Genomic DNA, 69,623 nt, shown 5'->3' with positions numbered 1-69,623 from the left:
AGTTATAAATTGAAACATGAATAATAATTACAAGCATGTAAATATGCTATCACATCAACCCAAATATCTAACGAATGAATAATGAATAAACACAATGTGGCATATATAAACAACACAATATTATTCAGACATAGCTCAAAAGAACTGACATAAGAAGTTGAAAATAGGGCGGGGAGATAAAAAAAAAATAAAGAAGTTGAAAATAAAGGTTTAGAAAAATATAAGATAGGTAAATGTTAACACCATCACCACCATAAAAGTAGGAATATTACTTAAGGTAAAAAGCATTAAGAGGGCAAAGAGGAATATACCATATGGATAAAAGTTACAACCTGTAACTATGCATGTAACTACATAGGGAGGAGATAAAAAACTATAAACCAATGTTTTAAATTTTATCTCAACACATAAAAAACAGGCTGGGTGCGGTGGCTTACACCTGTAATCCTAGCACTCTGGGAGGCCGAGGCAGGAGGACCGCTTGAGGTCAGGAGTTTGAGACCAAACTGAGCAAAAGTGAGACCCCATCTCTACTAAAAATAGTAAAATCAGCCAGGAGTCCTGGCATGCGCCTATAGTCCCAGCTACTCAGGAGGCTGAAGCAGGAGGATCGCTTGAGCCCAGGAGTTTGACGTTGCTGTGAGCTAGGCTGACACCACAGCACTCTAGCCTGGGCGACAGAGCAAGACTCTGTCTCAAAGAAAAAAAAAAAGAATGGATTATTTTTAGGGTAACATAAATTAACAACATTGTTCTTAATTGATGATGCTGAGAAAATAAAAAAAAATTTAAAACATAAACAAAACTGTCTGAAAAAAGAGAACACCTAAATAGACCAATGATCATAGAATAATTTGAAAATACTAAAAATTTTACCAGCTCAACACTTTAGAATTTTAACTACATCTTAACTTTATTGTGAGAGTATTCACTTACAAAGAAAGAGAACAGAACAGAAAAAAATGGTGGAAATCTTCCCAATTACTCTCTGATGGCATGTGTCTTAGTCCATTTGTGCTGCTATAATAGGATACCACAGGCTGGGTAATTTATAAAGAATTGAAATTTATTTCTCACAGTTCTCGAGGCTGAGAAGTCTAAGATCAAGTTGCCAGCATCTGCTGTCTGGTGAGGACCTTCTTGCTGCATCCTCACATGGCAGAGGGTGAAATGGCAAAAGACATTAATGCTGTGTCCTCACGTGGCAGAACAGCAAAAGAGAACGAACCCACTCCCACGAGCCCTTTTTATAGTGGCATTAATCCATTCATGAAGGCAAAACCCTCATGACCTAAACACCTCCCAACACTTTGCATGGGGGATTGTTTCTAACACATGAATTTTGGGTGACACATTCAGACCAAAGCAGTATGTAATGTCTAATTCTGAAATCAGGCAAAAGTAGTACAATCAATGAAAACTGCGGACCAGTCTTATGAGCTTAAATGCAAATATCCCAAGTGAAATGTAGCTGTGTACTATAAGAATGACACATCACGGGCCGGGCAGGGTGGCTCACGCCTATAATCCTAGCACTTTGGGAGGCCGAGGCGGGCGGATTGTTTGAGCGCAGGAGTTTGAAACCAGCCTGAGCAAGAGCAAGACCCCGTCTCTACTAAAAATAGAAAGAAATTAATCGGACAACTAAATATATATAGAAAAAATAAGCCGGGCATGGTGGCGCATGCCTGTAGTCCCAGCTACTCGGGAGGCTGAGGCAGAAGGATCGCTTGAGCCCAGGAGTTTGAGGTTGCTGTGAGCTAGGCTGACGCCATGGCACTCTAGCCCAGGCAACACAGTGAGACTCTGTCTCAAAAAAAAAAAAAAAAAAGAAATAGTGACACAAATATTAAGAGGCATGTACAACGATTTTCATTATACCTTGTTTGAAATACGTGAAGATTAAAATGAGGTAAAAGTTCATTGATAAGAAAATGTGGAATTAGGAAGACTATATAAAACAAATATGGAAAGATCTCCAACACAAAATATTCAATGAGGAAAGCAAATTTAAGAATACTTACATGAGGTATAATAATTTATGTAAAAAGCAAAAACTGCATATTTATGTATCTACCTATTTTTTTCTAATTGCACTTAAAACAAACTTATGATCATGGTTCCCTCTTAGCGGACTGTATCATTGTGAGGCAAAAGAGCATTGCTGGGCATGGTCAGCAGGGGGGCTTGTATATTAAAATTAAATTTTTCTATTGCTGCCTTTTTTTTTTTTAAAGGGGTGGGGGGTTGTTAGGAGGTGTGTTCAGTTGCCTTGTTTGTTTTTGAAGAGACAGAGTCTCCCTCTGTCACCCAGGGTAGAGTGCAGTGGCATTGTTGTAGCTCACTACAACTTCCAACTCCTGGGCTATAAGCGGATCCTTCTGCCTCAGCCTCCCGAGTAGCGACAGGCACACTCTGCACTGCCTGACTGGGTTATTTTTTAGTTTCTTTCTTTTTGGTAGAGATGGGTCTCACTCTTGCTCAGGCTAGTCTCGACCTCCTGAACTCAAGTGATCCTACCACCTCGACCTCCCAAAGTGCTAGGATTACAGGCATGAGCCACTGTGGCTTATTTTCTATTTCATTGATTTCTGCTCATACTTTTATTTCCTTCTACTCATTTTGATTTTATTTTATTTTGTTTTTTTTTGAGACAGAGTCTCACTGTGTTGCACGGGCTAGAGTGCCATGGCGTCAGCTTAGCTCACAGCAACCTCAAACTCCTGGGCTCAAGCGATCCTCCTGCCTCAGCCTCCCGAGTAGCTGGGACTACAGGCATGTGCCACCATGCCCGGCTAATTTTTTCTATATATTTTTAGTTGTCCGATTAATTTCTTTCTATTTTTAGTAGAGACGGTGTCTTGCTCTTGCTCAGGCTGGTTTCAAACTCCTGAGCTCAAACAATCCGCCCACCTCGGCCTCCCAGAGAGCTAGGATTACAGGCACAAGCCACCACGCCCAGCCTGATTTTATCTTTAATTGTGGTAAAAAGTACATCTTACCACTTAACCATTTTTAAATGTACAGTTCAGTAGCATTAAGTATATTCACAGTGTTGTGCAACAGATCTCCAGAATTTTCTTCTTTTGCAAAACTGAAACTCGATAACCATTAAACAACAACTCCCCATTTCTCTCTGTCCCCAGCCCCTGGTAACCACCATTTAACTTTTTTTTCTCTATGAATTTGACTACTTTAGATACCTCATGTAAGTGGAATCATACAGTACATGATTTTTTGTGACTGGACTGTTTCACTCAGCATAAAGTCCTCAGGGCTCATCCATATTGTAGCATGTGGCAGGATTTTCTTCCTTTTTAATCCTGAATAATATTCCATTGCATATATATACCACATTTTGCTTATCCATTCATCTGTCAATGGACATTCGGGCTGCTTCCACCTCTTGGGCGTTGTGAATAATGCTGCTATGAACATAGGTGTGTAAATACCTCTTCAAGATTCTGCTTTCAATGATTTTGGATATACTGTTGTACCCAGAAGTGGAATTGCTAGATCACAGTTCTATTTTTTTTTCTTTCTTGAAGTGGCTATAGAGAGAGGGAGGGACTCAGAGTAGTTTTCCTTTTAATTTAAATTATTTTGCATAGCAGTTGCACCATTTTACAATCCTAATTGTGCACAAGTGTGCCAATTTCTCCATATTCTCACCAACTCTTGTTATTTCTGGGTTTTTTTTAAAACTTGTAACCATCCTAATGGGTGTGAGGTGATAGCTCATTGTGGTTTTGATTACATTTCTCTAATGATTAGTGATGTTCAGCACCTTTTCATATGCTTGTTGGCCATTTGTATATCTTCTTGGAGGAATGTCTATTCAAGTCCTTTGCCCATTTTTAAATCAGGTTACTTGGTTTTGCAATTTTTGTTGTTAAGTTGTTGAAGTTCCTTATACATTCTGGATAGTAACCCCTTATCAATCAGATATATGATTTGCAAATATTTTCTCCCATTCTGTCTGTTGATTGTGTCACATAAGTGACTTGATACACATAAGTTTTTAAGTTTGAGTAGTCTTTGTCTTCTTTTATTTATTTTGATTTTAATTTGCCTTTCTCTAGCTTTTTGAAATAGGAAGTTGGTTTTTAACCATTTTTATGGAATTATTTTTGACCATTGATTATTTTTTTCCTTTTTTGCTTTTATTATTTGTAATTGACATAATAATTGTATACACTTAAGGGGCAGTGTGCTATTCTGTTACATGTTTACAATGTGTAATGATCAAATCAGAGTAATGAGCATATCCATCACCTGAAATATTTATCATTTGTGTTGGAAACATTCATAATCATTCCTCTTTAACATAGGCATATAATATCATAAATTCCTACTAACCAATGCTTTAAAAGGTGCATCCCACAAATTTCAAAATGTTGTATTTTTATAGTCAGTTCAAAATTATTTCTAGTTTTTCTTGTGGGCTATTTAGATGTGTTGTTTAACTTCCAAATATTTGGGACTTTTTAAGATATTGTTTGTTGATTTCTTATTTAATGCCATAGAGAAAATGTAGTCTGTAAGGACTCAGTCTTTTGGATTTTTGTTTGAATAGCCCAGCATATGATTGATCTTGCTGAATGTTCCCTGCACACTTGAAAAGACGTGTTTTCTGTAGTCACCAGGCGAAGTGTTCTATAAATGTCAATTAAGCCAAATGGCTGATGATGGTATACAAATCTTAAGTATCTTTGCTGATTTTTTTGCCTACCTGTACTATCAGTTACTGAAAGAGGGGAGTTAAAATCTTCAACTCTGATTGTGGATATACCAGTTTCTCCTTTCATTACTGTCAGCTTTTTGCCTTATATATTTTGAAGCTCAATTATTAGGAGTAGAGACATTTATCATTGTTACATCTTCCTGATGAATTAACACTTTCTCCAGTATGAAGTGCCCCTCTTTAAGTCTGACAATACTGAAGTTTATTTTATCAGATATTAGCATGGCCACTCCAGCTTTATTTTATTTCCTTTTTGCATAGTATATCTTTTCCACCCATTTATTTTCAAGCTGTGTCTTTTAAAAAATATATCTTTATTGAGGTAACTGACATAAAATAAACCGTACATTTAAAGTGTACAATTTGATAAGTTTGGACATATGCATAAACACATAAAACTATCACCATAGTCGAGATATGAACATATCTACCAGCAAAGTTTCCTCAGGTCCCTTGCAATCCCTCCCTTCTCCCTTGCCCCAATCCTCATCAACCACTAATCTGCTTTCTGTCATTATAGATTATTAATAGTTTGCATATTCTACAATTCTGTGTAAATGGAACTGTTTTAAAAAAACAAAAACAGAAAAAAAATTATTTTTGAGACAGAGTCTCACTTTGTCACCCCAGACAGAATGCAGTGGTGTCATCATAGCTCACTACAACCTCAAACTCCTGGGCTCAAGTGATTGCCTCAGCCTCCCGAGTAGCTGGGACTATAGGTGTGTGCTACCATGTCCAGCTAATTTTTGTATTTGTTTAAGAGAGACAGGGTCTCAGGGTCTCGCTCTTGTTCAGGCTGGTCTCCTCTAGGTAACCACACCTAACAGTTTATTAGGTTTCAAGGAATCCTCCCGCTTCGGCCTCACAGAGTGCTAGGATTACAGGTGTGGGCCACCGCACCCAGCCAAAAAGAGAAATCTTAACTAGCATACCTACACTGTAAGAAACGCTAAAGGAAGCCTTATGGGCTAAAAGGCAAGGAGCCGATGGTACCTGGAGTCCACGGGAAGGCTGGACGTCACCTCAGGCTGTCCTCCATTCTCCCAGCTCAGTACTGTCAAGGTCCAGGCCCTGGATCTCAGCAGTCCACTGAGGATCTGGGTAGGGTTTATTTTTTATTTTTTTATTTTTTTTGGGTCTCACTCTGTTGCCTGGGCTACGGTGCCATGGTGTCAGCCTAGCTCACAGCAACCTCAAATTCCTGGCCTCAAGCAATCCTTCTGCTTCAGCCTCCGGAGTAACTGGGACTACAGACGTGAGCTACCATGCCTGGCTAATTTTTTCTATGTATTTTTAGTTGTCCAGCTAATTTCTTTCTATTCTTAGTAGAGATGGGGTCTGGCTCTTGCTCAGGCTGGTCTCGAACTCCTAAGCTCAAACAATCCTCCCACCTCGGCCTCCCAGAGTACTAGGATTACAGGCATGAGCCACCACGTCCAGCCCTGGGTAGGGTTTATATGAGTTAGGGGGCTCACTCCCTTGGCAGGGACCTCTCCCAGATTACCCTCTAACTTTCCAAATGCTGGCACTCTGAACATTTGTGTACTGACACCTGAGCTTTAAGCTTACCTGCAAATGTGGGAACCCAGCAGGTAAAAGGCCAGCAATGTGCAAACCTCGCCCTGCACAGTTGATTTTAAGAGTAGACTTGCCTCCAGCTTCTACCTGCCTTTGTTTGCCTCCAGTGACTTAAAATAGTTGTTTTCTTAAAATCCCAGCTACTCAGGAGGCTGAGGTGGGAAGATCACCCAAGGCTAGGGGTTGGCGACCATCCTGGGCTACATAGCAAGACCCCATCTCTAACATGACCCTCTATGTCTGACTTCTTTTACGTAGTATCTTAGTCTGTTTTGTCCTACTATAACAGAATACCTAAGACTAGGTAATTCATAAATAAGAGAAATTTGGCTGGAGTTGCTGGCTCACACCTGTAATCCCAGAACTTTGGGAGGCTGAGGTGGGAGTATCACTTCAGGCCAGGAGTTCAAGACCAGCCTGGGCAACATAGTGAGACCCCATCTCTACAAAAATAAAAATAAAAAAATTAGTTAGGCATGGCCATATGATCCATAGAGGATCATATTTTGTATGATTCTATTTATATGAAATGTCCTGAAAAGGCAAATCTAAAAAGAAAGAAAGCAAATGCTTAGGTCTGGGATTAGAGTACCGATTAACTGCAAATGGGCATAAGGGATCTTTCGGGGTGACTAAAGTGTTCTAAAATTGTACTCTAGTGAGGTCTGCATAACTATGTAAATTTACTAAAAATCATTGAATTGTATATTTAAAACAGGTCAATTTTATGTTATGTAGGTATTTTTTAAAATTCAATCATATATAACTCATCTTTTTAATAGTAATAATAAATAATCCATAGTAAAATGGTACTATAGTTTAGCAAAACATTCTCCTATTGATTGCTATTCAGGTAGTTTTCAGTTGTCTATTAATTATTTGTGACTTTACTTATTCCCCTACAGACGGTTCTGTGGAAAATTGTATGTGTGTGTACATGCACTCACACTTTGGAGATATATTTCCATAAAATGTATACCCTAAAGTAAAATTTCAAATATGTGTATTTTTAATTTTTAAATCTCTTGCCAAACTCCTCTTTCCAAAGATTGCAGCAATCCATACTTCCACTAGAAGCAAGTGAAGATGCTGATCTGAAGCATGCGAAGACCCTGATCTTTTGGTGAAAAGGAATATCCCATTGTTGTTTTATTTTTCCATGACTACCAATGAGGATGAGAATTGCTTCACGCTATTTTTAGCTATTAGATTTGCTCTTTTGTGAATTGTAATGCATATCCTTCACCTGCTTTTTCCACTGGGTCTTTTCCTTATCCATTTTTAGAAGTGCTGTGTATTTTTCGGAAGAAAGAGAAGAAATAGTGGAGAGCAATGGATCTTATAAGTTTTTAAAACTGAAAAATAATTTTTCTTCAAACAGGACAACCCTCAAGCAATAGAGATATTTCTACTTCCTCCTAGACCTCTGCTCTTGACAATTTGTTTCTGATAGTTCCCGTGCTTGAAGTCTTTGTATGTCTGTTTCCGATGTCTTTTGTTTTTCCTGGTTCTTACAATAGTGCTGGTTATTATACTTGAAAAAAACATTTGGAGGAATAATTTGAGGTCTTGGATGAAGACGCCTTCCTTCAGAGAGGATCTTCATTTTTTTCTGTGAAGCACCTGCAATATCAGCAATCTAGAATTATCGCAACCAAATTCAAGGCTTGAGGTTCCCCAGACAATTAAGCAACACAAAATTGGGCTGAAAATTAGAAGTTACTTCTCACTTCTCAGGTTCTCACTTACCATAAGGCCATAGGATCCACATGTATTTAGACTCTAGTACAAGTCTTGGATTTTGAACAAGTTCTGGATTTTGATTTTTGAGTCAATTACAAGGCTGTCAAATGAAACTTTTCTTTTTTTTTTTAAAGCAGCTATATCCTATGTTGTGCAAACGAAACTTTAAATTGGCTGTGATTAGCAAATGTTATCAGAGAAGATGTTTATGGACTAAATTACTTTGTCATTTTTTCTCTATTGTGGTAAAATACACATGATTTACCAATTTAAAGTGTACAGTTCAGTGGTATTAATTACACTCATATTATTGTTCAACCATCAGCACAATACATCTCTAGCACTCTCTCCATCTTGCAAAGCTGAAACTCTGTACCCACTAAACAGTAATTCCACATTCCTCCTCCTCCTCCCAGTTCCTGGCAACACCATTCTGCTTTCTGTCTGCACAGACTCAGAAAAGACCTGTGAGAACCTTCAATTTATATCTCAGGCTGATCCTTGGCACAGAGGCAGTCTACAAAAATCAAAAACAATAACAAAAACCAGTATGGTAAAGGATAAGAATCTGAGTTTCAGAGTTACCAAGTTATTAGATTCACATGCCTGTTTTTCAACAAAAAATAAGAAGGCATACAAAGAAAAAGGAAAATATGGTCCATTCAAAGGGAAAAAATTATCAACAAACTATCCCTGAAAAAGAGCTGATGGAAGATGTACTCCAGAAAGACTTTAAAGTAATTGTCTTCAAGATGCTCAAAGAACTAAAAGAAGATGTGGAGAAAGTCAAGAAAATGATGTATAAACAAATGGCAATATCAGTAAAGAGGTAGAAAACCTAAAAGAAACCAAAAAGTAATTCTGGAGCTGAAAGGTATAACTAAGTCAAAAAATTGCTAGAGGGATCCAAAGGCATATTTTTACAGAAAAAAGAATCAGTGAACTTGAAGATAGGATAATGGAAATTATTAAGTGTGAGGAACAGAAAGAAAAAAGGTCAAAGGAAAGTGAACAGAGCCCAGGGGATCTGTTGGACATCATCAGCATAGTCACTGTGGGAGTCCCAGAAGGAAAGAAGAAAGAGAATGGGTCAGAGAGATTGTCTGAAGAAATAAAAAAACCCATTCTACTAAGTAAAGTATCACAAGAATGGAAAAACAAGCACCATATGTACTCATCATCAACTTGGTATTAATTGATCAACACTTATGTGAACATATAGTAGTAACATTCATCAGGTGTAGGCCAGGTGGGAGAGTGGAGGAGGGGATGGGTATACTCACACCTAATGGGTGCAGTATGCACCGTCTGGGGGATGGACACACTTGTAGCTCTGACTCAGGCAGGGCAAAGGCAATATATGTAACTTAAACATGTGTACCCCCGTAATACACTGAAATAAAAAAATAAAAAATAAAAAGATAAATTTTTAAGTTTACAGTGGAGGAACCTTGCAGATACCACCTTAACAAAGTGATCAGACTTAATGAGGCTTATCAACATCATGTATTCTGACATGATGCACAGAGAAGGGCACATCACTGCTATAGTATTTTTTCCAAAAAATGCATAACCTTTATCTAATTAATCAGAAAACATCAGAAAACCCAAATGGAGAGACATTCTACAAAATAATTTTCTAGTACTCTTCTAAAGTGTCAAGGTCCTGAAAGACAGAGACTAACATTCTTTCAAGATCGTAGGAGGCTAAGGTGACAAGATAAATTCATTCAAGATTGTAGGAGGCTAAGGTGACAAGATAAATGCAATGTGGGATGCTAACCTAGATCCTGGACTAGAAAAAGGACATCAGTTATGAGACAGTATAGGAGGTGAACTTTGGCCACCTGCTTGAGCCTTGAGCCAAAGCTTAAGTCTGCTTACAATACTGAACGAAAACCTTGAAAATGATTAACACCCACCTTCAATAGAAGGTATTTCTGCTTTCTTTAACAGGACGTGGAAACCATTGGAGCAGGGGCCCACTGGCCCCAGTCACAGCCAGTATAAACTGGTTGCGGCAAAGATGAAGCCCAAAGTTTACCACTGGTAAACCTTTTCCCTCATTTTAATGCTAAAAATCAAACCCAAGGATGGAGATTTAACACACTAATGAGATATGTGATGTGTGAAGTAGCAAGATCACTGGATGTGCAGCTGCCAACAAAACCCCACTTCTACAGGCTATGATTTCAATGCTGGTGCTAAACTTTCTCTCTCACTACCCTTTGAAAGTCTCCCAGCCCTTTGTTTGGAGAGCCAGTCTGGCTGCTTTTTAACCAGTACTGCCTCCCTTTTGTTTGAGCAAAAGCCCCAAATAAAGCTTTGCCTGCCTAAATCTTTCCAGTCTCATGTCAATTTCTATTGATTTTGGGACCACAACCAGAAGTCCAGTATCAGTTGGACAATTAGCAAAATTTGAAGCCAAGCATGGGGACTCACTCATGTCTGTAATCCCACCACTTTGGGAGGCCAAGGCAGGAGGATTGCTTGAGGCCAGGAGTTCTGAGACTAGCCTGTGCAACATAGTGAAACCTCATCTCTACAAAATATTTTTTAAAATTAGCCAGGCATGGTGGCATTCGCCTATAGTACCAGCTACTTGGGAAGCTGAGGCAGAAGAATCACTTGAGCCTAGGGGTTCAGGGCTGTAGTCAGCTATGCATTAGGTCCGGAGCTGAGAGGGAGACACACGAAGCCTGAGGTGTAGCAAAATGTGTTTATTTTGAGCATCTGGGTGCAGATGGGTGGAGGCCAAAGAGCGTCCACGCCGAGGGAAGGGAAAGCCTTGGGTTTTATAGAGGGTTTTTCCGGGGAAGTAACACCTGCAGAGATAGGGCAGGGGGGTAGCTTGGTCCTCCTTATCACGGGGGATAGGAATGCCAGTGTTGCTGCAGCTGTCCGTGGTCCTGCAGCTATCTGTGGTCAAAGTTAGATTTATAACCTTGGACTCCCCAGACTCACATGGCTTTTGTTTCACAGGCTTTATGATCACTATCTAAATATTATGTCCTGCACATACTTTTCAGGTTCCCACTCAGAACAAACCTAACACTATGATCGTGCTGCTGCACTCCAGCTTGGGAGACAAAGTGACATCCTGCCTCAAAAAATAATAGTAATGAAAAGAAATTCGGTATTATAGAAATTTGGAAAGGTGGTATCTGCAAGGTTTCTCCACTGTAAACTTAAAAATTTATCTTTTTATTTTTTCATTTCAGTGTATTACGGGGGTACAAATGTTTAAGTTACACATATAAAGTCTGTAAATTAGTTAATAGTATTGCATAGATGTTAATTTTCTGGATTAGATCATTGTGTTATAGTTACAGAAGATGCTAACATTAGGGGAAGCTGAGTGAAGGGTATGTAAAAACTCTGTATATTATTATTATTACTATCATTAAAAATATATTTTAAACAGCTTTAGAGGTATATAATTTGTCCATCAGTAATCATTCCCCTTTCTCTCCCTCCCTCAGTCCTGGCCCCAGGTGACCATTAATTTACTTTCTGTTGCTACAGAGTTTCTTATTCTGGACAGTTCATATAAATGGAGTAATATGATACTCGGCCTTTGGTGACTTGTCTTCTTTCACTTAGTGTCATATAAGAAATACATTTTTGGTCTTTGTCCCTGGCCCCTCAGAATTTAGGATCCTTGAAATTTCCTGAGTGACAGACTTGATAGGAAATGTCTTTTGATAATCATAATAAGCCCTTTTCAACCATACCTGAGGTATGCTAATGAGGTGAGTCTTGGTGGGCTACTAGATACAGCTCAATAACCAATGGCCGGGGTGGGTGTGATGGCTGGCGCCGGTAATCCTAGCACTCTGGGAGGCTGAGGTGGAAGGATCACTTGAGCTCAGGAGTTTGAGACCAGCCTGAGCAAGAGCGACACCCCATCTCTACTAAAAATAGAAAAAATTAGCTGGGCATGGTGGCGCATGCCTGGAGTCCCAGCTACTAGGGAGGCTGAGCCAAGAGGATTGCTTGAGCCCAGGAGTTGGAGGTTGCAGTGAACTATGATGATGCCATGGCACTCTAGCTGGGGTGACAGAGTGAGACTCTGTCTAAATAAATAAATAAATAACCAATGGCCGATGATTTAACCAACCATGTCAATGGGGTTCAGAGAACTTCTGGGTTGAACACATCCACATGCCAGGAGGGTGGTATACCCCAATTGCAAGGGACAGAAGCTCCCACTCCAGGACCCTTCTGGACATAGCCCTGTGTACCTCTTCATTTGGCTGTTCATTTGTATCCTTTATAATAAACAAGTAAATCTAGTAGAGTGTTTCCCTGAGTTTTTTAAAGCTGTTTTAGCAAATTATTGACCATGAGGAGGGGGTTGAAGGAACCCTCAATTTATAGCCAGTTGGTCAGAAGTAGAGGTGGCAACCTGAGGCTTCCTACTGGCATCTGAAGTGGGGGCAGTCTTGTGAAACTGAATCTTTAACCTATGGGGTCTGCCTGTCCTAACTCCCCGTAGTTACAGTCAGAATTAAACAGAATTTTAAGACAGCAGTTGGTATCTGGAGAGTTAAAGAATTGGTTGGTATGAGGGAGAAAACCCCTACATATTTGGTGTCAGAAATGTTCTCAGTAAAAACAGTTCAGACTTAGCATAATGTTTTCAAGGTTCATCCATTGTTATGTGTTGAATTGTGCCCCCCCCCTCCGCAAAAGATGTTGAAGTACTAACCTTCAGTACCTATGAATTTGACCTTATTTGGAAATCAGGTTTTAAAAGGTGATCAAGTTAATGTGAGGTCATTAGGGTGGGCCCTCATTCAATGTGATTGTGTCCTTATAAAAAGGGGAAACTTGGCCTGTAATCCCAGCACTTTGGAAGGCCAAAGTGGGAGGAATGCTTGAAGCCAGGAGTTCAAGACCAGCCTGGCAACATAGCAAGACCACTTCTCTACAAAATAAAAAATTAGATAGATTGGTGGTCCATGCCTGTGGTCTCAACTACTTGGGAGGCTGAGGAGGAAAGATTGCCTGAGTCCAGACATTCAAAATTTGGCCGGGCGTGGTGGCTCATGCCTATAATCCTAGTACCCTGGGAAGCCGGGGCGGGCGGATCATTTGAGCTCAGGAGTTCGAGACCAGCCTGAGCAAGAGTGAGACCCCGTCTCTACTAAAAAATAGGAAGAAATTAGCTGGATAACTTAAAATATATAGAAAAAATTAGCCAGGCATGGTGGCACATGCCTGTAGTCCCAGCTAATCAGGAGGCTGAGGCAGGAGGATCGCCTGAGCCCAGGAGTTTGAGGTTGCTGTGAGCTAGGCTGACACCACGGCACTCTAGTCCAGGCAACAGAGTGAGACTCTGTCTCGAAAAAAAAAAAATTAAGTCAAAATTGCAGCGAGCTATGATGGCACCACTGCACTCCAGCCTGGGCAATAGAGCAAAATCCAGGCTCTTAAAAAAAGTGTGTGGGGGGGTGTGGTGTGGGTATTTGGACACAGAGACAGATGCTCATAGAAGGAAGACAATAGAGAACACCACCTGCAAGTCAAAGAATGCCTGAGGCTACAGGAGCTAGGAGAGAGGCATGGAAAACATTCTCCCTCATAGTCCTCAGAAGGAACCTACCCTGCCGATACCTTGATTTCAGACTTCTAACCTCCAGAACTGTGACAATAAATTCCTATTGTTTAAGCCACCTAATTTGTGGTACTTTGTTACAGCAACCCCCAAAATCTAATACATCCATATGTAGCAAGTATCAGTATTTCATTCCAAAAAAGTGGCCAATATGTGGATATATCACATTTTGTTTATTCATTGAATGTGTGGGCTGCTTTGACCTTTTGGCTAGTATGAACAATGCTGCTGTAAACACTTGTGTCCAAGTTTCAGTATGGACATTATTTTCATTTCTCTTGGGTATATATCTAAGAATGCAATTGCTAGGTCATGTGGTAACTCTAGTTTGACTTTCTGAGGAACTGCCAAACTGTTTTCTAAAAGTGACTGCACCATTTTACATTTCCACCAGAATGTGTGAGGGTTCCAGCTTCTCCACATGCTGGTCAACACTTGTCTGTCCTTTTGATTACAGCCATTCTAGATGGTGTGAAGTGGTATTTCACTGTGGCTTTGATTTGTATTTCCCTAATGACTAATTATGTTTTTTTAAATATGTTTATTGCCCACCTGGTTGTATATCTTCTTTAAAGAAATGTCTATTCAAATCTTTTGCCCAGTTTTCAATTGGTTGTCTTTTTACTGAGTTTTAAGAGATTTTTAATATATTCTGGATCCTAGACCCTTATTAATACATGATTTGCAAATATTTTCTCCCATTCTGTGGGTTGTCTTTTGCTTTCTTGATGGTGATGTTTGAGGCACAAAATTATTATTTCTTTTTGAAACAAGGTCTCACTTTGTCATTCAGGCCAGAGTACAGTGGCACAATCATAGCTCATGCAGCCTCAAACTCCTGGGCTGAAGTGATCCTCCTGCCTCAGCCTCCCAAAGTGCTAGGATTACAGGCATGAGCTACCGTACCCAAAGTTTTAAATATTTACGAAGTCAAATTTGTCAATTTAAAAATCTCATGTATTATTTTTGTAATATTTCTGTATATCTAAAACTATTTCAAAGTTAAAAAATTAAACATGTATAAACAGTAAAAATTTTAGAAAACTGCACAAAACTACCAAGAGTGAGTAAAAATTGAATTTTTCATTTTCTATCCTACATTATTTCTTTTTCTTTACTTTTACTGTCTTTTTTCCACCACCCCCCAATCCTATACTATTTCATTCTTTTTCTGGATTATACAAATGATGGGAATTCTCTGTAGAAATTTTAGAAATTAACATCATTAGTAAATCTACTATCCAAAGATAACCATCGTTATCACTGAGGTTTGTATTCTTACACAAATATATAAACATTTACAAAAGTCTAGGATCACCTTGTTTTACGGGGAGGGAGGGCCATGTAAACATTGTGGGGAGATGGATGACCCATGGACTAACAGGAATTTGTGTTATAAAGATGTGACACCAAGGGGAGGTACCTGATTTGGGCCATTCATGGGGTGATGCTTGAGCTGGCTTTGGAAGGTTAGTGATTGCTCTGCTTTAGGGGGGGAAAAGAGGGAGCTTTCCAGACAGAAGACAGCCAAGAGTAAAGGCATGTAGATGGTGCACTGATGGAAAGCCTAGATAGTCAGCTGGGCTGGAGGTTGGGGAGGAAGAGGTAAGGATGGAGGATATTGGATTTTTAAAGGCCTTCTATGACAGCTAAGGCAATCCTGTAGGTCATAGGTTTTTGAGAAAAGTTCTGAGCAAAGACCCAGCATGTCAAGTTTTACATTTCATAGAGAGTTTGTGAAGTTGTGCGGAGAACAGATTGGGAGAATGGGAGAATGGGAGAATGGAAGCCAGGGCATGGATGGGAAACCATCAGAATGTCTGTAATACATTTTATATCCTGACTGAGTACAAATATATAGGTGACCACGTGTCCTGGAAGGCCAGAGACAATCCCAGATTACATCTTTGGTCCCAGAGTAATTATGTTAGCAACCCCTTTCACACTCAAGTGTCTCAGTCTGGAGAATAAATACCATCTACGAACACACACCGAGGAAGCTTTTGCAATTCCTACTTTTCCTATATGAAATGCACTGATACACATTTTTTTCCTATTCTAGGTTCATTTTTTTAAAATGTTGGTTGCAACCCATTAAACTGAATTTCATGACACACTAACTTGTTCACAACCCGTTTTAAAAAACTCCCTACCGGGTCTTGGGAAAAGGGAAAGGAGACAGAGAATTAAGTTTGGGATACATACGGTTTAAGGCCATGGTTTTCGACCTTGGCAGTGCGTCAAAATCACCTGAAGTACTTACTAAACATGCAGATCTCCATAATTGCATATGGTTATGTGTGTATATACATATGTCTGAATAGAAACAGCTGTAACACATCCTACCATAATGCACAAAAGGGTATGTATACTTACAGAGTTGAAAACCACTAATCTCATGAGTTATGTGACAACCGGGGAAGGTGCCCAGAAGGTGGGGACAGGAAACATTGCGTGTGGCACCTTGCAGGTGCTCAGCGGGTCACTGTGAAACCAACCAGGCCCTTCTCTCCGCGGGCCTCTCCAGGCCCTCGTTAACCAGAGGTCGAAGCCGCAGGACCAGATGCGGGCGGCCAGCGTAAGCGACCCGAGGCAGGACACCGGTGCCCCCACCTCGGCCACACCGTGACGCACTGCAAGCGCCGACGACGGCCCCACAGTGCCCCGCGACGCGCACGCGCAGGCGGCGGTTCCCGGCGTGCAGCGCGGCGACAACCGAGCCGGCACCGGGCGGCCTCAGGCAGCCCTGGCCGGGCTGTCCCGGTCCCCGGGCGTAGGATGGCGCTGAAGCGGATCCAGAAGGTAAGCACTCTCGCACCTTCCAACTCTTTGGGCGTCAGAAGCGTCGAGGCTCGGGCGGGGCGCCGATGCCGTGAAGTGAACGGCAGCGACCAAAGTGCCGCGGAGACTGCTTGGAAGGAAGGCGGTACCGCAGCCGTCGCAACCTGGGAAAGGAACGGCGCGAGCGCGGGGCGGGGCCGGAGTCACGTGGGGTGCGTCACGCGGGCGGGGCCGCGGAGGCTCACCTGCGGGCTCCCGGGCGGCGGGCTGTGCGGGCTTCCCAGAGGAAGGTGGTCTGCCCTTGTGGGGCTTCCAGAAGGGCTGCACAGAGAGGTCGAGGATGGAGCTGGGTCTTAAGGGTTGAGTAGGAATTCCGCAGGTGGAGAAAAGGGAAAAGGGCTTTCGTGGCAACAGGGAGACCACGAGCCTCGGCTTGGGGGCCGTGTGGCGGGGTGGTGGGTTCGGGACTGGTATGGCCCTTAAGGACATGCTGGAATAACTGGTTTTTATCCTGGGGGTAACAGGGAGTCTTTATGGAGGCTTAATGTATTAACTAGAATTTGGGAAATGCACAACAGCAGGAGAAGAAAAAGTATTTCTAATTCTACCACCTCACTATTCGTTAATATTTTAGTATACCTACTTCCAGTCTTTTTCCCATACTTAAAAAAAAAATCTTACTGTATTTTGTATCCCACTTTTTCACATAACATTAAACGTAAGCATTTTCTTTTGTGAATAGTATTTATAACTGTAGTTTTTAACATTAGCGTTTCCCAAGTACGTGATCAATAACTTACTTAGTCATTACCTGTAATGATTGAAAGAATGAAGTTGGGTGTCAGACAGTGGGACCTCAGGCTAGGCACTTAATTACTCCTAGTTTCCCTGTCCTACTTGTTTACAGAGTTGTTTTGAGAATTAAACGAGATGATTCGTGTTTAGCACATGCTTAGCATATACTAAGCATTGGATGTGAGTTAACTGCCATTATTATTCCAAATTCTTCATTAAGTATGTGCTGTGATGAACATCATTGTTCAATGAGCTTTTTCCTTAATTCAAATTATTAGTTTTGTCAGAGGTAGAATTACAGGATCTCTAAGAGTATGACTCATTTTTTATAAATAGGTATCCAAAAGAGAGAGAATTTTGACAAATTATTCTCTAAAAGGGGTCATCTGTCATCCTGGGACTTTGAAGCAGGTGAATGACATGCTGAGGTATGTGTTATAAAAAGATCCTTCTGACTGGAGTGGGGCAGAGGGACAGTAGAGGCTATTGTGAAAGTCTAGCAAAGACTTTGCCCAAATTAATGACTATGGAATGGATAGCAGGCCAGAGCAGTGCTTGGACCACATGGCAGAGGTGGAATTGACAGGACTTAAGGAGAGGATGTGGAGAAATTTAGACAAGGAGGTTCACAAGATGGGTCACTGGCTGGATGGTGGTGTCATCGTCTAGGGTGGGAGTTAGAAGTTTTGAAGGCAGGGAGCAGGGTAGGGAAATAAGGAGTGTAGGTTTGAACCTGCCTGTGTAGGCTGATAAGATTTATAAAAGGAAGGACTTGGAGAAATAAGTTTGGACCTTGAGGATGAGGTGGTAACTGGAGATCCAAGGTAATTGAAGGTCATGAGGCCGGGGAGAACTTTCCTTGATAGGAATCAAAGATAGAAGAAAAACCAGGGCTGGCTTCATGGGTGTGGGACACGTTCACTCTCACAGGGCCTCATGCTTAGAAGGACCCCACCCTTGGTTTTATGCTCTGCTGCCACTATCATGAAATTCTTATTGAACTAATTTTCACAAGGCCCTGCAAATTATGTAACTGAACAGGAGTTCTTCAGAAAGGAGGAAGTGGGGTAGATGCTGAGCAGGTAGCCAGCAGTATGCAGGGCTGAGCCAGGAGCGTGGCATCTACTAGCTACCCCCTTATCTTCTAACCTACAGCCCTTGCCAACCAACTTCATCCCTTTTCTTAAAAATTTTTCAAAGGAGTTTTTAGACGAACTTTTCACTTTATTGATCAAATATTTCCTTTAATTAAGCCAGAATACACATTTTAAAAATCTGAGCATATGTTAATGTAACATTTCTAAATGTTCTTAATAGGGGCAGGGTTTTATGCGATAGCATTTCATTTATATTTATGTTAATTATTATTTGCTATTTGATACATATTTAATACATATATTTTGCAACACACATACTTTAAAGAAAATTTGGAAAATGCCGAAAAAGACAGTTTTTAAAGTCATTAATAGCCCTATCATGTAATTGAGGTTAATGTTTTGGTGAATTTCATTTCAGTGTCTTATATGCATGTGTTTCTGATTGTTGTAGTAATGTAGTTACATCAAATTTTATACTCTGCCTCCCCCCTCTTACCCCTTAATGTTGTATCATGACATTTTCTTCTATTATTCTGTAGTTTTTAGAAACTATAGTTTTCAATGATTGCATAATACTTGATTTAGTTTTTCAAAAAAATTAACTTTTGATTATAAATGTAGTAATTGCTCTTTGGAGAGGACTTGGAAAATCAGGAAAATGCAGCTAATACCATATTTCATCTACTCGAAGATGAATATTTTTTCAGATTTTCACTTCTCTGAAATTGGGATGCTTCTTACAATCACTGTCAGGTAGCAGTTGTCACTTATTTGTCATTATATGTGTGAACTGGGGCATGGCAGTTCATATTGAGGTGAGTGCATTGTTGGTACTACTACAGGGTGTCCCAAAAGTTGACATACGTAGGGAAAATGGGAAATTATAGCTAAATGTACCTTTATTTACAAAATTTTACAAAAGTTTTCCAAAATTTGTAGTCTTCATACAAAGGAGACTAGCCTGAGCAAGAATGAGACCCCATCTCTACCAAAAAGAAGAAAAAGGCTGGGCGCGGTGGCTCACGCCTGTAATCCCAGCATTCTAGGAGGCCAAGGCGGGTGGATTGTTTGAGCTCAGTAGTTCGAGACCAGCCTGAGGAAGAGCGAGACCCCCGTCTCTACTAAAAATAGAAAGAAATTGGCCAAACAACTAAAAATAGAAAAAATTAGCCGGGCGTGGTGGTGCATGCCTGTAGTCCCAGCTACCTAGGAGGCTGAGGCAGGAGGATCGCTTGAGCCCACGAGTTTGAGGTTGCTGTGAGCTAGGCTGATGCCATGGCATTCTTGCCTGGACAACAGAGTGAGACTCTGTCTCAAAAAAAAAAAGGAAGAAAAAAAATCTAGCCGGCCATTGTGTTACACACCTGTGGTCCCAGCTACGCGGGAGGCTAAGGCAGAAGGATTGCTTAGAGCCCAGGAATTGGACGTTGCAGTGAGCTACAACGATGCCACTGCACTCTACCCAGGGTGACAACGGGACACTCTATCTCAACAAAAAAAAGACAACACTCCTCACCACCCCCGACCCCTTCAAAAAGAAAAAGTGAAAAAAAAAATTCAAAAACATTTTGTGATTTAGCACTGAAAAGCATCTGTGAACATAGGCATAGAAACAGAACAATGGAGAGTAAATTTCATATTAGTGGAGCAAATATTTGTTGTTGGAGGAAGGACTGCAATTTCCTGTTTCCTTGTCAAGTAACCAAATGCTTCATAGACCCAAGAAAGGAAGGTACCACCTACCCTCAAGTTGGTGAGGCTAGGTCACTTTTTCAGGCTGGGATATGTGCAAAGAGATTGTATCACAGGACTTTGTAGAATGAATATCAATGGCTTGGAAAAAAACTCCAGAAACAGTAGTGTAGGATTTTAAGAATTGCTTCATCACCATTGCTTTGGAAGGCACGAGGATGGTGTTGTGTGGACATGAATGACTCTGTGTTGGGCTCTGAATGGGAAGTTTTAGGAATTCCTGAACAAATCAATCTATTTATTTCACTTGTTTTTGCTTTTTTTAAAGAGAATTAAATCATTTATTGATTACACATGATAATGGTTGATACACAAGCTTCATTCCCATCTATAATTTTATCCGGTACCATTATTCAATTTAGATATGTTGCATAGAATATGCCAACAATCATCTTTATAACCAATAATTCTATGATTTTCCTTTGATGACCCCTTTTAATGGTGAACTTCAGGTCACAACAGTAACCATCAGTTCAGCTACACCAAAGTTTCTGAAGACAATAGCTTCTCCACCCAAGCAGGTTGTAAATGAATTTCAAATAGAAGCTGGCATCACCCTGAAGGAATTCTATCTTCACACTTTAGGGTAAGTTTACCAAAATGGCTTCAGAGTAGACTAACTTTACACAGCACATTAAAAAAAAAAAAAAAAAGACACATTTATTCAGCATCATGATCACATTATTACGTTTAGCAATCAACAGCATAGGTGCAAAAAAAAAAAAGGTCTACATTAAAACCTTTCGTTGTAATGCTTTACACTTTCCACAGAACAGAAACTAAAATAACCTGTTACACAATTAGCCACAAATACAGTCCTCGAGTTTTTTGCCCCATACACATGAGTATTGTCTAAAACATGTCTTCTTTGTAGCAGCTAGGCCCTGCCACCGCTGTGCTTGGCTGAGTTCACAACTCTATTGTAACCTGTAGCTTCCCTGTCACTTCTCTGGCTCTCCTCTTCTGCTAAGCTTTGTTTCTTGGGAGTAATTAAAACCTTCTGCCACTGCCATAGCTACTGCTACTACCGGAAGCACCATAGCCACCTTGGTTTCATGGTTTGGCAAATTATTGGCCTCCACCATCATAGGGGCCAGAGCTTCTGCCTCCAAAATTTCCTCCCTTCATGGGTCCACATTGGAAGACTGATTGTTGTAATTGCCAAAATCATTGTAGCTTCCACCACCTCCAAACTTGCTTCCATCATTACCAAATCCGTTGTACCCATCCCCACTGCCACCATATCCACCACCACCATGGCTGCCACCAAAGCTACCTCGACCACTGAAGTTTCCTCCATGGCCAAAGTTGTCATTCCCACCAAAACCACCTCCATGACCACCACCAAAGTTTCCAGAACCACTTCGACCTCTTTGGCTGGATGAAGCACTAGCCATCTCTTGCTTCAACAGGGCTTTCCTTACTTGACAGTTGTGACCATTCTCAGTATGGTATTTTTGAATGACAGTCTTATCCACAGAATTATGGTCATCAAAGGTTACAAAAACAAAGCCCCTCCTCTTACCATTGCCTCTGTCAATCATGATTTCAATCACTTCAATTTTCCTATACTGTTCAAAATCATCTTAGGTGATGTTCTTCAGTATCTTCTTTAATGCCACCAACAAAGATCTTTTTCACAGTTAAGTGGGCACCTGGTCTTTGAGAATCTTCTCTGGAGACAGCTCTCTTTAGTTCCACAACTCTTCCATCCACCTTGTGTGGCCGTGCATTCATTGCTGCATCGACCTCCTCCACAGTGGCATATGTGACAAACCCCAAGCCCTTGGAGCACTTGGTGTTTGGATCTCTCGTTACCACACAGTCCATGAGCATTCTCCATTGCTCAGAATGGCTCCTCAGACTCTTATCGCTGGTTTCAAAGCTCAGCCCTCCGATGAAGAGCTTCCGCAGCTGTTTTGGGTTCTTTAGGAGACTCTGACTTAGACATGATGGCAGTGGGAAGAGAGACTTTAACGATGCTTCCTCTGCAGCATCCCCAGGCAGAAAGGCTGTTTTTCCTTTTTTTGTATGCATGAGTGATACTTGATTTAAAAAAAAAAAAAAAAAAAAAAAAAGTTTAGGTGTAAAGAAAGCATTGGTGTTAGTTTAATTGCCAGTATGTTTTCTTTCTTAGCTGTACATAAAGTTAACTTGTGTCTTACAAAGGATGGTGTCTTGGATTTGATAAAACAGAATAAAAGAACTGAGTGTGTACCATGGTTTGCTTAACTCTTTTTCTCTATTAATACTTGATACTTGAACCTCCTTTCCTTTTTTCAGGACTCTTTTATCATTGTTGTTTGTAGCATTAATTATACAACCTTAACCTTCATAGTCCTTTACAATTAACAAAATATTTGTATATTTTTTGATTAGGTAATAAATTCCCATGGTTCAAAATTCAAAATGTACAAAGGATATACAGAAAAAGTCTCCTACCCAAACCTGTCCTCAGCCTTATCTGATTCCCCTCTTCGGGACCAATCAGGGCTATTAGCTTCTTAAGTATTCCTCCAGAAATATACAAATATATATATTCATTCTACCCATTTCTCCTCCCCCTTTTAATAATACTAATGGTAGTGTCCTGTATACACTGTTGTCCTTGATATTTACTTGGTGCTCTTGCATACATTATATACATTTAAAAATTTATATTAAGAAAATTTATAACCACACAATAGTGCTGGCAAGTTGGCAGGAAGTATAATTACAACTTAACAGGTAATTACACTGATGCCCAAAGAAGTAAAAGTGATTTTCCCAGAGATGGAGCTGGAGCTCAGACCTGAGTCTTCTAGTCCTATTAGGTGAGCACAGGAATGCAGTGTTTTGAGTGGATGAGTTTCTTGTCTGTTTGTTTGTTTGTTTGAGACAGAGTCTCACTCTGTCGCCCTGAGTACAGCTGCAGTGGCATCATCATAGCTCACAGCAACCTCAAACTCCTGGGCTCAAGGGATCCTCTTGCGTCAGCCTCCCAGGCAGCTGGGACTACAGGCTCGTGCCACAATGTTTGGCTAATTTTTGTATTTGTAGTAGACACAGGATCTTGTTCTTTCTCAGGCTGGTCTCAAACTACTGACCTCAAGCAATCCTTCTGCCTCAGCCTCCTGGAGAGCTAGGATTACAGGCATGAGCCACCTTGCCCACCCTGAGTGGACTAATTTCTTTCAACTCATATTATTCTTCCTGGAAGTGCCAGATAGCATTTGAAATTCCTGGGTGCTGGTTGGTGTCTATCAGGAGGGACCTACTTCTGACCTTTCAGGAATCATTAAGGTATCATAAGTAACTGTTCATCACGGCCCTTAAAAGGAGGGATATGGATTCTAAATTCTGGGTACAGTGGGTGCAAAACCATGGAGGTGTGGGAAAACCTGGTGAGCTGGAGGGAAATTGGCCTGTACTGCCAGCTTTTCCAAATCCCCTGCAGAGTGATAGTGAGGGTCGCAGAGCGGAGAGGTAAGCATAAAGGAACTGTTCTACAGAGGTTTCTGTAGCTCTATTACATTTCTGAGCATGTCCTCTGGTCCCCTTGCACAACCTCAATTGTTCCCCAAGTTCACTTCTACTGTGACTATTCATAATGCTTCTTCCTGAGTGCTTACCAAATGTAACCGATTTTACTTGTGAGGAAATGGGTTCAGACATACTAGATGCCAACTGAGAACTGGCCAGTGGTGTACTGATAGATATTTAAAAATCAACCCTGGGGGAAAAAACATGGCCCTGATTTGATTTGTAGTTTCTGTGGTATTAATACTCCCATCTTAAGTGAGGCACCACAAGAGCAGAAGAATGGGCTCCACTTGTACTTGCCATCAAATTGGTACTAACTGATCAACACTAGGGTGATCACATGGCAGAAATACTCTCCAGGGATTAGGGGGATGGGGGGCAAATCCACAACTAAAGGACACGGGGAGCACTGTAGGGGGGGAAGGGCATGCCTTTAACCCGCACTTGGGTGAAGCAAAGACATAAAGTGTAACCGTAATGTTTGTACCCTCACAATACCCTGAAAAAAAAAAATACTCCCATTTTGGCCGATTAAATTTGGGGAGAAGCAGGATAAGTACAGGATGGCCAGAGAGGTGGGGGTTACGAGAATGATCAGCATGCCCAGAGACATGCTGAGATCAGGAGGGTCTGTGGGTGGGACAGCAGTAGGTGTAGTAGGTGTAGTTCAGGTAAGAAGGAATGTCATAAGCCAGGTGTAAACTTTGTACACGTACCTGGACCCTGGGGTTTGCCATCTTCTGAGGAGTTTCCCTGCCACATGATGTGCCATTATTTGTGTCTCCTTCCCGTTAGAACCTCTGTGGAGACCCCAGATGTTTACTGAGATCTGAAACCTGGGGAGGAGAAGCAATACTGTATAGGAAACATTCTCATACATGCAAACTAAAGTTCGAGAGTCACTGCTCAAAATCTTGGGCCTTGAGGCTCATGCTGGGCCAGGATCACTTTTAAGGATTATGGCCAGAGTTGGTGTCCCTTAAAGGGAATCTAGTTATGGTTTAATTCCTGCAGTGTTAGACTTTGGCTCATGTGCCCTTAGTCTTCCTGTTCAAAGCCCTAGGACTTGCCAAACACCCAGTGGTGGGTAGTGGGATTGGGATTGGGATGGTGGTAGGGGAGGTAGAGAGATTGAAATACCAGGGCCCTTTACTTAATTGAGCAACTAATTGTGCTAATTGCTCCCATGCATTAATGTATTAGTCCATAGCTAAAACCTGGCATCTGCCCTTCTCCCAGAGCACTCTCCTGGGCCTCTTTTTCTCCCATATCCTGAGAACCTGAGAGGGAGTGTCCTCCACCTGAGCTGGTGGGAGGCTAGGCTCCGGGGTAGGGCAGATAGATCTACATGTGACTGACTCTTTACCTGCCATCTTCCAGCTCTTTGAATAGGTAACTTCATCTCTTTATATCTATAAAATGGAAATGGTAATACCTACTTCTCTGGTATCTTCACAGTAGGGAGTAGGCGCCCATGACCTGCCTTGTCTCCAACCCCCTCCTGAGGCCTAGGAGCCCCCTCCCACCAGGAGAATTCATTCTGGGTCTCAGGATTGGTGTACACAGGCAGTACCCCAGGCATATACCAGCTCTGACCCACTGTCTTGTGTTCTAGGAATTAAGTGACTTGCAGAGGGATCCTCCTGCGCAGTGTTCTGCGGGACCTGTGAGTAATGATTGTAAGTATTTTTCGGGTCTTCAGATTACGGGAGTGTTGCAATTAAGACCCCCAAATTTATCAGCCAAGCAGTATTTAAGAAACCCAATTGTTTCCCCTTCATTTGCTTTTTAATTGCTTTTCATTGGAGGCCAAGGCCAGAGTTCACAGCAGCTTGGCTGGCCAGGTTATACTCAGAGTAGAACCTGGGGCATGAGAAAGCCAACTTGGCCTGAGGAGTCACATCAGCTTCTGGAAAGTGCCTCTGACCAAGTCAGACTTGGGCAGTTATGTGAACATTGTTGCAGACCTAGTCTAGAGTACCTTGTGCTGCCTGCTGCAGTATCTAGGAGCAGAGCGGGAGGGCTGATGAGGGTCAGGGCAATGGATTCTTGCCTCTGCCAAAGGAAGGGAGCAGTATCTATTCTTTTTTCTTTATTTATTTATTTATTTATTTTTGAGACAGAGTCTCACTATGTTGCCCGGGCTAGAGTGCCATGGCGTCATGCTAGCTCACAGCAACCTCAAACTCCTGAGCTCAAGCAATCCTTCTGCCTCAGCCTCCTGAGTAGCTGGGACTACAGGCATGCACCACCATGCCTGGCTAATTTTTTCTATATAATTTTAGTTGTCCAATTAATTTCTTTCTAATTTTAGTAGAGACGGGGTCTCACTCTTGCTCAGGCTGGTTTCGAACTCCTGAGCTCAAACAATCCGCCCGCCTCGGCCTCCCAGAGAGCTAGGATTACAGGCGTGAGCCACCGCGCCTGGCCTTTATTTTTTATTTTTTTGAGACAGAGTCTTACTCTGTTGCCTGGGCTAGAGTGTCCTGGCATCAGCCTAGCTCACAGCAACCTCAAACACCTGAGCTCAAGCAATCCTCCTGCCTCAGCCTCCCGAGTAGCTGGGACTACAGGCATGCGCCACCATGCCCGGCTAATTTTTTCTATATATTTTTAGTTGTCCAGATAATTTCTTTCTATTTTTTTAGTAGAGACAGAGTCTCACTCTTGCTCAGGCTGGTCTCGAACTCCTGAGCTCAAACGATCCACCCGCCTCAGCCTCCCAGAGTGCTAGGATTACAGGTGTGAGCCACCATGCCCGGCCAGTATCTGTTCTTTTCTCTCATCTCTGCTTTTCCCTGGGGGAGACTCAAGAAACACCTCTGGTGGCTGCTCAGGAGAGGGTTAGAGGGAGAAGTAGCACTGGTGCCAGCCCTCTGCCACCTCTCACAGCCATTGACCAGAGGCTGAGCTGCCCAGCATGAGGGTTTCCAAGTCTGTACTCTGGGCTCCTTGGGCTCTGGGATATCCATCCTTCACTGTGAGGCTGCAGTAGTTGCAACTGTAGGAAAAGTAGGTGGGAAGGGCTATACCTCAGAGGGGAGATATCATAGGAGATACCTATGATACCAAGGGTGGTATCATAGGTACATGAACCAAAGAAAACAGGAAGTCAGAACGTGTATGCCAGTGTTCACACACCATTATGCACAGTTGTCAGAAGGTGGTAACAACCAGGTGCCCATCAGTGGATGGTAGATAAATGTGATTCTGACACACACTGCAACATGGATGACCTTGGAAGTGAAATAAGCCAGAAAGAAAAGGACAATTATTACAGGATTCCACTTACATGAAATATCTAGACTAGGCAAATTTATAGAGACAGAAAGTAGATGAGAGGGTACCAGAGGCTGAGGGGAGGGAGAAATATTGTTTCGTGGGTACAGAATTTCATTTTGGAGGTGATGGAAGAGATTTAGAAATGGTTAGTAGTGATGGTTGCACAACATTGTGAATGCATTTAATGCCACAGAATTGTATACTTTAAGGTAGTTTAAACTGCACATTTTATGTTATATGTATATGTTTTACTACAATTAAAAAAAAGAAAGAAATTTCAGAAAGCTGGAGAAAAGAAGGGTATGATGTCACATGTGTGTCTGCATGTCCTGGGAGGGATTGGGGCTCAGAGGCACCAAGGGTGGGCAGACGGAGCCACTGGGAATGGAGTGCTCGAAGGTGTTTGTGGGAGATTAACTCTCGACTTTGGAGCAGAGCGGAGATGAGTCCAGCTGCTTGTGCAGAGCGTAATGAACAAGGGCCACCGTGCTCCACTGATTCCTGGCACCTGCTTGTCAACCTGCTCCCCCATTAATCACTGTTTTGCTCGTGTTGTCCTCACAAGCACCCCAGGTCTCCGTAGCATATTTCCCCTCTTACCTGTCACTAAGTCAATATCAAGTTAAATGAAGGTCAATGTCGGATTGAACTGCTCTAGGTCAGCCTTAGCCATCTAGAGGCATCTCCTCAGTGTGTGGCTCAGCTCGCACCCACTCTCTCTTTCCCACACCGCATTCTTAGGCTGGAGGCAGCTGGCACTGTTGGAGGGGCCAGCATCAAGGCCATCATAATCCATACCTCAGTGGACGTGCTTCAGGCAGCTGTGGAAGCTAGCTAACCTTTTGGGACCATTTCCTGCCTGCCCCACAGGCAAACAGCTCCTTTCCAGCATCCCTCCTCTATTTCCTTTCTCATCCTCTCTCTTTTGGGGCCTTCTCTTCTGACTCTGCCCTCAATCTCTGCTCAGTGCCCCAGTAGCTCTCAGGGGTTAAAGTAAACAAGACCAGAGGATCCTAACCTCCTATTCTGAAATACATTAACAAAAACACCTTTGGCCAGGCGCAGTGGCTCACGGCTATAATCCCAACACTTTGGGAGGCCGAGGTGGGAGGATTACTTGGGGCCAGGTGTTTGAGAACAGCCTGGGCAACATAGTGAGATGCTGTCTCAAAAAAAAAAACCCACCACTTTTATTTCGTAAGGAATTCTGTTCTATATTATTATTAGGCAAGGGTATATCTACTTGCCAACTAATGATTAGTATGAGTTGGAATAAAAACAATCAAAAGCAAAAGAAGTGATATTTTCATTAGCCCAGGCAGCCTTATTGCAGGTAAAGGTGTTCTCTTCAAAAGCATTTCTTTGAAGTATTGAAAAAGGCTCCTGGGCGGTCTTGACTGACTCTAGGCACCTCTAGGGGTTTGGGAAGCTTCTGTTTTAGTCCCTGCACTTGTGCTCCCACCCCATGCCTTTGTGCTTTCCTGGTCCTGCTGTTAGGGCTAGAGCCTGTGGGGTATTTGAACAGGTGACAGGAAAATCAGGACAGGACTGGATCTGAAACCTTGGACTAATTCCATACCTGTTTGGAATCCATACAAGACAGAATTCTCTTGAGAATAACAGGCCAATCAGATGGTCTCAGCAACCGATTCCTGAGGGTGAGTAGGCATTTTCCTCAAAGGCTGTGGAGTCTGTTGCCCTGGGACCATTCGTATGACTGGGGAGACTTGAAGGTGAGTGAGTGGTCGACTCTAGGCTAGCTTTGCCGAGTGCACAGGAGCTGTTTGGGGGAGTAGAGCAGGAAAAGTAACCTGAGATGTGTTACTTTGGGGTATGAGGTGTGATGTGCAGCAAGAGGAGGCTCTAAACCACCGGTGAGGGAGTCCAGCTTGGCCTCCAAAGGTGAGGACCTGGAAGGGGAGAATGAGAGGGGCTCGTCGTGGCCTTGTCATTGAGTTCCCAGAGCACAGGGCACTGCTCAGGCACTGGGCAGAGGACACAGATGAAGGTAGCACTGATGAGACTCCAGGGCCATGGGCAGTTGGCTTCTGAGAGAGACTTTTTGGAGAGGGCATTAGACTTAATCAAGGAAAGAACCAGGGGATAGAAAGGATTTGTAAAGAGCAGTGGGGAAAATGGCTGAAGCCTAGTTAAGGCTTAATTCTGTGCAAAGAGAGGACTGAATTATAGTTACTGGCACCTATATAGTAAAGAATTTAATCTTGCCCCCCAAAAGATCTGGACTTCATCCTCAATCCCTGGGAAGTGATCTCTAAGATGTCATACCTGATGGGAGTGTCTTTGTTTGCCTGAAGGCTTTGACCCATTCACCAGCAATGTGATTTAGGGTGAGGACCGCCTGTGCCAAATAGACCAACCATGTGGTTTAAGGTGAGGGCTTGGGTCTGCCTGGAGGGGCTGGAGAATGGACACTGAGATCAGCCCTGTAGGCGCTCAGTCAGTCAGTCATACTCTCAGGGTGGAGCCCCAGTAAAAACTCTGAACACTGGGGCTCCAGTGAGTATCCCTGGTCGATAGTACTCTGCATGTATTGTCAGCACATTGATGCCAGGACAGTAACATATCCTGACTTCATGGGGAAAGGATAACAGAAGCTCTGCATTTGGACTCCTCCTGATGTTAATCTGTGTTGTTTCCCTGTAATAAACCGTAACCATGAGTACAACAGCTTTCAGTAAGCTCCAGGAGTCCTAGCAAGTTACTGAATCTGAGTGTGGTTTTGGGAACCCCCGGCTTGAAGTTGGTGTCAGAAGTAAAGGTGCCTTGTGTGGCAGCACCCACTAAACTTAACAGCGCCTTTTCAGTAGAATAGACATGTTTACTAGGGGGTCTCTTACGTGCCCATCTCTCTTTTGTCTTGTAGTGTTCCACTGGCAGGCCACCATCATGGGCCCGGTAGGTAGTAGCTGCTGAGCACACCGCTCCAGTTTTGCTTCTTGCGCTTCGTGCTTAGCATGCTCACTGATCCCTTTCTGTGTCTCATCCTTCCAGAATGACAGTCCTTACCAAGGAGGGGTTTTCTTCCTGACCATCCACTTTCCTACGGATTACCCTTTTAAGCCCCCAAAGGTGAGGTGCCCCCATGACTCCCCTTATGTTTGGATGAAGGACAGCATGTGACAAGGGGCCTTTCAAATCTCCAGTGAAGAGAGCTGTGTGTGGGGCTTCTCTGAGGGCCTGCTGCTCCACCCTGTGGTGACAGCCTCCCAGGATTTTGGGAATTAATTCCTGCTGTGAGCAAGGGTTAGTGTGGTGAGCTGGCCTCCCTCCTGAGGCCGCAGTTCTAATGGTGCTTCTTGTGTAGTTGAGTCTAGTCACATCTCCAGGCTCTGGCTCCTTCCTTCGCAGTTCCTTACTTACGCTCTAGGACTGGGGTTATCAGCTGGGGTGATTTTGTCCCTGCAACAGGAACACTTAGGCAATAATCTGGGATATTTTGGGTTATCAAAACTGGGGGGCTGGGGGTTGCTACTGGTATCTAGTGAACAAAGGCCAGAGATGCTGTTGAACACCCTACAGTGCACAGGACAGCCCTCCCTCCCGTGACAGAGAATGATCAGCCCCGAGTGTCAATGGTGCTGAGGTGGACACACCCTGGTCTCAGACCCAGCAAATCATTTATCTTATCATACCTTCAGTTTCCTTCATTATTCTTTTTTTTTTTTTTTTTTTTTTTTGAGACAGAGTCTCACTGTGTTGCCCAGGCTAGAGTGCCGTGGCATCATCCTAGCTCACAGCAACCTCAAACTCCTGGGCTCAAGCAATCCTTCTGCCTCAGCCTCCCGAGTAGCTGGGACTACAGGCATGCGCCACCATGCCCGGCTAATTTTTTTCTCTGTATTTTTAGTTGTCCAATTAATTTCTTTCTATTTTTAGTAGAGACGGGGTCTCGCTCTTGCTCAGGTTGGTTTCGAACTCCTGAGCTCAAACAATCCTCCCGCCTTAGCCTCCCAGAGAGCTAGGATTACAGGCGTGAGCCACCGCACCCGGCCCAGTTTCCATCATTAAGTTAAAAGAATAGCAACCTTCCTTTCCCCTTCACACACACCCATCATCCCACTGGTGGAACCTCAGAGAACAATGGCACCAAAGGGAGGGAGAAGCCTAGGGGAGCTGCCTTGACCACCCTGCCTAGACACGGCTGGTGCGCTGCTGGGGTGTCCTGTCTGCAAGTCGTCCTGCTGCCTGGACCATCCTGCCCATGTCTTACCTGGGCTCCACATGCCCAGGCAGAGCCTGCCCTCCTGAGGCCCACAGTCCTGTGCAGGAGACAGAGGACACTTAGTTTGTGAGCTGTCAGTGCTGAAGAGGAGCCCGGCAGTGGTTGGCAGTAGGAGCCAGGGTGGCTGGGGAGATCACCCTGGGGAGGGGGCACTGCAGAGTCTCAGCCTGGGAGGGGTGGGGTCCACAGGGAACACCCAGGGAAGCGAGCCTGTGTTGGGGTGGGGAGGAGGCCAGAGGGGTACGGCCCAAGGAGTGGGGTCTGCATGGCCATTGTGTGGGCAACTGAGGGGCTGACAGATGAGTGATTTGATGGGCTCTACATACCAACAGGATCACTCTGCTGCCTTGTGGAGAAGAGGCTCTGGGCAGGGACCCCAGCCAGGCGAGGCTCTGTGGTGACGCATGGCTGGTGGCACAGAGGTGGGGAGAAGAGGCGGATTCTGGGGTGTTAGGCAGTGGAGCCAACAGGATAGGCTGCAGTCAGGTGTGGTCACACAACAGTGTGTGTGTGATGCACATCCCTTTTAACATCTTTTTATTCCCAATTGCAAAATGGGTAAACATTCATGATTATCAAATTAGAGAACTCGATGTGCAGATGGAAGTCAGTCTGCTGCAGACCCAGAGAAGACCATAGCTAACATCCTGGTGTATATTCCTCCAGATTTCTTTCTGCATGCCCCAATATATTTTTTTCCCTTTTTCTTTTTTACTTGAGACAGGGTCTTGCTCTGTCACCCAGGCTGGAGTGCAGTGGAATGATCATGGTTCACTGCAGCCTTGAACTCCTAGGCTCAAGCAATCCTCCTGCCTCAGCCTCCCGAGTTGCTGGGACTACAGGTGTGTGCCACCACACCCAGCTAATTTTTTTTATTTTTATTTTTGTAGAGATGGGTTCTCACTGTGTTGCCATGGCTGGTCTTGAACTCCTGGCCTCAAATGATCCTCTCACCTCAGCCTCCCAGAGTGCTGGGATGACAGGTGTCAGCCACCGCATTCGGCCCTATTTTTATTCTCATTTTAAAATAAAAATATCAGTTCTCTTTTGTGAATGAGGAAGCTGGGGCTTAGAAAGGGTATATCATTTCTTGAGGATGACATGCCCATAGTGGAGGGTGGGACTCAAACCTAGATGTGGCAGCCTTGTTAAAAAAAAAAAACTTTATTTTGAACGAATTTTAGACTTAGAAAAAAGTTACAAAAACAGCATAAAGAGTTTTTATATAGCTCATCCAGCTTTCCCTGATGTCACCATGTTACAATACTGTGTCTACTATAATAAAAACCAGGAAATTAATATTGGTCATGATACTACAAACTAAACTCAAATTCCACTAAGTCCTCCCTATGTTCTAGGACCTAGCATTCATTTATTGTTGTGTCTTCATCCTTATAGTGTGTAATAGTGCCTCAGTTTCCCCTGGTCTTTCATGACCTTGATGCTTTTGAGGAGTATTGAACAATTATGCTGTCAAATGTCTCTCCTGTATGTGTGATGTTTTCTCAGGATTGGACTGAGGTTGTGCATTTTGACAAGACTTACTCAGAAGTCCAGAGTCTGTGTCAGGGCACCACAGCTTAGGGGTTGTGATGTCACTGTGTCTTACCAGCCTGACTTGTCCTGATGGCTCCGTCTAAATCAGACTCGTAGCCACTGTTTTGCATGTTGTTTATCTGAACCAGCGTCAAGAAGCCCTTTCTGGGATCACCAGCCACAGCTCTGCCCAGGCATTGCTACCAGAGGGCACCTAGTGCCTGGGTATTTTAAATCTTGGTTCAGTGTGTTCAGAATTCTGGAGACTGTTCCAGCTTTTGGCAAGAGAGAGTGGGGTGTGCTGAACAGGGTGATGACAGATGATAAAATAGCTCCGCAGGGTTGTAGTACAACTGCTGTTCAGTGGGGTTTGGTTGAAAAAGCATGAGCACGCTTCATGGTTCTCTGATCCTCCACCCCGCTCCTGCCCCTTCCTTGTGGAGAGACTGTGGAGTGTCTGATGACCCGTGGTGATTTTCCAGCTTATCTCTTTCATTAGCATGCAAGCCGCTGAGGAACTTCCTTACAGTAAACACATACCAATGTAGTCCTGTATATCTCTTGGGCATTTTCAGGATCCTAATTACCCAAGGACAAAGCGAAGAAACAGGGGTTATTATTAAAAGACTTAAGAAGTAAACTCTGTGAGTGAGTTGGAATTATTTTATTTTATTTTTTTGAGACAGAGTCTCGCTTTGTTGCCCTGGCTAGAGTGAGTGCCGTGGCGTCAGCCTAGCTCACAGCAACCTCAAACTCCTGGGCTCAAGCGATCCTTCTGCCTCAGCCTCCCGAGTAGCTGGGACTACAGACATGCGCCACCATACCCGGCTAATTTTTTCTATATATATATTTTTTTAGTTGTCCAGATCATTTCTTTCTATTTTTTTTGGTAGAGATGGGATCTCGCTCTTGCTCAGGCTGGTCTCGAACTCCTGACCTTGAGCGATCCACCTGCCTTGGCCTCCCAGAGTGCTAGGATTACAGGCATGAGCCACCGCGACCGGCCGAGTTGGAATTATTTTAACAAGGAAGAGATGTGAACTGAAAAGTGAGAATAATGCTCTACAAGAAAAGAAAGTGCTTCTATCTTTTTAAAATCTCCTTCCACAGGGGAACAGGATCAACTGGATTTATGTTTTGGCAAGAATTTTCTAACAATAAGAGGAATCTGGCAAGATTGCATGATCTTCTTTATAGGAGATATTGAGGCAGATACTTACTTCTGAGACCCTTTTGAAGTTTGACCCTTCCTGAGAAAAATCATACAGTAATAGATGTTCAAGCTCACATACACACAGCCCTCTTCTCATATTCTAAAGTAAGTTCTTTAAAAAAAAAAATTTTTATTATAAAGTATATCAGGCATGCAAAAAATTGTAAATAATAATATAAAGGATGCCTGTGCATCCACCATCTAACCTAAGGATGGGTTCTCAGAGCAAGGGGAGGGGGCAAAGTCATTACTGTTGCCTTGCCCCAGCCCCGGCCTGGGGTCAGGGGAGTGTAGATGAGCCTGATTCTCATCACGTTCCTGTAACAGTAAAAGCTGCAGCTGACCTGGAGCACGTTGCACATCACAGGAGCTGACTCCATGAGGCCCACAACAGCCCTGGGAGAGGTACCATGGCCTTGTCTATAGTGAGGGCTGAGGCCCAGGGAGGTCATTTGAAGAAGTAATGTGTGGCTGTGGTTTAAAAAAAGAAAAAAAAAAGGTCAAAGGGTAGGACACATACAATGAAAATAGGACCTTCTTACCTTCTGTATACTTTGTGTCTCCAGCCCGTGCCTCCTTTCCCCCAGAGACACTGAGTCCTACTTGGTTTTCTTTCTTTCCAGGCATCATCTACACCTAGACAAGCACCTGTGTGTGCTCCCTTATTTCTCCCATGAATGGAACAGATTTTTCCATGGAGCTGCATCTTGTTTTTCCCGTTAGCAGTACGTCTTGGAAATTGTTTCATATGAGCACATTCATTCTCTTTTTTCCCCCCACTTCCTCCCATTCATTCTCTTTAAACTCACCTCATTCTTTTTAAATAGTTGTATAATATTCTTTTGCATATATGTAACATTAATTTCACCAGTAATCAATTGGAAGCCATTTAGGTGGTTTCATATCTTTTGCTACAGTGAGTATCCTTGCATATTTAAAATCTGCAAGGGTGTTAGATGGCTAAATTCTGAGAAGAGGGGTCTTATAAAGGATGAAATAGAAAGGGGAGAGGATCTGTGGCCTGGCAGAGGGCCCATGGCCTGGGTTTTTCTGCTAATGAGATATCTTATGTCAACAAAATATCTATGCCTTGTGTCCAGCCAAGACCAATGATGACTGAAATATCAAGTCGTGTCCAAGTCAGCTAGACCAAAATAAGCAGTTAAACAAGGGATGAGAATTCTGTAGAGCTGTTTCCCTGTAGTGACTATGTTTCGTCATTGTATCAGTAATCAGAGTCATCATTTTTTGCATAGAACTTTGGGCCTCAAGTCCTTTCCACCACTCTTGTTAATCCTCAGAATGCACTACTTTGGGAGAGACGATATTAATCCCCTTATGTTCTCATTTCTGAAGGATAGCATTAAAAAAATTGCCCTATGTTCAGAATCAGACTCCAGCAGGAATGGATTAGAGTAGTGGTCACCAACCTTTTTGGCACCAGGGACTGGTTTCATAGAAGACAGTTTTTCCACAGACTGGGGCAGGGGAGGATGATTTCAGGATGATTCAAGCACATTACATTTATTGCACATTTATTTCTATTATTATTACATTGTAATATATGATGAAATAATTATACAACTTGCCATATGCAGAATCAGTGGGAGCCCTGAGCTTGATTTCCTGCAACTAGACAGTCCCATCTGGGGGTGATGGGAGACAGTGACTGCTCTGACAGGAGGTGGAGCTCAGGTGGTGATGTGAGCAATGGCAGCAGCTGTAAATACAGATTAAGCTTTGCTTACTCACCTGCCACTGACCTCCTGCTGTGCAGTCTGGTTCCTAACAGGCCACGGCCTGGTACCGGTCCACGGCCTAGGGGTTGGGGACTGCAGGGTTAGGGAACTTCTCCTGAGTGATCACCCACTCTTCTAACCCTTTAGGGTTTGGGGGTGGGGGTCCAGCTCACCCAGGACTGTGTGAGGCTGGGTGCACAGCACACTCCAGGTATAGTCCAGCAGTGGCTACTTCTGCTTTACTTAGTTCATTTTTCACATGTCCCTGTGATTTGTCTAACTTGAGATCTCTTGTCTCTGCAGGTTGCTTTCACGACCAAAATTTATCACCCCAATATCAACAGTAATGGCAGCATCTGCCTTGACATCCTGCGGTCTCAGTGGTCTCCAGCGCTGACCATATCAAAAGGTAGAGACGCTGACAGCATGCTCCCTGTGCCCTGTCTCTAGCGTTTTTTTTTGTTTGTTTGTTTTTTTGAGACAGAGTCTCACTGTGTTGCCCAGGCTAGAGTGCCGTGGCGTCAGCCTAGCTCACAGCAACCTCAGACTCCTGGGCTCAAGCGATCCTCCTGCCTCAGCCTCCCGAGTAGCTGGGACTACAGGCACGCGCCACTGTGCCCGGCTGATTTTTTCTATATATATTTTTAGCTGTCCAATTAATTTCTTTCTATTTTTAGTAGAGACGGGGTCTCGCTCTTGCTCAGGCTGGTCTCAAACTCCTGAGCTCAAACGATCCGCCCGCCCCGGCCTCCCAGAGTGCTAGGATCACAGGCGTGAGCCACCGAGCCCGGCCTGTCTCTAGCGTTTTCACCTCAGCACTGACTGGGTAGAAATGGGGACTCAGAGCAGACAGTTTTCCCAGGTCACACAGCCCAACCCACTGCTGCGCCCACGCGGATGTCCTGCACTACAAGGAGGCGGCGTCAGCGGAACCTAGTGCTCCACACCCTGATGGTTCTCAGCAGTCAATTGCTGTGGGGTGTTCAAGACTCATGTGGGTGCAAGAAGGAAATGTTGATTCTACATTTTATCTAAAAATAAGGAAGGCAAATATTACCTTACCTTCTCCCTCATTAATTCATCCAACAAGTACCGATGAGGACTGTGAGTCAGCCCTGAAGGAAGAGGTCCTGCTCCCAGGGGCCTCACAGTCAGTGGAGAAATCCTCCCTCCCCAAAATGAGGGATGTCGAACACATGTCTCTGGATGAGGTTGAAGAAATCAGTCTAAACAGGGCTTTAGAAGTGCAGATATTGCTTCTGAGCTAAGATGGGCTGAGCATAGGCTGTGTGTGCATGGGAAGCCTGAATGGAGACGTGGGAATGCAGTGTCCTGTCAGGTGGAATGTGAGTAGCATGGTGAAAAATCAACCTGAAAGAAAGAGTCCCAAGCCTCAGAAATAAGCTGTGAGTAGAGTATGAGAGAATGCAGGCAGCAGAGCCCTGGTCACCTGGAAGAGGTCACAGGGCACCAGGGAAGCTGGCAGGGGCAGGCTTTAGGAAGCTAGAGAGGCACTGCAGAAGTGGGCATGGTCAATCCAGAGGGACACAGCCCCCTGCCCCTGCACTGTGGTACAAATCTCTGTAGTGGCAGAGCATGCTGACCAGGCTCAAACATCCAGGAAATAGCCCAACATCCTGCTGAGATAGCTCCTCTCTGAGTTGAACCTTGAATATGTAACCTTATCCCACTGCCCGAGGCCAGGGAAAAGTACAAGGAAGAAGGAAGCCATAACAGTCTACCAGCTTTTGGGGTCTGCTTGATGCTGAGCCAGCAGAGCCAGGGCCAGTGTGGCCTTAGATGTGGGGTCAGGAAGGGGAGAGGAAAGTAGAGTGGCAGAGAGTAGACACCCAAGTCATGGGGAAGGAGGAAGGGCAGGTGGACCTGAGTGACCTAGAGGGGAGTCTGTAGCCCTTTTGACAGCCTCTGGACTCAGAACAGTAGTGGGGTTGAGGATCTTGAGAAAGGCAACCTGCCCTTCCCATTTGTAGCTTTACTGTGGGGAACTGTGGTCAGGACTTGGATGAACTGGCCAGAGCCAGTTTGTCTGGAGTCACATGGTGAGTCAAGATCAAAGCCAGGAATGATCGTCCACACTTCTATTTGGGCACCACGGTTCCTTCTGCTCCTCATCACAGCCCTGGTGGGGTGATTCGCTTTCTCCAGAGCTGCTGAGAGCCACACTGAGCACACATCCCAGAGACAGTGGTGGCATGCAGGAGCAGGAATCCATTTGCTTTGCAGTCACACAGACCTGGTTCACAATCTGGTTTCTACCCATTTACTGAGTGTTCCAAGTCTGTGACTTCGGACAGGATACCTGATTATTCCGCACTCCTGTTTCCTTATCAGTAAATAGGGCTCCTGGGACCAAACACCAAAGGCGTGTGGTATGGGATGCAGACAGGGGTGGCGTGGGCAGTTGGAGGCTGACAGAGCACTTCAGTGGAGAAGGGGAATGAGAGCCATACTCACTGAGGAGGGAAGTGTCCTAGTGCAGTGTGCCTGGGGCTGCAGCGTTCCTGGGGCCGCACTGTGAAGTTCACAGTGAGATCGCCCTTTAGCCAATACATGCGGCAGAACTGGTGGAGTGTCAAGCAGACAATTTAGATTGGGACGTTGAAGGGAAGACAACAGCTTGGTTAATAGAGAGTGCGAGTTCAGGGAGGCTCGCTGTACCCAGTGGCAACTCACAACCTCATGGCTGCAGCTAACTGACCTTTTCTTCTCTTCCCAGTTCTCTTGTCCATCTGCTCCCTACTCTGTGACCCCAACCCTGATGACCCTCTGGTACCAGAGATAGCCCATATCTACAAGGCCGACAAAGAGAAGTACGTGTCCTCTTTGGGGTTACTTTGTGCCATGGCTGCCCCAGGCAGCTCCAGGTGGTACCTTTGCTCTGAGCTGGTGCTTCTGTGCTACACAAGTTCCCATAGACATCTTCCTGCTCATGCTGAGCCCATGTGTGCAGTGGTTGTGTCCTGGGCTTGGACTCCTGGCTCTCTCACTTCCATGTCCTTTGACTCTAAGGAGGGAGAAGGAGATAAAAGCAATCCACTCTGCTGGATAACTCATCAGCTGCTGCCACTAAACCCTAAAATATTGCCAGCCCTGCCCTTGAGGCCAGCAAAGTCAGTGATTAGCCAAGAATGGCCTCAGAAGAATCTGACAAGAAAATTCTGGATTAAATTCCAAGGTTTATAGCATAAAACAAGGGATATCTGCTTGGATACACCCAGGGTATGGCTGAGGCCAGTCAAGGTGGGAAACACTGCTGTGTTCAGTTTGGTTGAGGCTCAGAAGTCAGCAGTGTGTTGCTATTTCGCCGACAGACCCTCACTGCCAGCTGTTTATACACCAGTTACCATGCCCAGAAATGCAGAATTCCAACCCCTTTGGCCAGGCACAGCCACGTGCACTGTAGCGTGGGGGTGTCTGTGGTCGGTGGAGCAGGCACAGGGAATCATCACTGTGTGTTAATCTCTGAGTGTTGGCAGCATGGTGAGAAACGGCTGGTGCGGCAGCAGCCCAGGCAGCGGGAGCAGCAGCCCTGTGAGTGGTACTGGAGAGGGTATTGCTGGCGCTTATAGAAAACATCTCCAGGGAGTCTTTTAGTTCATTCCTTCTCTTCTGTCTGAAGAGATTAGAATGAAATGTGGGTTTTGCAATTTATATTTTTCTTAAGATCTTTGTAATCTCATTATTTCCCTCGTTGGGGTTTCCTCAATAACAGGATGATTTTTTTTGTTTGTATTTTGAGATAAGGTCTCACTCTATCCCCCATGCTGGAGTGCAGTGGCACGATCATAGGTCACTGCAACCTTGAACTCCTGGGCTTGAGTGATCCATTTGCCTCAGCCTCTCAAGTAACTAGGACTACGGGTGCACACCATCACACCAGCTGATTTTTTAAAAATTTTTGTAGAGACTGGAGTCTCATAATGTTGCCCAGGCTGGTCTTGAACTCCTGGCCTCAAGCAGTCCTCCCTCCTCCACCTCCCAAAGTGCTGGGATTATAGGTGTGAACTACTGCACACATCCCCAGATGATTTTTAATTGATTAGAATTTAAATTGTATTTATTTTATCACTTATTATGAGATATTTTAGACATACCAAAAGTGATTTTTTTCAGTGCCTGTTCTAACTACAAATCTCTCATTTGCAGTCTCAAGGCATCAGATATCATTATAATAATGAGGATAAATGTACACACCTACATAGCCCTCAGCAGGTGACCAACCTGCCCCATGTGCTGTACATACAGACTTGTCCAGTCCTCCCCACAACCACACAAGGCAAATGGTCTCCTTATGGTAAACAATTAAGGAGAACAGGGCACAAGAGAGGTGGCCCCGCTGCTGAGGGTGGTGCTCATTCACACTCTGGTAGCCAGATTCCAAGCCCATGTTCTGAAGTTTGTGTGTTGGGCAGCCTGTAACTACTCCAAACTTTTGTGTATCTTTTCTCTATCCTCCCTGCATCCGTATTGTAGGACTGGAGAGAGAAAAGGAGGGGGTTTGTTGCATTATTAAACCTTCCACAGAAGATAGTTATGGAGCATCAGTAGGACTCCAAGCTAGGAGTTTATAGCCACAAATGACATGCTTCTGCTCCAGGGAAAGTCTTTATTCCACTCATCTATCAGTCCTAGATGTTTGACAAGAAGTGGCAGCAGCATCCTCCACATCAGCCCCGTTCTCTGCTGCACATTGAAAGGGAGTGACCAGTTAAAGTGAGGGTGTCAATACCTCTGCTTTTTTCTTCCAGGTACAACAGACTAGCAAGAGAGTGGACACAGAAATATGCTATGTAAGTGCCTCAGAGCTTTTACAGGAGACATTGTCCAAGAGAAGCTAGCCAGGCAGGGAGGTCTTCCCATGAAACTCTGAGCTGTTGGCTGAGCCACTGGCAGAACGTCATCTGTTCTTCAAACATCGATCACCCACTTTCTCCAGCCGCAGCATGTTGGTACCATCCTCAGCCATTGTGGCTTTGAAAATGTCATGTCTTTGATGCCAAATCAGCAGCCACTGTTGTTCTGATCTGCAGCCTTCTTGGTTACACTGGAATTGGTCCCTCTGCCCCAGCTCATCTGCTTGCCTCCTGGGGGTGCTGAGCCCTGCACGCCTCCCCTGCCCAGCCTCAAACAGTGCTGCGGCCTACCATGGCGTCACCTGGGGGCCTCAGCCTGGGCCCTCACCACGTGCCCTTTGCCTTTTAAAACTCAGTGCCATCCCAGGTGTCCAGGGTAGAGTGGGCTTTTGTCACACCCTGTCTACCACAGAACCACATGCCAAGGAATCAGCTCACTCCTGGAAGCTCCTGGGAATTGAGAACAGTGTCATTGGGAAGTGGAGGCCTCGCCCTACAGCTTCCACCAGTCTTCCTCTACAGCGCCACATGCTGGCATTTCTCCTCACACCAAGAAGCAGCAAGTGGAAAATGTCAGGATATAAAGCACATGACACCCCATAAGAGATGACTGTTTTTAGAAGCAAAAGCAAAATTATGAAACCTGAAGAGATTTGGGTTATGCTTTTCTGTGTGATGAGGTTTTTCACCATCCCCTGCTCCTCCCACTAGGATCCTACACCAAGTCCAAATGTGAGCCATTCACAGACTAGAACATGAGAGAGAGAGAGACTCTTCTCAATGTAAATAAAAATGCAATTCACTCATAACTCTAAGTGATAATTGACATTTAAGTCTCCTTTTTCTTTCAGGGAGAACAGAAGATATGGACACTTTTAACAGGTTCTTTAGAGCCTTAAATTAGAATAGACTTTTGAGTTACGGGCTTGCTTTGTTGGCTTTCTGATACAACATATTTTAAGGTTTGCCCTTACAGCTGATAGCTTTGAGATTAGATTAGCTAGGCTGGGCACGGTGGCTCACGCCTATAATCCTAGCACTTTTGGAGGCCAAGGTGGGAGGATTGCTTGAGATCAGGACCAGCCTGAGCAACATAGTGAGACCCCTTCTCTACAAAAAGTAGAAAAATCAGCCAGGTGTGGTGGTGCGTGCCTGTAGTCTTAGATACTTGGGAGGCTGAGGCAGGAGTATCGCTTGAGCCCAGGAGTTTGAGGTTGCTGTGAGCTATGATCATGCCACTGCCTTCATGTCTAGGCAACAAAGTAAGACCCTGTCTCCAAAAAACAAACAAACAAACAAAAAAGATTAGTTTAAAGAAAAGGGAAGGAGAAAGGAATTATTCTAATAAAATCTCCAAAGAGGGAGGTAGATTGAGGAGCTTCAAATCTCTCAAGCCAAATTTAACTTCATCTTTTCTAGGTAGTTATAAAGCTAGTCCACTCCCAGGAAGTGATGCTTGGGTGAGTAGGAGCAGGGGGTGGAGAAGCAGTAAAGCTCTGTGACCGAATAGCCAAATGGAGCCTTTGCAAGCCAATTGAAAGAAAGTCTACAGACCTAAGAGCAAGGGTCAGCCGAAGATGACTGTGGAGACTGATTTGCTCCACAGACTCCCATGTCGTAGCTGTGGCTTTATTGCCAGCAGCTTTCCCCGTGAGAATACTGAGGTTATTCACATCATCACTTCCTTAGCAAAGGATGAAGCACTTGGAGCCTGGTCTGTATTTCCTTTGTGAGGGTCCCCCATTTGGATTCTTCCCGTTACTGTAAGGCAACTTTTTATGGTAAGGCCTTGTTCCTTCTCACCATGGTGAGGATTCCCTTTTTAATTTTTTCTCTTTGCTATCCCTTTGGCCTTTGCTTAAACAAAACAATAAATCTTAATAGGTGGGGAGAATGCTGTTATGAAGGTGTCCTCTTGGAAGGCTGTCTGCATATGGCTCTGCCAAGGAGCAATGCCAGGTGGTGCCTGAGATCATGTGCTTTGAGCAGTTGTCACAGTGCACCTTCAGTCAAGCGTCACAGAGCACTTTGTACAGAGTGACTCACGTAGTTGGGGAAGGTGAGACTGATTCAGGTGTTAGAGACAAGTCAGAGAGGGGAAAATTCACGCTCAAGTTGGCATTGAGGAATAACCATACTCTGGTCTTTCAAGTGTAATAGCTTATGACTCCTAAGAAAATGATGAATTTTCTGAGTCCAGTCAAAATTGCCCCAGGCCTGCCCTCTTTGGAGATACGTATTAGAGAAAGTAAAATCGGCCCTTTGGGGTCCCCAGTGTAAATTACCATTCACCTATTGCAAGTCTGAGGTGGGCTTTGTACCTGCCAGACCCCTCAGACAAGCTTGTCCCCTGGCAAATCCCCTGGGCTCTCTCCCCTGGGAATGTCACCAGTTCGTCATGCCTTCCAAGGGCTCAGGGCAGGCTGGAGAACAGGCTCCTTCGGTCAAAAACCTGTTTTAAGATGCACTATGGTGCAAGCAGCTCCCATGTAACACACATGTGCAGACACCAGGTTTCCAAGGGGACCGTGGTTGGAAACCAGACAGGTCTGAAAAGCCAGCTGTGGAGTAATGTGTTTTTTCTGTGGACCACAGAGATCAGAGAGATGCATGATCTTAAGCAGTTGATCCATAATGAACAAATGACTATTAACTTTCCCCCAGAAGCTTCTGGGTTTGTTGAATAAGATTTTGATCCTCTGTCAGGCTCCAGAAGACCCAGGAGTTCCAAGAACATAAAAAAGAGTCAAAATCTCATGACAGGGCCAGGCAAGGTGGCTCACACCTGTAATCCTAGCACTCTGGGAGGCTGAAGCAGGAGGATTGCTTGAGCTGAGGAGTTAGAGACCACCCTGAGCAAGAGCAAGACCCCGTCTCTACCAAAAAAAAAAAAAAAATCTCATGACAATGTGTTAAAATGCCCAAATTCAAATGTCCAATGAACCTGGTAGCTCAAAGCTATATATAAAATATATATGTGATGCATGTATTATAGGTATGCAATATATGTGAACACCATAGAATTCCACATTATCTCCCTGCAGTTGCTCAAGGATAGGCAAATTTCTGTCTCTCAAAATCAGGAGAAAATCTCCTTAAGTACCAGAGAAGGTGCTTACAGTACTGGTCTGCAGAATTCCTGTCCTGGGGTCTGTCCCTGGTATCTTAAAAGGCAGAGAAGGAACCCTAAGATCAGCATGGAGCTGCTTGTCTCTCCTCCCCTCCCCACCCCTTCTTCCCATGCCTCCATTCCCCATGGCCGTCTTATCTGATTGTGATACACGCTTCCTCCCTAGCAGTGCCAGGAAGTGTCTGGACCTGCATTGGATCCAGCTATGAATGTTGGTCTCTGAAAAATGGAGGCTGAGGCTGCCAGCACCCCCAAGACAACAGCCTGATGCTATGCAGGCAGGAGCAGCAAACCCACTGGTGAGAGGAGAGGAAAAAGGACTTGTTCTCCTTTGGCCAGTTTTCTGGCTTCCCTGTTGTTCCCACCCTGGTCTTTCCATGTTGATAGACTATATAAAAAGCAGAAAGCCATAGACAATCTGCAAAAATTCCTATCAGACTAGAGTGATTCCATGATTCTCCTTCCTTGCCATCCCTCACAACTTTACTCAGGCCCCCAGACTGGTGTGCTCAATGGCATCCAGCTGCCTGCAACAGAGCTACCCCTAAGGACAAGGGCTCAGCTGAGCTCCACATTGGAGGGCAACAGCAGAGCTTCCCAGAGGAGCCTGCCTCTCAACCCTGCTGCCCCCCTGCCCACAATGGCTCAAGGGGCTGGTCTTGCAAGCCAGTGATCACAATCACTTGTTAAGTGGCATTATTAAAGCATCGACTGAGCACTTGTGGTATACGAGGTGTGGTGAGTGGGGAGAGAATTAGAAAGCATGCATGGGAGCTAATCGGTGGGCACACACAGGCACAAAGAGTTGTGAAGGTCATAGGAAATTAGGGGAGAAGGAAGAAGGAGGGGAGGGGTAAAAACCTACCTCTCAGGTACAATGAACACTATTCGGATGATGGGCACAGTAAAAGCCCCGACTTAAGCATTATAAAAGGTATCCATGTGAAAAAAAAAAAAAAGGTATCCATGTAACATAAACATTTGTACCCCTTAATATTTTGAAATTTTAAAAAAGCATGCAAAAAGTATAAAACTCACTGGTAGAGCAGATACACAAATGAGAAAGAGAATCAAATGTTATCACCATAGAAAATCACCAAATTGCAAAGATAATAAGAAAGGAAGAAAGGATATGCAAAAGAATCAGAAACCAATAGGCAAAATGACAAGAATAAGTCCTCACCTATCAATAACAACCTTGAATGTAAACAGTTTAAATTCCCCAATTAAAATATACAGACTGGCTGAGTGGATGAAAAAACAAGAACCAACTATATGCTGCCTATAAGAAACTCCCTTCACCTTAAAGACACACATAGACTGAATGTGAAGATATGAAAAAAGATATTCCAAACAGATGGAAACTAGAAGTGTGTAAGAGTAGCTATACTTAACATAAAATAGACTAAGTCAAAAACATAAAAAGAGACAAGATCTCACTCTGTTGCCCAGGCTAGAGTGCAATGGCATCATCACAGCTCACTGCAAACTCAAACTCCTGGGCTCAAGCCATCCTCCTGCCTCAGCCTCCAAGGAGCTGGGACTACAGGCATGCGCCAACACACCCACCTAGCCAACAGGAACATGAAAAAATATTCAACATCACTAATCATCAGGGAAATGCAAATCACAACAAGATATCATCTCACCCCAGTTAGGATAACTATTATCAAAAAGGCAAAAATAACAAATGATGGCTAGGATGTGGAGAAAAGGAAACTCTTATACACTGTTAGTGGAAATGTAAGTAATACAGCTATTACGGAAAACACTATGGTGATTTCTCAAAAAACTAAAAATAGAAGTACCATACAATTCAGCAATCCCATTACTGGGTAATTATCAAAAGTAGAAGAAATCACCTTACCAAAAAGATTCCTGCACTTCTATGTTTATCACAGCTTTATTCACAATAGCCGATATATGGAATCAAGCTAAATGTTCACCAATAGATGAACAAAAATGTGGCATATGTAACTGGTGGAATACTATTCATCTGTAAGAAAGAATGAAATTCTGTCAGTGGCAGTAACATGGATGAGCCAGGAGGACAACGTTAAGTGAAATAAGTCAGGCACAGAAGATAAATACCACATATTCTCACTTATACGTAGAAGCTTAAAAAACAAAAAATGAGCTCATGAAAGTAGAGAGTAGAATTCCGCTTACTAGAGGTGGGGGAGGGGAAGATAGCGAGAGTTTGGTTAACAGATACAAAGTTACAGCTAGGGAGGAGGAATAAGCTCTAGTGCTTGTAGCACTGTAAGGTTAATATGTTTAACAATAATTTAGTGTATATTTTCAAAAAACTAGAAGAGAAGATTTTAAATGTTCACAGCACAGAAATGATGTGTTCGAGGTGATGGATATGCTAATTACCCGGATTTGATCATTACACATTGTAAACATGTATCAAAATATCACTATCCCATAAATATGTACACTTACTACATGTCAATTAAAAACAAAAGGAAAAAAAAAGCACTTGACACAGGACGCTTCTGGGAGCCAACTGAGGAGACCTATTAATAAAACAACTCCCAGGAAGCCTCTGGTGAGTATTCAGGGAAGGCTTGGAAAAACCCAAAAAAGAGCCTGGGAGGAACACGTTAGAGGAACGTGCAAGAGTGGAAAAGACCTCAGGAGAGAGGTAGATCTCGGTCCTGATGGATGGACAGTGAGGGAGGGCCCTACGGGCAGAGGGAGCACTTCATTCAGCAAAGGCCACTTCCCATATGTCTGAGACGGGTCAGGACCAGAGCCTCATCTGCTACACACCCTGTCACCTCCCTGCCATTGACTGTATTTTCTGTTCAGATCGTATCAGGGATTCAACTGGGAAGGCTGTAGGGTTTGTTTTGTTTTGTTTTGTTTTAGAGATGGGGTCTCACTATGTCGCCTAAGCTGGAGTGCAGTAGCTATTGACAGGCGTCATCCTCTCACTACAGCCTTGAGCTCCTGGACTTGAACCCTGTCTCAGGCTCCCATGTAGCTGAGAATACAGGCACGTGCTACCACAGCCAGCTAGGACAGCTGTTTTTGGTTTTGTTTTAAAAAATCTTTTAAGATTTTTGTTGTTGTTTTGGGGTTTTTTTTTCCCCTATTACAAAGACCCAGAAGAGATGTTTTTGTTTTTTAATCTCTCAAGATGTGCAACGTTTGTGTAAGTGGATTCCACTTACCATGTAGGATAAACAAATTTTCTTTTTAGGGTAGGAAAGGCAATGATTTTATTTCTATTTTTTTTATTTCTTTAACTTTATAGTTAATGTGGCTATGTCTAGCTGGAACAGAGAAATGTAATCTGGTGGTTTTTAAGAAAATATGCTGACATTTCTGTTGATGAATACTTTGAATAAAGAGCAATCTTTCTTACTGGCCTTGCTGAGCTTGTCAGAACAGTCAGTTCGTTTTCTTAATGCCAATCCTTCCAGATGGTGGGCTCCAGAGGGAGTCTGCCAGTGGGATCCTCCCTCCAAACTTGGACCCAGATGCCCTTAGGACATGGTCAACTGCCCTTGGAGTGTGAAGGACACTGACCATTCAGGGCTCTGGTTTTGTGTCCCAGACCTGTCATCGACACCTACTAGGAGAACATCAAGAGGTAAAGCAGGTCTGATTTTATCCAGATAGAAGTATGAGGCTTACAAGAATGTCATGGGAATTAGTTGACAGAGAAGAGAGAGGAGTCCTAAGAATGACCTCTGGAAACATCTCACATTCTCAAACCAAGGAACAGCCAACCAACAAGAGAGACAGCTGACACTAAAACATAAGAAAAACAGAGTTCGAGAGACAGGTGGAGATGGTCTGCATATAGAGGTCACATCCTCTCCTCTTTAAAATCCATCAGGGTTTCCATTATATTTAGAATAAAACCCAAAGCCCTTCCCCTGGCCCTCTCCTCCCCATGTCCCATTCCTCAGACCCATTAGGCTTGTTCCCACTTCAGAGCCCTAACACATGCCTCAACACTTCCTCCCAGATCTCCCCATGACCTGACACACCCCCACCCCCCATTCAGTCTCTGCTCCAGGGTTACCTCCTCAGAGAGGGCTTCTCTGGCCTGTCGAGCTGAGACTAGTTCCCACATACTATAGCAGGAAGCAAAATTCCAATGCTCCCCTCCCCCAGTGTCCCACCACCAGAGACCCCTCCTCATGGCCTTCTCTCCATGGAGCCTGGGTTTTTCTCGCTTTTCCCTCATCAGCATGGATTAGCCTGGTCACTGAGATGATCTAATTCCAGAACAGAGACCTGCTCCTTTGGCCTGAACAATAGGATTTCAGGTAAGGGTTGGTTCTCCTCAAGTTGACTGAAATGTTTAAAAGTGCTCCCAGACCCCCAGGATGGGGACTGGCAGCCAAGTGGGTGAAGGAAACTGGCAACTGGAAGGTGTTTAAGTAGGAACATTCCTAGAGAAAGAAGAGAAAAAGAAATATGTCAGCTAAAGAGAAGACAGAAGAACCATAAGACTGAGGGCTAAACTCCCCTAGATTATATGGATTGAGGGAAGAGGGACGGGTTGAGCAGAAAGTCACCTGAGGGTCTGGTCTGAGGGAAAAACAAGGGCAGGAGAGATGTTACTGAAGGTTAAGGGAAAAAAAAGATTGAAAATTGAGAGAGTTGGGCAGCCTCCATTTATGCAAATTCATTTTTCTGATATAAATACAGTAGTGAAGTCAAAGTAGAGAATTGGGGAGACTTGCATTATGGAAGAGAAGATCCAGGATGGATTGGAAGGAAGGGCGAGGGCTGCACACTGGATCTGCCGAAGGGAAGGAGTGTTTTGCCAGGATCTGAGACTTTTCCAGGTTGGGATGAGGAAAGTGCTCTTTCATCAGAGATTAGAGCTTCTGCCTGTAAAACAAGTGCTATGGTTGGAATGTGTCCCCCAAAGTTCATATGTTGGAGGCTTGATCCCCAATGTCACAGTGTTGAGAGGTGGAACCTTTGAGAGATGAATGGACTAATGCCATTACCTTGAGAGTGGGTTCCTTATAAAAGCATGAGTTCGGTCCCCTTTTGTCTCTCCCTCATCCTCTCTTTGCCCTTTCTCCATGTTATGATGCAGCCAGAAGGCCCTCACTAGATGTTGGTGCCTTGATCTTGGACTTCCCAGCATCCGGAACAGTGAGGAAATAAATTTCTGTTCTATGTAATTACCCAGTCTGTGGTATTCTGTTATAGCAGCATGACAGAAAGTAAGACAACAAGCAACAATGATGTGAACAGAAATAAAAATAGACATAACAAATGAACAGTGTTTGTGCCCAAATTAGGTCCATGATCCCTTATCTGCACAATTAGATCCCAACACCTTAAGATTCTGGTAGTTCATTTGGCAGCAAAAATTGATCTTAACTGCCACGAGGTTATTTAGAGTTTTCTTACATTCCACTTAGCTGCTTATTTACATGTATTGCTGCAGAAGTATGAACATGTCTGATTACCAGTTCCTGTTCCAGATCCTGTGATAGGCTTACATAAAAGTATATAGGATATACGAGGTATAACTTTTCTGAAATCTTAGACTGAACTCCAAAGCCAACCTGGCCCTAAGGGCCTGTGGATCTGTATTTGAAGGAAGTGAGGGAGTTATTCTGCATGGCAGAGAAAGAAGCTGTGAGCTGCCTTTGGCCTTGGCACGTTTCCCTGTCATGCAGTTAGGGTGCTAGTTCAGTCAGTGCAGGCACATTTGTGGATGGAAAGAACTGGGGCTCCCTGGAGGAAGGGAGCAGGTTGAGGCATTATGGGCCTCTTCCTTCCAGGGAGGGCAACCATCCCAGATACGGAGGTGAAGCACAATGTGGGTTCTCTTCATTCCTCCATAGCCCCGGCCTCAAGCAAGTTGCAGAGGGAAGAATGCAGGTGAGAGCCAGGAAGCACAAAAGCACCTTGAGTTAGGTTTGTAGTGTATTCATTAATTTATGCTTGCTTCACTCCTAGATCAAACTTCTGTTAGGGGTCCGCACGCAGGCTCGGAACATCCCGTCTGGAGCGAGACTGTGGTGAATCCAAGATCTCTCAAACAAGTGCATTAACTGTGACAAGAATTAGAAAAGAATGTACACGGTGCTCTGACAGCAGCTACTAGGGAGTTGTACTGGGTTCCCTCGATCAGGCCCCCAAAGGTGAGCTGCCATCTGGGTGGGACCAGGCCCCACCATCCCGCCCCACGGGCGAGCAGAAGGCCACGCCCTTCCTCGTTTCTCTAGTGAGGACCCGCAAACCGCAGTTCCGACGCGCAGCCGGGACCCGCGGACTCAGCTGGCTCCGCCACTTCCGCTTCCTGCCGGCGGGGCGGGGCTTCCGGTAGTCGGAGGCGAGGCTTTCGGCTGTCAGGGGCTGCCTGGCCCGGAAGCGGCAGCGGCGGCGAGGAGACTGCGGGGCGGGCCATGGCGGCGAACCTGAGCCGGAACGGGCCGGCGCTGCAGGAGGCCTACGGGCGGGTGGTCACCGAGAAGTCCCCGACCGACTGGTGGGCGGCGAGGCGGGTCGGAGGGCGGGCCGGGGGCCTTCTCGGGGGGAGGGTCTGTCCGGGCGAGCTGGGGGCGGGGGAGATTGGGAGTGCGAGCGCCAAGTGGCGCCGCCGCAGGTGGTCCAGTGCTCAACCAGTCTGCCCGCCTCACACCGCAGCAAGGGTGCTGTCCCACCCTCGTCACCCTTTGCCTTGCCGGGCATGGACAGGTTAAAACCCGTCTTGGGGGGACCCAGGGAGTCTCCAGCCCCTCCCCCTGCTTCTGGCCACCCGGTGTCGGCTCCGCGGGTTTCCATGTTGTGTTCTCGGCCTGGTTGTGCGTGCCGGCTTCACCAGTCTCTTCTTTCCAGCTCCGGGACTTCCCTGGAATAAGGGGTCCTGCACAGCCCTCCTCAGAAGGCGAAAGCCACGCCCAGTTTCTTCCAAACGCTGTGTTCAGGGATGGGCCTTTGAGAAAGGTCTGTCAGCCTGGCTGGCAATGCGAGGCTTCAGACACTGAGGTCAGGGGTCTGGGTCCCTGGTTCTCTGTGAATGCGAACTTCAGAACTTCCAAGAAGAGTACTCCTTTCTCTGCCTGAGCCATGGGAAGATGTGTGAAAGTAGGATGCTGGCTGTTCATTTGGACACAGGTCTCATCGTCCCTCCACCACCCACTAGGCTGTCAGTGGTAGATCTCATCTTGCAGTTGATGGGGCTTTACAGTACTGGAAACCTGGATCCGAAGTGTCTGGGATAACCCGGGGCAACCCCCACACAGGGTTAGCTCTCCGGTCTGCGAGTATGCACAGCCATATATGGTAGTTCTCTATCACTTTCCCATTTACTTAAACTATTTTCTCTGACCAGTTTTGAGCACTTCCAGTTCTGAGAAATATGCTGAGAATGATGGGCTAAGATGACCAACCTTGGGGAATAGAAACTGGACCTTAGAGGCTGAGACATGGGGAGGCCACCCTGTGGTCAGCACTGAGGCCCTCCTGTCTAAGTCTGCCCCTTGTGTAGGGGCCATCTCCACTTGTCTCATTTTCTCATCTCCTCTGCACTTCCCTGGTGCCCAGCACAGAGTGCTTTTCATACAGTGGCACCGTTGGGACACTGAGGACATTGTAGCTTTGCCTTTCCTTCAGCCACAAGCCATAAGGGAAAGAGCTTCAGAACACTGGTTGCCTGGGTCTGCAGAGTCTCTTCTGTCAGGTCTGGGGCCAAGTCACCACGGGTGCCCCAGATGGTACTTGTGCCAAACAGCATATCCTCTGTTTGGGAGGCATCTACCTCAGGAAGGATATCTTGTAACTTCCTTGGTAGGATTTCTCTGCCTTCTCTACTGATCATCCCTCAGGAAATTCACCCACATGTCAGTTGCTGTTATTTTTCTCAGGAGAGTTTCTAGATATCATCTGTCTGTTCTGCCTCTCTCCTATTCCTGTTTGTGATTCTCAGAGGGCCCTTAGACCCCTCTTGTTACTTCAAACCCTGTGAAAAGTATCTCCTCACTGAGTGCCCCATTTTCAGATCCATATGATGCCACCTGGCTTTGGAACCCAGAAGAATCTCTGCCCCTCTCCAGCCCTGCCCAATTAGGGATTTTGCTCCTTTACATGCTCTTGATCACGAGGCTTCCCCTTACTGACTTACCTAGGAGACTTCTAGCCCTCTTAATCAATCTCCTTTCTGGGTCTCTCTTCATCCTCAGTCTTCTCAGGAACTATCACTGCTTTGGGGATGATGCCTTGCAGCCCACCTGGCAGTTTGGGCTTCCTGCTTCAGGCCTCTCATGTTTCTAGCCTTTCCTTGGGCTTTATCAAAGCTTTCTGTTACCACCCCTGGTCTGGCACTTACCCACCCCACCTACTCTCTGTCCTTCAAGAGGGTGCTGACCTTCCTCTGTCCTCTCACCCAGTCAGAACCCACCCAACTCACCACTCATCCCAGACAGCCATACCCCTGCCCCTCACCAAACCCCAGGCTCCTTAGCACTGTGGGTTGTACTGTTCAGCATGAACCCCTGGCCCCCACCCTCATTGTTACAGCCATTCAGGTAGTTACTCAACAACTATGTGGCAGGTCCCTTCTCACTAGCTGAGAAAATATCTTGACCATGTCACTTTTGTGCCTATAACTCTGCAGTGGCTTCCTGTTGCACCTTGAAGAAAGCCCAGACTCCTTGCTGCACGTGACCCAGATCCTGCCACTCCTCCCTCTTGTCATACTGGCCATACCTGTTTACTACCACTCCCTGGCTGTATTTCTGTTCCTCAAATTTGCAAGCAGTTCCTCTTCAGAGCCCCTGCTCTTGCTGCTTCCTCTTGTGGGAGCACACTTCTTCCATGTCGTCACTTCTCTGCTCCAAGGTTGCCTTCTCAGGCCTACCTTGATCCCTGCTCCCTGGCTGTAGTCGTGTTTTCCCATATCCCTGATTGACTTGCCTCAGTCACATGCCAGAAACCCTCATGGGTTTTCTTGTTACCTTTATCTCTTCACTAGAAGGGGTCAGGTGGGCCCTGTCTCTGTCCTCAGTGCCTGGTTCAGGGTGGTTATGTGTAGTACATGGTCAGATGAAGGATGGACTGCGCACCAGGCGTGGTGGCTCACACCTGTAATCCCAGCACTTTGAGGATTTGGGAGATTCACTTGAGGCCAGGAGTTCCAGCCTGGGTGACAGAATGAGACCCTGTCTCTATTTTTTTTTTTTTAAAAAAGGTTGGACTGAGAGTCATAAAGAAAAAGTAGCAGAGAATATTACAGGAAGAAGAGGTGATCTCCAGTTTGGTGGGTCATAAAATGTTTCACACAATGAGCTGGGGCACTGGGCCAGGCCCTGAGGCCAGATGGGGTAAGGAGCCACACATCAGCTCTCCTGCCCCCATCTTGGTGTGGTTTGTTTGCAAGTGGCTCATGTGTCACCTCCTGTGTCTGCTTAATTTCATAATTTTTAAGGGGGTACAAACATTTGGATTACACCTATTGCATTTGCACCACCCAATTCAGAGCTACAAGCTTGCCCCTCCCAGATCATGGCTATCGCACTCATTTAGGTGTGAATTTACCCATCCCCTCCTCCCCTCTCCCATAAGGTGCTTACTATTATATACTTTCTTGCTGTGCACAGGCCAGGGCACTGTGTTTTTTCATGCTTCGAAAGAAGGACAGAACTCTAAGCAAATGTGGGAATGAGCCTTTGAACTGGGAACATTCTTGTAAGTGGCTTAGACTGTAACCTAGGATGTGGGGGTTGGGAGATGAAGTTGGAGGGTTAGGGGCAGGTACCAAGCTTGGCTCTTATTAGCTGCTGGATCCCTTCTTACGAGAGCTGGGTCGAGCTGCCATCTTCTGTTCCCTGTTGCTCGTGCCAGTTCCCTGTCTTCTGGCAGCTTTGTGACCATCAAGAGGAATGGGCTTCTTTCTTCCAGAGAGCTCTACCAGCTCAGGCTGACAGTGCACCACCTCCCAAATCTTTCTCCTTGTTTCTCTGTGGTCTTTTCTTTAGTCCCTTTTCTCTGAGTGTTTCTCTCTCAGTGTTTTTCACCTTCTGTAGCCTCTCCTGGTGGGAAGTGGCTCTTCCTGGTGGCCTGTCTCCTCCCCTACCAGGCAGATCCACTGGGCCTGGGTCTCATTTCTTCCGTCTTTCTCAGGCATAGGCATCCCTGCCAGGTGGCATTGGCAGGGGTCTGGGGAAGCCAAGTCGAAGCTGATTTGGTTCTCATCCGACTGTTTATCCCTGGAGCTTCGATCTGGCCTGCCTTAGCAGGCCTGTGCTCCAGCGCCTGGGGAAACAGGAAACACTGGACCTTTGACTTGCAGTCTTATGGGTCAGTGCCCTTACCCCGTGTCCACCAGCACTGCTGGGGTTGTTGAACTGCCACAGGGTTGGTGCTGACAGCTGGCTCCATGTGTACTACAGGGAAGCCCACACACAGCTTATTTCCAGGAGACCACCTCTTCCAGAATATTCTCCTTTAGTAACCTTTGTTCTGGTCCAGGGACCATCCGTGCCTAGATTTAATGAAATTTACTGTATTTCCTCAATAACTCTGGGGCACAAGTTTAAAAGTCAGAATCTTTTCCTGAGTTCTTATGAATAATAAGTCTTACAGGAGAAGCAAGGCATGGTCCAGGTGTCACCCAGGGAAAGATAAGGCTCCAATAGATAGATTTGCCCACAGACCCACGAGGGGCTTGACGGGTCCCTAGTTTTAACTGTGTGACTTCATGTTGTGTCATTGCCCCTGCGGTTTCTGATGCTGAACACAACCTGTAAAATCCGTGTTTGCTGGACGGTCTCAAGCCCAGAAGGACCCGCCGCCCCACCGGACAGGCTTTACGGGAGCCGGGGCAGACACACACATGCGTGGTGGGCAGCCTTCCATGGAGCCTGATGTGTGTATTTCTCATTGCTTCTCCTTTTGGGTGGTCTGGGTTTGGGAATATGTAGGTATGTTTTGTCTTTTCAAATCCATATATCTGGAGGCCAGGTGAGTATTTCACACATCAATGTGTAGAAAGTCATTGTAAAACTGCACACGTCGTATTTACCTTGCAGTAGATATATGCCCCCGTCTCCATGGCTTTTCCCCTCTCATCAAGCCCCGTGGTCAATCAGGCCAGCATTGTCCCAGCTTTAGAGCTGAGAAGACTACACAGCAGCCTCCTGAGAACCTGCCCAGCAGGTCAGCAGAGTGGGAATGGGCCTGTGTTGGCCCACGGTGTCCTGTCAGGCCAGGCTCTTTGGTGTGTGGTGGGAAGCCATGGTAGGTGTGATGAGGGCAGGCGGAACCCAAGGTGCCAGCTACAGAGCCCACTTGTGTTTTGTTTCAGGGCTCTCTTTACCTATGAAGGCAACAGCAATGACATCCGCGTGGCTGGCACGGGGGGTGAGTATGACCCCAAATGGGCTCTCAGGGACAACAGAAGGCGGAAAGGTGAGGTGTGCAAAAAAGAGGGTCGTGACTGTCAGCAGTCCTTCCTGGCTGGCATTTCAGCTATCGCAGAGGAAGGAAAAGGACTTGGCGCGCAGGTATCCCCTGCATGCGGCTCAACTGCAGTGACACTTTCTCCCACTGAGGGTGGGGAATAGGCCCAGGCCTGCCTCCTGCACACCCACCCTACTTCACCTCCACTGGGGGTTCCCTGGCTCAGCTGGTTGAAATGTGCACCAGCAGCAGGCAAGACGAGGGGCCAGAGCCCTTGGCTATCTTAGTCCACCGAATAGTGTGAGGCGTCCAGTGCTCACTGGCTGCTTCTGGCAGGCTTCAGATATTTGTAAATGAAGATATTCTTCCTTGACTTTCTCTGCTGGGGGTGGAGGGCGGCACTTTCTCTGTGTCTAGTTTGGGAGAGCCGAGAGGGAAAACAGGCTGGCCCTCTCCAGCGCATGGGCAATCTGTGTCCAGGGAGCTGCAGCTGGGAGGACGCCAGTCCCAGGGCTCGTGCTGGCAGAGGAGAAGGCCCACAGACACATGCTCCTCTGCTTTTGTCCTGCCCTGGCCATGAGCCAAGTGTACGCAGGGGCCCCACCCTCACTGGGGAGAGGCATTGCCAGTGCAGATGGTCATAGGGAAGGCTTCTATGGGAGTCTCTGCAGGGAAGGACAGTCTGTTGGCCAGCATTGGGCAGAGGCTGTTGGAGTAGGCTGGGCCAGCAGCAGTGGGGTGTGACCCGTGGACCCCTCAGCTGATATCCCTGACTGCTCTGCATCCTCAAGGCCAGCTCGCTCCTCTGCCTCTGGAGCTCGCCTGACCCCTCTGTCCTGAGCTAGACATGGCTTCACTGTTCAGTGAGTGCTTGCAGCGTGTTCTCCACCATTTGGTGACCGTTATTGGTAGAAAGCCCCTTCCTCTTACAACCTCTTCTCCCTGAGGCTTCCTCTCTCTAGATGGATAGCCATTGAACGATAGACTCAGGTGATGCAGCAGGTGACTGGGAGTTGCAGGCATCAGCAACCTGAGTTTCCTGTTGTCATCCCCAGTGACACAGAACAGGGCTCTGCTGCAAATGCAGCAGGTTGCTGTCTCCAGAGTGGGGACTCGACTGCCCCAGGTTCTGTGGAGCCCTATAACTAAAAACCTGATCAGTTCCTCCTCCCTATAACCTGGGAAAGATGGGGGCTAAGCCTCAGTGGCAGGGGAGAATGGTTTAGGGCAGCCGACTCCTGGGCCCCCATCACCCCTTCCTCTGTCTAAGAGTCTGTGAGGTCTGAGCCAGTTATGCAGCTGCAGGACGTTCCATCTGGTCCAAGCATCTGGGTGGCCCTGGAGTCTGAGGGGGCACAGGTACAAGCAGGGGTGACTCAATGGGCCTTACTGTTTTGTGGCCCTTTGTGGGGTCCAGGCAACAATAAAATTGGCATAGAGATCCTCCTTTTGGAAGTCTGGTGGCTGATTTGCAGTGGAAGTGACATTTTTTAATTTCCAGAGTCACCTTGTGGCTTTAGAGGAGTGGTTTTTAAATTAGCGTGGGTAAAAATACCACCTGAGGTGTTTGTCAGAATTGCAGACTCATGGGTCCCACCTAGCTCTCGTAACTCAGTTTAGTGGGGGTAGGGCCCATGCATCTGATTTTAAATGTGTCCCCAGGAAGATTCTGATGCAGGTGGGGGTGAGAAGCCCTGGTTTAGGGCAGCTCGAGTTCCCTTCCTGTTTGACCAGGGGCCAGGGCCAGCAGGGAGTGCCAGGGCTGCCTCTGACCCTCCTCATGACTCTGTGGCAGAGGGCGGCCTGGAGGAGATGGTGGAGGAGCTCAACAGTGGGAAGGTGATGTACGGCTTCTGCAGAGTGAAGGACCCCAACTCTGGCCTGCCCAAGTTTGTCCTCATCAACTGGGTATGTGGAACTTGTCTCATCTAGTGTGACCCAGAAAACAACATTGTCTTTGCTGCTCTGACTTGACTTCAGGAGTGGAGTGTTTTACGGGTACAACTTTGTAGATCAACAGAACAGCTCAGAGCTGGTGAATGAACAGAATAGACAGTTAATTTGTTGCAGCCCAAAGAATGACTGTGGCCTTGCTATGCAGAATTAACCGTCCAAGCCCAGAATTAGTCCTGCAAAATGGAGTAAAAGCAGTGTTGGGAAATTCTGGCCCCATCCCCTTCAGGGTAGTTGTTCTGATGGAGTAGAAGGCTTTAGGGGAATGTTCAGGAACCTGGAGTATGGGACAGGGGCTCCCGCAGAATAGAACCCCTTAGGGGGACAAGGAAAACTCAGGAAGCACCCCCCACAGTCGAAGCTGATGGCCATGTTGCCCAGGGAGCGTCCGTAAGCCCCTTAGAGGTGTGGGGACTTACCTTGCCTGTGTGACACAGAAGAATGGCTTCTGCTGTGGGGGTTGCTGTTTCCTCTTTTCTGGAACATAGGGAAGCTGCTGGGTCCCCAGGGGAGGGAAGTGGGTTTTGGGGAGACCTAAGGTCATGCTGGACGTGCTTGTGTTGCAGACTGGCGAGGGCGTGAACGATGTGCGGAAGGGAGCCTGCGCCAGCCACGTCAGCACGATGGCCAACTTCCTGAAGGTGAGGCCCGGCGAGACCCGCTCCACTTAGGACAGGCCTCGCACCTTGAGCTCCCCCAGGTTCCTGGGTGTGAGTGAGGGGGGAGCAGAGCTGGAATCCGACATGTGCTCAACGACTGATGCTCTGTCTGGCTTTTAGGGCATGACCAGAGGCTTCTGCACTCTCAGTCGGCAAGTGCAAGGGTGGTCGGACTGTGGCCAGCGCCACCTGCCGGCCGGCGTCAGCAGGGCATGATGAAGGACCATGCTGAGCCGGTCCACTGGGAACGCTGGGCCCTGGGTTCCATTTTGCTTTATGATCCCTCTAAACAGCTTAGCGGTGTTGTGAGGATTTGGAGGAAGGGGAGAGTTGCTTGTGCCCGCCACCTTAATATGCGCATTCCCTTTGATGCGTTCCTTTCCAGTCCATTTCTGCATGTATTCGTGTCAGTCCTATAATAGAACCTTTTTTAAATTTAAAAACATTTGTTTCAAAGGGATTTATTGTTCACCTGTCAGGTGACTTTTTGCATTTCTTTGGTTACTGGCAAGGAGACTCAGGACTTTGATTTCTGGTTCTGACATTTCTTCAGATATACCTCAGTTTCTCCATCTAGGAGCTGAAAGAGAAGATCCCAAGCTTAATGGGTATACAGCTTGAGTATCGTTTATCGGAAATGCTTAGGACCAGAAGGGTTTCAGATTTGGGATATTTGGAATATTTGCATTATATACTTAACGGTTCAGCATCCCTAATCCAAAAATCCAAAATCTAGAATACTCCAGAATCTGAAACTTCTTGAGTACTGACATGATACTGAAAGGAAATGTTCGCTAGAGAATTTCAGATTTCAGATTTTAGGATTAGGGATACTCAACCTGTATACCCAGTGAATCAGGTCATGGATGTCACTTCTCAGGAAGAAATCAATGGCTCCCCTTTTGTAGAAAATGTGCTTGTTTCCAGATGCTAGTTTTTTTTCAGAATTTAAAAAAAATGACATATAATAGTTGTATATATTTTGGGGGTACATGTGATATTTTGATACCTGTGTACAATGTGCAATGATCAAATCAAGGTAATTAGCATATTTGTCACCTCGAACATTTATCTTTGTGTTGGGAACATTGCAACATTTTTCTTTTGCTATTTTGAAATACACAAATTATTATTAACTATAATTTCCCTACTATACTATCAAATGCTCAAACTAGAACTTATTCTTTATATGTAACTGTATTTTTGTACTCACTAACCAACTTCTCTTCATCATTCTTCGCCTTTCCCTTCCCAGCGTATGGTAGTCACCATTCTATTCTCTACCTCCATGAGATCCACTTTTTTTAGCTCCCACATATAAGTGAGAACATGTGATATTTGTCTTTCTGTGCCTGGCTATTTCACTTAACATAATGACCTCCAGTTCCATCCATGTTACTGCAAATGACAGGATTTCATTTTTATGGCCAAATAGTGTTCCATTGTGTATGTGTACCACAATTTCTTTATCTATTCATCCATTGATGGACGTTTTGGTTGACTCCATATCTTGGCTATTGTGAATAGTGCTCAGCAAACATGGGTGTGCAGGTATCTCTTTGATATACTGATTTCTTTTGGATATATACCCAGCAGTGGGATTGCTGGATCATGTGGTAGTTCTATTTTTAGTTTTTGAGGAAGCTTCATACCATTTTCCATAATGGCCATACTAATTTACATTCCCACTAACAGCATATAAAAGTTCCCCTGGCTAGGTACGGTGGCTCACACCTGTAATCCTGGCACTTTAGGAGGCCAAGGTGAGAGGATTGCTTGAGACCAGGAGTTTGAGACCAGCCTGAGCACGCTCGAGACCCTGTCTCTACAAAAAAATAGAAAAATTAGCTGGCCTGTTTGCACACGCCTGTCGTCCCAGATACTCAGGAGGCTGGGGCAGGAGGATCGCTTGAGCCCAGGAATTTTGAGGTTGCATGAGCTGTGATGACGCCACTGTAGTCTAGGCAACAGAGCGAGACTATGTCTTTAAAAAAAAAAAAAAAAAAAAATTGCCCTTTATCTACATCCTCACTGGCAATTTTAATTTTTTGTCTTTTAATAACCATTTTAACCGGAGTGAGATGATACCTCATTATAGTTTTGATTTGCATTTCCCTGATGTAGTGATGTTGAGCATTTTTTTTCTCACATAGTTTATGGCCATTTGTATGTCTTTTCAGAAATGTCTATTTAGGTCTTTTGCCCTTTTTAAAATCATATTGTTTGATATTTTCTGTTGAGTTGTTTGATTTCCTTATATAGTCTGGTTATTAGTCCCTTGTCAGATGAATAGTTTGCAGATATTTTCTCCCATTCTGTATGTTGTCTGTCACCTTGTTGATTGTTTCCTTTGCTGTGCAGAAGCTTTTTAGCTTGATGTGATCCCGTTTGTGTATTTTTGCTTTTGTTGCCTGTGCTTTGAGGTCTTACTCAAAAAAGTCTTTGCCCAGACCAATGTCCTCTAGTGTTTCCCCAATATTTTCTTTTGGGAGTTTCAGTTTCAAGTCTTACGTTAAAGTATTTAATCCATTTTGAGTTGATTTTTGTCTGTGGTGAAAGGTAGGGATCTAGTTTCATCTTCTGCAAATAGATACCAGTTTTCCAGCACCATTTATTAAAAAGACTGTCCTTTCCCCAATGTATGTTCTTGGTGCCTTTGTCAAAAATGAGTTTTCTATAATGTATGGATTTATTTCTAGCTTCTCTCTTCTGTTCTATTGGTCTGTGTGTCTGTTTTTATGCCAGTACCATGCAGTTTTGGTTACTGTAGCTTTGTATAATAGGATAATTTGAAATCAGGTAGTGTGACGCCTCCAGCTTTGTTCTTTTTGCTCAGGTTTGCTTTGGCTATTCAGGGTCTTTTATGGTTTCCAGATGGCATTTAAAGTTAGTTTTCATTGATTAGAAGGAAGGCTTTTCATGCACATCATTCCTGAGCCATCTGCTGATCTGCAGCAGGGGGTGTACGGCACCTAAAGAACGAACTGCTGGACAGCACAGTGGAGGCAAGGGCCTCACAAACGATGGGATGGGTTTGAGGGGGTTTGCTCCAAGTTATTTGAGCCCTTGAGGGGAACTCAAGCCTTGGTTCCCAGCAGCCAGACTGGTGCCTTCTGGTCCCCTGACCCCAGTCCTTTGTGCAGTGGTGGCCTGTGCTGTGCAGACTGACAGGAGTTTGGCCCATCTACTCCTGGCCTTCCAAAGCCCAAGTCAAGTACTGCTCCCGTCACAGGGGGCCCATGTGACCATCAACGCACGGGCTGAGGAGGACGTGGAGCCTGAGTGCATCATGGAGAAGGTAGCCAAGGCCTCTGGTGCCAATTACAGCTTCCACAGAGAGAGTGGCCGCTTCCAGGACACGGGGCCGCAGGCCCCAGTGGTGAGTGCTGCCCGCCCATTGCCTTCCCTCTTGTTGCTCAGGGCCCACCAGCAGGGGGCCAGGAGTGTGCAGTTCCCAGCATCTGGGCTGGCTGGGCCCCTGCCTGCCTGGCTGCCTCTGGTGTTAACTCCCAAGATGTGAGTGCCCACTGACAGATGAGCAGGAGTGGCCCTCTGACCCTACCTGGTAGTTGGACTAGCCGTTCTGGAGCCTGCTCTGTGTGGTCAGCGTGGGGGCTCTGCAGGGATGCATGGCTCTGACATTCTAGCTGCCCTCAAGGCCATGCACCAACACGTCCTGGGAAGCCCCTGGAGGTAGCTGCTGTGGAGGAATTCCAGGTGGCATCAGGACAGAGCCTAAAATCAGAGCAGGCCCCTCTGAGTTGCGGGGAGACACCTGTGGGCCTGCGGCCCTGGTGCTGATGGCCAGGAACTGCGTCCTCAGACGTGCATTTGGCGTCAGCGGTGATTCCTGTGGACGCTGTTATGCTAGTCAGCTTCTGGGAGTGGCCCCTGGAGCCTGCCTCATAACTGCTCATTGTCCAGGAGTCTGCAGGTGGGATCGCAGGGGCCTTTTCTGCCCTGGCCCCCATTCATGAGGGCCAGGTGCCACCAGAGATCCTCCAGTGTCGTCTGGGACTCAGTGTCCCGGTTGGGGCAATTTCCTGGGCCACTTTCAGGTCATCTTGGTGTTTGTTTCCTCCAGGGTCACTGGACAAGGATCCACTGCCTCTGCCGGGTCCAGTCCAAGCAGCTCTCCCCTGCACTCTCGAGAGTCTAGTAAATTCTCCCTACCTTTGGTGCCTGTGGGCCTGACCTTCCACCCTGGACCTGGGTCTCTAGTCAGTGCTCTGTTCCCCACAGGGCTCTGTGTACCAGAAAACCAATGCTGTATCTGAGATCAAAAGAGTTGGCAAAGACAGCTTCTGGGCCAAAGCTGAGGTGAGTGCTGCCCAGGGCGTGCCAGGCACATGGAAGACAGTACCACTCGCTATGTCTCAGTTTTCCTCATGTAGCTCACGTAGCATCTGGTTTCCTTGGCACCCATGTACAGATGGTCAGACTAAGGCGTTAGATGAGTTAAGTCACAAGGCTGGCAAGTGACTGGCTCTGGCACCCACCCTTGACCTCATGCGTGTGGGACCCAGGCCTGGGCAGGGGTGAGGCCAAGGGGCACAATGGGGCTCAGCTGGAGGCTGTCTCTGTAGAAGGAGGAGGAGAACCGCCGGCTGGAGGAGAAGCGGCGGGCCGAGGAGGCACAGCGGCAGCTGGAGCAGGAGCGCCGGGAGCGGGAGCTGCGTGAGGCCGCGTCCCGGGAGCAGCGCTATCAGGAGCAGGGTGGCCCTCAGAGGTAAGCCGGAGGTGGGGAGGTAGGTGGGGGCCCAGTCCCAACACTCACTCATCTACGGAGGCAAGGATGACCAAGGGGTATGTGCCTTCACCCCCACCCTTCCCAGCAGGACGTATGAGCAGCAGCAAGAAGTGGTTTCACGGAACAGAGAGGAGCAGGTAGGATGTGGATGCCCTTCTCCTTTGGGCCTGTCACAGTCGCACGTGCAGTTTCTGATCTCAGGTTGAGGGCTCAGCCCAGACCTGAGCAGAGGCTGCCCTGTTGCCAGCTGGGGAAGATTGAAATCTGGGCACCTCAGAGGTGGTAATAGAGAGGGAAGCCAAGGGCAGAAGCCTCTGGCATGGACCGAAGCCTGGTCCCAAGAGAATCCCTGTGAGCCTCCTGGCTTCTGTGTTTTGCTTCCTGGTCCCACACTCACCTTTGAGGGCTGCCGTCCGGGGAGGGGCATTGGAGGTTATCGCCCATTGTCGGAGTCAACATGTGCTCCCCCTAGAAGTCTGCCAGTCAGCAGGCCACACATGCGAGGGAGATTTTCAAGCAGAAGGAGAGGGCCATGTCTACCACCTCCGTCTCCAGCCCTCAGCCAGGTGAGACCTTCCTCTGGGCCTGGCCACAAGGCAGGGGCAGGCTGAGAGGGACCCTGGGGGCCAATGTAGGGCACCCCCGAGGCTAGCGAAAGATGTATCAGAGGGTGGCAGGGATGAGTGAGCAAAGAGGAGGGACTCCTGGGGCCCAGGTATCCCCTCCTGCCCTTGACCTTGTCAGTGACTGTGCTGGTCACCACTTTGGCCCCCAAGGGACACAGAGCTGCGCTGTCTACCAGCTCACCACACAGCACTGGGTCTCTGTGGCTGTGCAAGCTGGGATAAGACCCAGGGGCCTGCTTTGAGCACACCAAGGGTGTGTGTGTACATACCAGGTGGTGTTTCTGAAGTGGTGTCATGTGTTGTTTGCCTGGGTTTGCAGGCAAGCTGCGGAGCCCCTTCCTGCAGAAGCAGCTCACCCAACCAGAGACCCCCTTCAGCAGAGAGCCAACTCCCACTATCTCAAGGCCCAGGGCAGGTATGACACTTGTCACCCCATGGGGACCCTGGAGGGGAGCGATGGTGGAGAAGGGGGATGTGTGGGAGTCAGACCTACTGTGTTCCCTGGTGCAGATGTCTGCGAGGAGCCGGCACCCAGCACTCCTCCACATCTGGTGCAGGCGGAAGAGGAGGCCGTGTATGAGGAGCCCCCGGAGCAGGAGAACTTCTATGAGGAGCCCCCACTGGTGAGTCCCCTGCAGTAGAGGTGGGACCATGGAGGGGCTGCACACTCAGGAACACTGATCATGCTATGCCTGCGTTTTCTGGGGCATGCTACGGGCTTTAAAGCACATGTGAATTATCTTGATTAATTTTTGGAGCAGCCCTGTGCCATAAGTCATCTGGGCAAATGCCACTCTATGGGAGATGCTGGGTGGGGAGAGCACCTTGTGGCCCATGGCTGGGGATTTGCAACTGTTCTGTGACTTCTGTACCCAGGGATGGGACAGGGACAGCAGCAGCCCCTGAGCCCACAGACCGCTTTCCCTCCATGTCCTCCCATCTTGACCTGAGCCACACGAAGCAGGGATCCAGTGTCAAGGCTGAGTCTGGGGTAACATCTTCTTATCCCTGGTCAGGTGCAGCAGCAAGGTGCTGGCTCTGGGCATATCGACCATCACATGCAGGGCCAGGGACTCAGTGGGCAAGGGCTCTGTGCCCGGGCCCTGTACGACTACCAGGCAGGTAAGGTGTCCCAGTCTGGCTGCCACAGACCACAGGGTCCCCAGGTTAGGAGACAAGAGGATCTGGGGCTATGTTGGAGGATGGCACCAAGAAGACAGGAAAGTGGGAGGTGCATTTAGGGGTGGAAGCACCTCTGGCGTGTTGATGACTGGCACTGGAGCATCCAACCCACACAGCTGAGGCCTCCCTATGTTTGAATCCCAGTTGCTATCCTTGTAGAACCTGGAGGTCTGACCGGGGAGGTGGGCCAGGCCTGGACGCTGGTTCCCCGGGCATCCCTGGGTGGAGGTCTTGGGGAAGAGGACTGAGGCTCTCCACGGAGCAGGCTGGTGGGTGGCATCTACTGCAGCCTTTTGCGGGAATTCTGTGGGAAGGTGTACCCTGGGGGTGTGGTCACCCCTGCAGTGGTCATTGGTGCTGCTCCACTTAGGCAGAGGCTTAGTGGAATGGCAGAGGGATGTTTCCGAGGAGGAAGCGGAATGCAGTGAGGTCTGCTGGGGGCTGCCTGAGCACGCGGGGCTCAGGGGTCGGGTTGTGGGAGGGAGCCACTGATGCAGCAACTGGGTTTGACCTTCTTTCAGCCGATGACACAGAGATCTCCTTTGACCCTGAGAACCTCATCACAGGCATCGAGGTGATCGACGAAGGCTGGTGGCGTGGCTATGGGCCAGATGGCCACTTTGGCATGTTCCCTGCCAACTACGTGGAGCTCATCGAGTGAGGCTGGGGGCCTGTCCTTCCCTTCCCTTTCAGACATGGCTTCCTTATTCCTGGAAGAGGAGGCCTGAGAGTTAGGTTCGGCACTCTTTCAGGAATGGGGTCCCTAATGAAGATGGGGCCTCGGGGCTCCCCCTGGCTTGGGTGGCTCAGCCTGTCACTCCAAACGCAGCAATTACCTGGTGATTCCCAGACATCCTTCCTGCAGCCTCCCAGGCCCTCCCAGGCAGCCTGGCCCTTGACCCCAACAGGATATTGAGCCAAGCGCCGCCTGTGTCCAGCCCCCCTGTGACCTCGAGTGTCTGCTGCCAAGCTGGGGACAGGAGTTCTGAGCAGGGGCGTCTGGAGGCTCCAGGCTGCCTTCTACATTTGCCTTTTTTCTTTTTCTCATGCTTGTAAGGGGTGGTGGCTGTTCAGAATGACCCTTGGAAACAGTGAACTTAGAGAATTGCTTTAGCAGAGTTTGTGACGAAAGTCAGAGTGGATCGTGACGGTTTTGGTAGCAGGGAAGTCATCTTACTGGAGCCCGCTTGGTGCTCCCCGCTCCATTTCTCCGTCCCTCTGCCTAGGCTGTGGGAAGTGGGGATGGGGACAACCAAACTCCCATCTCTGGGTATGTGAAAACAACAGACACAATGTGCTCTTCCATGTGGCTCCTCACTGCTGCCCCGGTGTGCACCTCGGCTGCCTCTGGCTTCAGGAAAAGTAACACAGAGTGGCCTTTGCCTGTTGTCTGCCCGCTGTTTTCTGTCCCAGCCCATCTGTGTCTCTGAACAGTCTGCGTTTGGACTAAGAATTGCCAGTCTGGTTCACACGGGCTCCCAGCTCTGAGCTGCCCTGGTATAGCCTGGATGCCCCCAAATGGAAACACCCCTGCCTGGGTGTCCGCCTGCTCCGTGCCTAGGGCGTACACACGTGTGTGTGCACACGCACCCTCAGCCCCATGAGCCGAGGATGAGCTACCAGGAAGAGGCAGAAACGTTACAATGTGACTGGAGCTGGAGCCTTCCTTTGTTCCAGTTCCTCTGGGAGGGGGCCGAGGGCTGCCCTGCTACCTGCCTCGGGGAGCCTCTGCCCATGAGGGACAGTGCGCGGATATGGAGTGAGGCGCCTGGCATCCACCGAGCGTCTGGGGAATTAGGGTCCCTCTTGTGCCTGGGAAGTGCTAGGCAGACACGCTCAACTCCCAGCCTCACCTGCCAGCAGCCTGGGGTGAAGTGTGTGCTGGCCCCAGGTGGTGGCTGAGCCCAACCCCTCCTCCCATCTTTCCTGCCCCCTTTAGGCCTCTCGCTTTTCTTACCAGGGCTTCCTGGTCTCTTTCCCATGGCGATGGCAGCCCCGCCACAATCCTCCCAGGCTGTGGAAGCCCCATGAGTCTGGAGTGTTGCTGGCTTTGAGACCCCCTGTGGGCTTGTCCGTCCCATCTAGGATGTGGGGCTCAAGGTGCCACCCCGGGGGCTACAGGGACAGCAGAGGAGCACCCATCCTTTGAAGGAAGCTGACAGAGAAGTGGTGTCCTGGCTGTGGTCCTTGCTCCCCACAGGGAGGCTGGGTCTCTTGGCCTCTTCTCTCTAAGTGGCCCCAAGCACACTGATTCTAGAGCGTGGTTACCAAATGGCTCTGAAGCTTCAGGGTCACCCCAGGGGCTTGTCCAGAGTGCAGGTTTCTGGGGGGTTGCAGCCCTGGCTCAGCTGCCTGATGACTAGGGATGGGCACTGGGTTCCTGCCCCCCTGGTGACGTGGGCTTGGGGGGATAGCTGTACCCCTAGTCCCTGCAGCTAATGGTGGGGGTGAGCAGGGCAGGCCCCAGAGGCCAGGCCTGTGGAGCCAGCCCGAGACCCTGGCATGCCTGGCCACACTTGACTCCAGGCAGTGGGAGAGGTGCCTTTATTGCCAAAGCCCACCCCTCACTTGGCCTTGCCCTGGGCAGCCACAGCCTCCATGGCCTTCCGCACAGTCTCCTCGTCACCCAGGAACTGCATGGGCTTGGTGGGCTTCAGTGCCTGGTCCAGCTCGTACACAATGGGGATCCCCGTGGGCAGGTTGAGCTCCATGATAGCCTGGTCCGACATCCCTGGACAGGAGGAACAGGCGTCCTTAGCCCCTTTGCCCCCAGCCTGTCCGTGCAGCCGATGCTGTGATCTTTATGGGCTGCAGAGCCCGTCCACCTGGCATCAGCCCTCCCAGCCCTGAGAGTGAAGCCACAGAAATGTACCAACTGGTCAAGGCAAAACTGAGTTGGGCCAAGAGCCTAAGAAATAGCCAGTGGTAAATCAAACGGAGACTGTCCCTGCCTGAATGGCTGTGACTTGAGGTGGTGCCATCCCCGAACTCCTCAGTCCAGGGCGAACCCTGGCCAGACTGAAGTTGAGGGTTAGGAAAAACAGCCATTTGGTTTCCAGGCTGTCCTCAATTCTAGACCTGAGCAGAGGAGTGAGGAACGGGGCTGGAGGAGGGACAGGGAGACAGGCCTGCCGAGGAGCTGGGGAGGCCATGCTGGGTCGAAACCTGATCCTGCCAGCCTCCTGCAGCCCCTGTGCTGGGAATAGCAGCTCGACCTTTCGTGTTCACACCACCCCACCCCCTCTGTGCAGAAGGGCTTAGGAGGATATTCTCTGGGAAGTGAGGGACACCCTGATTCCCAGAGAAATCCCATTGCATTCATCGTGGTGCATCCCCTTCCCCCAGCCCAGGCTGTGAGAGGTACATGGGGCTAGTGAAGCCCCCAGAAGGGAGAGGCGGCAGGGCCAGTGCCAGGTGTCTGTGGGTAGAGCTGGCAGACTCGGGGCTGGCTGGCTTCCCATCAGCCCTCAGGAGCAAGAGGTTTGGGGCACACCCTGCTCCTTCTTGCTGTTCTAGGATCCCAGCAAAACCTGAAGGTCATTCAGATGCTAAACTTAGACTGCCCTGGCGTCTGAGGATCCTAGCGGGTGGAGGGGCCAGGCGCTGTGGTGGGGCCTCCCCGTGCTGTTGCCCCAGGCCCATTTCTCAGCCCTTGCTTTTTAGTCGGGGCATCTGGCCACTCTATAGCACTGTACCCCTCTTTTGACTGGTCTTGCCTTTTCCCGGAGAGGCTGTGGGGAGGAGGATGGTGGGGGTGTGTGCAGGGGTTCTAGCCCCACATCAAGAGGCAGTACCAGGAGGAGCCAGGGAGCTCCTGCCGCCCCAGCAGCTGAAGTGGCTTGTCCAGGATCCCACTGTAAACCAGGATCTGGGGGCAGATGCTTTGAGGTGGGGCCTCTCTTTTTCCTGGCTGGGTGTCCTTAGGCAAGATTCCACCCTCGGAACCAGCCCCACCTCTGACCACGGCTAGCTGCCTCCCAGGGGAGGCAGGCCCAAGGGTGGGGGCGGTCAGTGCTGTGCAGACTTTTCACCCACAGCCTGCAGAAGGAAGCATGGACATGGTGTCCCACACAGAAATGAAGCAAAAGCTTCACAAAACTTTTTAAAATGGTTTCTCAACCTTCCCCCGGTCAGTGGACAGTTTGAAAACCCCGTATCTGGAAGGCTGCCTCAGTCAGGCAGTGGGAACTTTTGCTAAAATAAGAAGTCAGGGCTGTCGACCCTGCTGCGTCCACCCGCACACCCCTTCCCCTTCCAAGGATGGGCCTCACCTTCCAAGTGCTTGACGATGCCCCGCAGGCTGTTCCCGTGGGCCGCGATGAGCACTCTCTTGCCGGCCTTGATCTGCGGAGCAATCTCCTCGTTCCAGAAGGGCAGGGCCCGGGCGATGGTGTCCTTGAGGCTCTCGCAGGTGGGCAGCTCCCCGGGCTTCAGGCCTGCGTACCGCCGTTCCTGGGGGACACAGGAAACTGCTGTTCCCTCGCCAGACGCTGCTGGCCCCCCACCCCGGCTCGCAACCCTGCAGCCTCCCTGTGGCAGCCCACCTTGCTGATGGAGTTGTAGTAGGGGTGCTTCTCATCCATGGGGGGCGGTGGGATGTCGAAGGAGCGCCTCCAGATCTTCACCTGCTCCTCCCCATGTTTGGCAGCTGTCTCTGCCTTGTTGAGGCCCGTGAGGCCCCCGTAGTGCCGCTCATTGAGACGCCAGGTGCGTATCACGGGCAGCCACATCTGGTCCGTGCCGTCCAGGATGGCCCAGAGGGTGCGGATGGCCCGCTTCAGCACTGATGTGTAGCAGATGTCAAACTCCATCTTGGCGTCCTTGATGGCTTTGGCTCCCCGCTTGGCCTCCTCGGCCCCCTTCTCACTCAGCTCTGCATCGAACCAGCCGCAGAAACGGTTTTCCTGGTTCCATGTGCTCTCGCCGTGCCGGACCATCACAAGGCGGTGGTGGGTGGCCATGATGGCAGCAGGGACCACGGGGACTCTGGACGGGGACAGCTACTCTCTGGCACCCCCAGCTTTATAACAGTCTCTCCCTAGCCCCCACCCCTGCCAACTGCCAATCAGCATTCCAGGCCTGACAGGCGGCAGGTGGCCAGAAGAAGAGCTGCTGGTAGAGGGGGCTGCTGGCCAAGGAGCTGTACCTAAAATAGCCCCTGGCCTGGGTTCAGGTGGCACGTCCATAACCAGCCCAGAGCTCGGGCTGGATGGGGCTGCTGAGCAGGGCTGGGGAAGGCAGGGGCAGCAGGAACAGGAGCAGGGGGCTCTCCAGGGGCAGACTCCTTTAGGTCGCCACTCTCGGTGGCCGCATCAGCTCTTCCCTGCTCAGACGGGCACAAAAAATCCCAACCCCTTTCTCCTGGTCATTCAACACGACTGGGGACAAGCCTGCATCTCACTAAGGAAAC

At 46.9% G+C, this 69,623-nt stretch overlaps 3 protein-coding genes and 1 pseudogene across 8 annotated transcripts; 2 read left to right on the top strand and 2 right to left on the bottom strand.

Annotated features, from left to right (window-relative positions):
- The first annotated feature begins 16,375 nt into the window (after positions 1 to 16,375).
- Positions 16,376 to 41,341, top strand: UBE2D4 (ubiquitin-conjugating enzyme E2D 4 (putative)). Of its 5 annotated transcripts, XM_012646938.1 has the most exons (8): positions 16,404 to 16,490; positions 17,601 to 17,692; positions 25,251 to 25,314; positions 29,802 to 29,833; positions 29,930 to 30,007; positions 35,952 to 36,057; positions 38,386 to 38,479; positions 40,418 to 41,341. In XM_012646938.1, the coding sequence occupies exons 4-8, from the start codon at positions 29,825 to 29,827 to the stop codon at positions 40,461 to 40,463; spliced, it is 333 nt and encodes a 110-aa protein (XP_012502392.1). In that variant the 5' UTR covers positions 16,404 to 16,490; positions 17,601 to 17,692; positions 25,251 to 25,314; positions 29,802 to 29,824; the 3' UTR covers positions 40,464 to 41,341. The 5 variants fall into 5 exon arrangements, with proteins under 5 accessions (XP_012502391.1, XP_012502392.1, XP_012502394.1 ...); XM_012646937.1 differs by lacking the exon at positions 17,601 to 17,692 and having other exon boundaries at positions 16,376 to 16,490; XM_012646940.1 differs by lacking the exon at positions 29,802 to 29,833.
- Positions 21,104 to 22,064, bottom strand: LOC105812483 (annotated as a pseudogene).
- Positions 41,342 to 49,965: 8,624 nt separating the features above from the next.
- Positions 49,966 to 65,660, top strand: DBNL (drebrin-like). Of its 2 annotated transcripts, none has more exons than XM_012646925.1 (13): positions 49,966 to 50,133; positions 54,949 to 55,004; positions 56,839 to 56,951; positions 57,563 to 57,637; positions 60,888 to 61,034; positions 61,898 to 61,975; positions 62,242 to 62,384; positions 62,491 to 62,542; positions 62,878 to 62,971; positions 63,351 to 63,446; positions 63,542 to 63,654; positions 64,048 to 64,153; positions 64,735 to 65,660. In XM_012646925.1, exons 1-13 carry the CDS (start codon positions 50,051 to 50,053, stop codon positions 64,872 to 64,874), a joined length of 1,296 nt encoding a protein of 431 aa, XP_012502379.1. In that variant the 5' UTR covers positions 49,966 to 50,050; the 3' UTR covers positions 64,875 to 65,660. The 2 variants fall into 2 exon arrangements, with proteins under 2 accessions (XP_012502379.1, XP_012502380.1); XM_012646926.1 differs by having other exon boundaries at positions 62,494 to 62,542; positions 64,735 to 65,586.
- A 1,083-nt stretch (positions 65,661 to 66,743) lies between these two features.
- PGAM2 (phosphoglycerate mutase 2 (muscle)) lies at positions 66,744 to 69,212 on the bottom strand. Its single transcript, XM_012646923.1, has 3 exons — positions 68,758 to 69,212; positions 68,485 to 68,665; positions 66,744 to 66,944 (listed from the first exon to the last, which is right to left on the bottom strand). Exons 1-3 carry the CDS (start codon positions 69,172 to 69,174, stop codon positions 66,778 to 66,780), a joined length of 765 nt encoding a protein of 254 aa, XP_012502377.1. The 5' UTR covers positions 69,175 to 69,212; the 3' UTR covers positions 66,744 to 66,777.
- Between the last annotated feature and the right edge of the window lie 411 nt (positions 69,213 to 69,623).

The sequence above is a fragment of the Propithecus coquereli genome, unplaced genomic scaffold (genome assembly GCF_000956105.1).
Source record: "Propithecus coquereli isolate 6110/MARCELLA unplaced genomic scaffold, Pcoq_1.0 Scaffold252, whole genome shotgun sequence".
NCBI classification, from domain to species: Eukaryota; Metazoa; Chordata; class Mammalia; order Primates; family Indriidae; genus Propithecus; species Propithecus coquereli.
Note: the sequence above shows the minus strand (reverse complement) of the source record. Positions and strands in the feature narration are given on the sequence as shown.

What these genes read in the sequence shown, in the direction of transcription:
- UBE2D4 (XM_012646937.1), top strand. Translation starts at nt 16,467, where the DNA reads ATGGCGCTGAAGCGGATCCAGAAG. An exon ending in GGGACCTGTGAGTAATGATT is followed by an intron (nt 25,315 to 29,801) that starts GTAAGTATTTTT and finishes TTTGTCTTGTAG; the next exon opens with TGTTCCACTGGCAGGCCACC. An exon ending in ACCCTTTTAAGCCCCCAAAG is followed by an intron (nt 30,008 to 35,951) that starts GTGAGGTGCCCC and finishes TTGTCTCTGCAG; the next exon opens with GTTGCTTTCACGACCAAAAT.
- DBNL (XM_012646925.1), top strand. Translation starts at nt 50,051, where the DNA reads ATGGCGGCGAACCTGAGCCGGAACGGGCCGGCGCTGCAGGAGGCCTAC. An exon ending in CGTCTCCAGCCCTCAGCCAG is followed by an intron (nt 62,972 to 63,350) that starts GTGAGACCTTCC and finishes CTGGGTTTGCAG; the next exon opens with GCAAGCTGCGGAGCCCCTTC. An exon ending in TATCTCAAGGCCCAGGGCAG is followed by an intron (nt 63,447 to 63,541) that starts GTATGACACTTG and finishes TCCCTGGTGCAG; the next exon opens with ATGTCTGCGAGGAGCCGGCA.
- PGAM2 (XM_012646923.1), bottom strand. Translation starts at nt 69,174, where the DNA reads ATGGCCACCCACCACCGCCTTGTGATGGTCCGGCACGGCGAGAGCACA. An exon ending in ACTACAACTCCATCAGCAAG is followed by an intron (nt 68,666 to 68,757) that starts GTGGGCTGCCAC and finishes TGTGTCCCCCAG; the next exon opens with GAACGGCGGTACGCAGGCCT. An exon ending in CATCGTCAAGCACTTGGAAG is followed by an intron (nt 66,945 to 68,484) that starts GTGAGGCCCATC and finishes CCTCCTGTCCAG; the next exon opens with GGATGTCGGACCAGGCTATC.